This window comes from Meriones unguiculatus, chromosome 5 (assembly GCF_030254825.1).
Source record: "Meriones unguiculatus strain TT.TT164.6M chromosome 5, Bangor_MerUng_6.1, whole genome shotgun sequence".
Taxonomy (NCBI): Eukaryota; Metazoa; Chordata; class Mammalia; order Rodentia; family Muridae; genus Meriones; species Meriones unguiculatus.
Window position 1 is genome coordinate 115,724,182 of NC_083353.1, and position 71,844 is coordinate 115,796,025.

Below are 71,844 nucleotides of genomic sequence, written 5' to 3' on the forward strand. Positions count from 1 at the left end.
TGTGATAAAAATCTAGAGTGTAGCATGGGACTCCAGATGGGAGCCTGGAGTCCTGGCATCCAGGAGTCCTTCAGAGACTGATGGAAGCAAGGGGAAAAAAAGTGTGACTATAATAGCCATGGTCTGGACAGACACTTGTAGGGAAAGGTGTGGAGGGCATAGGGCTCTGGCATTACCCCCACTTGCTGTTGGAGGCGGGAGGACAAGCTGCCCCAGCTGTGCGCAGTACTGACAGTGCTGGTCTCCAGGACAGCTCCACCAGAGGAGCACTGTCTCACCCAGAGGTCCTGCCAACATCACAGGGCCACAGCAGACCTGTGCTGGTCTGCAGGGCAGTGCGACAGTCTGTGACAGTCTGATGGGTCAGAATGCAAGCCTCCCTCTCTCCCTGCCTCTCTCCATGTAAGATATAGAGGAACTTCCGACCCATTGATGGGAGAAGCAAAAATGGGGACATGCAGAGTGAACTCCCAGGAAAAGGTTTAACTGGAAGGAAAGGGGAGGTTGGAGGAAAGGGTAGATCCAGGCTTCCCACTGCCAGAGGATAGAGCCAGCTTATCGGAGTGGTCTATGGCGGGGAAGGGGAGGGAGGGTCACTGGTTGAGGGTTTTTATTTACTCTCTGTGTGTGTAAGACCATGCACATACACATGCTCACTCACAGAGCCCAAAAGAGGACATTAGGTGTCCCTTTCCATCACTCTCTACTTATTCTCTGAATCCAAGGCTCAAGTTGGGGCTAGACTAGAAAACAGCCAGCCTCCATGATCCTCCATCTTCATTCTCCTTGGAGCTGGGGTCGCAAGCCTTTGTAAAGATGGCTAACTTATTACACAAATACTGGGATCCGAACTCCAGTCCTCATGATGAGCAAGCACTCTTAACTGCTGAGTCATCCCTCCATCCCTGAGGATGGTATTATTTTAAGAAATCTTACTCATGGTTCCTGGGACTTTCCCCATGTGGCTATAGCTCAGGGAGCGGCTGCTATGTTTTTAGAGGCATTGCCATACTTGGTAGGCTCTCTCTCTGTGGAAAGGACATGAATATGGGCATTGTACATATTATTAACAGAGAAAGAGAGGTTCTGTGGGTAATTTATGTATTAAGGGGGTGAGAAATGCTTATCTCTTGTCCCTATGAGAGTCCCTATTTCTATCTCATTTTCTCCTCATTCCTTCCCCTCTACTAGAAATTGGCAGAAGAACAGGAGGGAGAACGCTGGTCAGTTTTGGAAAAAAAAAATATGGCCCCAGGAACTGAATTATATGAGGAGAGAAGAAAGAGGGTCACTTGAGGCTCACTGGTAAGAGCTGCCAGGCTGCTGGCTAGGACACCCCCTCTGTCCATTCATGTGAAAGCACAGACAAGAACGTCTCTGTGTTCAGCCTAAAGCATTTTACCATCTAAAATGTTCTCTCTACTGCCCGCCTCCATCCAAGGCCGTGAAACCTGCTTCCAAATGTCATGGCCGTTAAGGCGACAGGCTCAGGGAGACACAGAAGGAGCCTGTGCATCCATCCTGTAGGGAGCCCAGTCCTCACTTTCCTGTTTCCCTCTCTTCTCTAAAGCTGGGAGCCTTTTTTTCTGCCACGCGCAGTCCGTATGTACCTTGGCCAGCATGTCAGCACCCACAGCCCACCCCTCCTCACCCAGGACTGGTTTCATGCCTAGCACACATGATCACAGCAGATGAGGAAGAGCCAGAGGAGAGACACCCAGGAAAAACAGTATGTGATGAACCCCACCAATGGCAGTGTCATCTCAGTTGCTGCCTGCAGGCATTTGTTTCTCTAAGACTGAAGAATTAGGAGCGTGACATGGGGTCAGGTTGCTCTTGTGTCCTGTGTAAAAAGCAGCCTGATCCTGTTCCATCTGTGACCTGTCTTCTCTCAGCCTCCTAAGCCTTTCCTGAGTCCCCCTCATCTGGAGGCAGATACCCCTACCCTCTGACACAGCCTCTCCCACCTTGCTCTCTCAAATCTGCATGAGGAACACTCAGTGATTCGGCCTCCGTAAGGGCTTTAAAAATAGATTGTGGATCCCCTAATTTTTTTTAAAGTCCCTGGCTAAAAATAGCTCTTAGCATCTAGGGGAGAAAAAAAAAAGTAAAAGAAAAAAAAAAAAAAAAAAGAAAGAAACTGCAGCAAAATTCAATTGGAGCGGTGACTTTCCTGCCTCTGATGTTCCAGGCCAGCTGCAGCGTGGAGAAGTCTGCAAGGGAGAGTGGAGGCCAGGGTTCTTTCAAGGACAGGGACAGAGGGGAATGGACGGCAAGTAGTCTGCAGCAGATACCTCTCAGTATCCCACGGATTCTGGTCATTGATTGCCTCCTGATTCAACCAGCCACACAGTGATCAAGACAAGGCTCAGAGCAACAGCAGATGCCCAAGTGGCTGATGGGCAGCCTTGTGGGGATGAGAGCCCAAGGACAAGGCATCCCCAGAGAGATCCCCAAAGATTCATGTCTGGGGAAATCATAGAACAGAGCGGTCCCATGCTATCCAGCAGCAAGCCTAAGCTCAGCAGGAGGAAAGAGACTCTTGGAAAGCCAGGTTCCTATCCAGGATTTGGATACACGAAGATGGGGTAACCACAGTGCGGGGTTCTTTCTGTAGCCTGTGGTGAAGATATTGAGATAATGGGGACATGGGAGGACTACGTGGAGACATGATTTCACTTGCCAAAAGAGAGCGCGTGTTTGAGGTGGAAGCAAATAAGTTCCGTGCCTGCACACTCATTCATACACATGCATGCACACAAAGACATGCTCTCACATCCACATACTACACACATACACACACACGTACACAGACACATCACGCACAGATCCACACACTACACATACACATACCATACACACGTTGACAGGCCACATGCATATCCACATAGGCGTAGACATGCTACACAGGCATTCGTATATACATACACACATACAAACCACACGCTCTTTCACATGTATTCATACTTAACATACAATACACACACACCTTCATATGCACACACGTGTGTACTCATATACCCATATTTAACACGCACATACAGCTCTCTTTCCAGACCATTTAAAGGGCTCCGCCTTTTCCCTTCTGTGGACAGCCTTCATGGTTGTCTGGAGAAACACCTGACCGTGACTGCAGTGGAAAGGCCCTGGCCACTGCTGTGCTATTAGACCCTGTCAGCGTGCCCTTCGCACATGTTGGTCACCAGGGCATAAGCCATGCTGATAACTAGACAGCTTCAGGGACAGTCTTTTAGGAAAACCGTTGGGGCTTCTGGAAAATGTGCGCCACATCCCCAGACTAAATTCTTGCTGCCGATCCATGTCCCCATAGTTTGTCATAGAGGTTGCACAGGTACACATGTGTAGGTGATGGAAATTTGTCCCTCAGATGAATTAGGGCATCACACATCCCAGGGTTTCCTGGACCCATTTCTGTCTTCTCTCTGAAGTTACAGGACGGCCACTGCCCTTCCTAGAAGAGCACAGGGGTGCTTCTCAGTGGCTGGCACAGGAGCTGCTTTGATGTATATACCTCCAGGTGTCTGGTGCTGTTTACAGGGCTCCCACATGTGCTCGGTGGAGCAGAGAGGGCTGAGCGCGTAATGCTCATAGAGAAAGAAGAGGGCTGCGTATGCTCCTGTTGAGAGGAGGCGGCCAAGTGCACACTGCTCGTGGAGAGAAGAGAGGGCTGAGTGCTGGGGGCTCGTGTGGAGGGCAGAGGACTGAGTACCTGACACTCATGTGGAGGGGAAAGACTCGAGGACCTGATAGAAGCCCATGTGGAGAAGGCAGGGCTGAAAGAGGCACAGGGGTCACGGAAACTGAGTGGTCAGTTCCTGGTCACAGACTCGGGGTCAGTTCCTCGGTCCTGGTGGTGTTGAAGGTGCGGGCATCCTGTGAAGAGATGAGCTAAGGGTGTGCAGGGTGGACTGTGGGCCTTTGCAAATTCAAGTCAGGTAGAAACCACCACTGGTCTTGTTTTGTCTTCAAAACTACAGGTTTGACTTAGTCTTTCCCACTACAGAGTCCCTGTCCTTCTCACCCCGAGGGCAAGTGACCAGGGCAAACTAGCCAGTCCTTCTGCAGATCTATGTCCCCTCCATCACAATGTCCCTACACACCCAGGAAGGTCCAGCCAGTCTAAGCGCCGTGCCATCTCCCACAAGCCCCTGCCGCCCCCCCCCAAACCAACTTTCTCCAGCCTCGAACGGCACAGCACCCTTATTTTTTCTCATAGCAGGAAACACATTGCATAACGGGATCAATTTAAGGCACTTTGAGGAACGGAAGAAAAACCAAGTGCCTCAGTAATTAAACGGCCCCTCCCCTCCCCTCTCCTCCAGGCCCGTGGTTCCTGATGGCATCTGTGCACATCCAGATTGCAGTGCTGTGCCGAGGCCCTGGAACAGCTAGCTAGTGTTGCCCGTGTTCTCACAGGCTTTTTGCTCAGCATGCCTCAGTACTTTTCCTCTTCTCAGCTGCTCAGGCAGATAAAGCAAGAGCTCTGTCTCCCTCAGGTGGCCAAAACTCAAAAGCGCTGACCTGGGAGCCTTCGTTCAGATCCTGGTAATTAACCAGCGGTTCTGGCTCGGGCTCCGTTGCCTTGGAGACTAACCACTCGCTCAGCTCATCTGTGGGGTTGACTGTTGCCTGAAAGCTTAGAAGCCCCTACGTTAGGATTTTAGAAGTCCCTGCAATGGATGTGGGTGACTCAGAGTCGTCCTTGTGCTCCACATTCAATAGCACAAAATATCTCTCCACTGGTGCCCAGAAGGACCTTCGCCTGGGAAGGATCCGGTCATTCTTGGACCATTATTAGCTGAGGTTGTAGCTCAGCTGACAGAGCGCTCACCTAGACGGAACAAAGCCCTGAATTCTATCCCAAGAACCACAAAAATGTAGAGTAGTAGTACAGCCCAAGTGAGCTCCAGGGTAAGCCAAAAAAGTTACAAAACAAACAAACAAACAAAAAACACCTTCTCATACCTGTTCATTCAGCCGCTCCTGGGATTCCACTTTACCTATCTGTCATAACATCTGCCTTTGCAGCCCAGGCTGGCCCTTAGCTAACGGTCCTCCTGCCTCAGCCTCCTGTGTGCTGGGATTACAGGCACAGAACCTCCATGCCCAGGTAGGAATTTGCATTCCAGTATGTTTTCTAGATGATTCTAACCCACAATGAGGAGTGGGACAGGGCAGCCCAGATTGAGTGCGAGTGTCCTTGATGTTTTTTTTTTTTTTTTTTGTTACTGTTACTTTTCAGAAACCTTGTGTGAGTGCTAAAGAGCTGACCAAAACAAAACTGGAAGATACTTACTCAATAATTAACAGCAATGCATCAATTGGAATAAGAATCCTTTCTTCTGGACCCCTCCTTCCCTCCCACCCCTGACTGTAATCCTGTTCTTTAGAACCCGTCAAGGAAACTGGAGATGTAGCTCAGTTGGTAGCTTGCCTAGTCTGCCCCCAAACCCAGCACTGCATAACCTGTGCATGCCGTGTGCATCCCAGCACTCAGAAGACACAGGTAGGAAGATCAAGAATTCAAAGCTATCCTTGGCTGCATGGTGAGTTTGTGGCCAACATAGGACACATTAACCCCGGGTTCAAAATTTTAAAGGGGGCAGGCTTGTGGTGCATACCTTGATCTCAGCACTCAGGAAGCAGAGCTAGGCAGATCTCTGTGAATTGATCCAGCTTGGTATACATAGCATGTTACAGGCCAGCCAGTGCTACATCGTGAGATCTTGTCTCAAAAACACTCCAAACAAACATACCAAAACAGCTTAGAAAGGAGGCTAGGCCACCAGAGCATCTATGAGGTGTAGTGCTTGGAATTTGAGAGGATTGAAGATCCGGTCCCTAGGATATCAGAGTCCATACCAAAGCTCATAGAGGGACACCAGCTTGCAAAGAATAAGCATTCCTGGAGAGGAAACCAAACAGGGCAGGAGATGAGGTTGCTGTTTTGAAAAGACGCCACTTTTTATATGCTCCTCTACAAGCTTTGGAAAGCTGGCGACCAGTAAGCCTTAATGCAGGAGAGCAAACCCGCACCTGTTAGAGGGAGGAACTGGATGTTTGATTCAGCTCCCTGTTTGACAGAGCGGGGAAACTGAGGCCATGACTTAAAGATTGGCCTTGGAGAGAAAAATTCACCTTTCTCTCAGACCCCTTGTAACTCAGGTCCAATTAGTAGAAAGGAGATCTAAGTGATTTGACTTGCTTCTTTACCTGATTAGAGCCTATAAAATGTGGCCAACTGGAATTTTTGCTGGAGACTCATTTTCCCAAGAAACACTTGAATTTTTTTTTTTTTTTTTTTTTTTTTTTACTTTGTCATCTTCTGGTTCCTGGGGGATAGTTCTCCTCCACAGAGAGCAAACTGGACCCAAATCCCTTGGCCACCAGGCTTGTATGTGGAATTTCTACCCCAGTGTCATACAGATTCCTTTGGCCCTTTGAGGGGATTAAGAACAACACACCAGATTAAGAACAAAACACCTGCTTTCACAGGGCAGAGAACAAGGAGCCTCTGGTGCCCTCGCTGCTTCCGTATTCTCACAGGATATCTGAGCAGCCATGTTTTCCAGAGTGCACAGCACCGCAGGGGCGAGCTTGTCACCCATTTACCCCTAACCACGGACAACATCTGGGCAGCTGCACCACATCACAGAACCTGCAACACATCTCTGCCAAGGAGAGACCCTAACAGCCCCTAGCTGTGTAGACCTGAGAGATTTGCACAGGGGCAGCTTTGGCAGGAGCTGCAGCAGCAGCAACTATCATGCATTTGGAAAAGAAAGTAGCTATAGCTCCCTCTAGTGGACTGTTGTCAGAAATCCAAAGTGGAGAAGGATGGAAGAAGGGACCAACCCCAGCAGACATTGGAGCTGCTGGGCATTGGTGCAAGTAATACATTTGCTCTTCAGAGGAAGTTGCTCCCATCACACACAACACAGAACGCTTCGGTGAAACGCCTCGGTGACAGAGGCTGTTCTCACGATCAGCTGGCAGGCCCACCAGAGTTCTGGGGGTGCTGATCCCCTACCCAGGAGCCATTGTCACTCTGTTGTGAACAATCCAGAGGCAGTACTCAGTACAATCCAAGGCTAGCTTCCTTCCATTTGCCAGGAAGCTTAGAGAGCAGCCAGGTAGCCAAACCCCCATCCCTGCGGTACTCTGCAGTGCTGGTGTCCATGACGGTGACTAGGCGAAGTCACGGTTTATTGCATGTCAACAAAGCAAGCCAACAGGGCTCCCCGCAGGTGCAGGGAGCGTGGCTGCAAGTATGTTCACCCACTTTGCCACACCCTGCCTCCATAGTGACCAGTCATGGTCCTTTTACCCCGTGTCACCCATTCTGCCCCAATTAACCAGGTGGGTTTCATACTCTGAGGTCAAGGTGAAAGAGAGGGGTCCTCCTCTGTGGTTGGACAGGAAAAGGTACCAGGCTAAAGGTGCCATCCGGGCTGTTGGCTGTTAGGAAGGTGGGACTGAGGAACTCATACTAGCAGGAAAAGAACTTCTGCAGGGTCCACCCCATCGCAAGGAGAATAAAGATGATGGCTGGCACTTACACAGACTTACAGCCAGTGTGAGTCAGCACTCTACGTAGGTGAATCCATTTAATCATCACAAAAGCTTCGTGTCATCAGTAATCTATAAAGCTGTCCTTCTTACCTGGGTACCTGGCTCATTTTAATTCGGACCCGAGTCATCGGGTTGTTTTAACTGTCTGCTGCTCAATGTAGAAGCTATAACAAGAGCTGAACCAATGTGGGTCTCCCTAAGGCAAGAGATGGCTCCCATTTCCCATCGTGTTCTTGTACATGGAAACGAATTCATCTTGGTGGTCCGTGGATGGACTCCCAAACTTCAGAACTACGAATCAAGAAGAGACACCAGGGGAGGGGGGTGTCACAGGTCAGGTTGCTCATTTTCCAGGTGGGCTCATGGCAGATTGAGGACACGAGGAGGCTTGGCACATGTCACACAGAGTTGGTGCCAGGTCTTCAGACTTGCAGCCTAAAGCTCTTTTCCCTCCCCCAGACCATATAGCTACCACGAACTTGAACAGACGAACAAAACTGAGGTCTTGCTCTCTGGTCACCCAAGCATGTCCTGTTTCATCACTTATTTCAACTGACCCCGGAATCAGATAAAATTCACCCCTGGAACGGTCTATGACCCATGCTGCTCTGTACCCACAGTGCTTTGGGATTCTGATTACTTTTTCCTTAGGTGTGTTCCACCACTTGGCTGAGAAGCAGGCTCACCCCCGACTCTAGGCCTGATAGAAGAGATAGAAACGTGAAGAGAAGCGTGAAGAAGTGGGAGGGAAGCTGTGTGGGGGAGGAGAGTGAGAGACAGGGAATGAGTCATGGGAACTCAGATGTCTCCCATCCCAGGCCCAGGGTCAGGATGACAGATGGATGTGGTGACAACAGCTGCCCCCTCCCACTGGCTTTCTGGAGAAAGAGAGGTGGAGCTGTAAACGGCTCAAACTCTAATGCACCTGCTCTGAACAGTGAGGAGAAAACAGGAGCCACTCCGGTGGTAGACAGTCAGTCAGAGCCCCTCCTCTGTGACTGAGTGTTTGTCCTTCAGTGGCAGCCCAGGATGGGTCCAGACAGTGGCTCCCACGTGCTGACTTGACTGCCTTTCTTCCCTGCATCACTTCAGATTCACAGCCTTAGAATCATCCTTGCTGTCCATCCCCTCACATCCCACAACTGACCTCTCCTGTTTGGCACTGCTTTCCCTAAGGGCGGGATCTGTCCACGTCTCACTGGCTCCACAGCACAGCACAGCCCAAAGCATCCACTCTCTAAGACTGTTCAGGCTCACCAATGGTGAACCTGATAAAACTTAAAAATATGATCAATCACTTCTCAAAACTCTGCAGAGCTAGCTTCCCCCTGTCTCAGAGCACAAAAGAAATCCCCCAAGTCCCTGACTGGCCTCTCCCACCCTCCACCTAAAGCTTTCTCTGCATCATCTCCTTCTCTGCTCATGGCTGGCAGACCCACAGACCCTTGGCCTCCTCCCTCTGCCTGCAACACAGCAGCCATGTTCCTACCTTTGCATGGTCACTGAGTGGACTATTTTCTCCTGTTATCTACGTTGCTTACCCAGTGACCTCCTGTACTTTACTCAAGTGCCACCTCCTTGCTCAGGCTTTTCCCACCCCACCCCTTTTATCATTGTTCCCATTTTGCAGATAAACCTACCTGCTGTACAAACATCTAATTGTTTATTGTATTAAGTGCCTGTCTTTCCTGTGAAGAACCCAATCCTATTGCTTTTATTCATTAGTGAATCTCTGATGACCAGAAAAAAAAAAAAGCCCAACATATAGCTGATATGTGTGGGGGGGGGAGGTAAAACTTAGGGAATAAACAAAAAATTAGATGCTAGACACAGCTGGAGAATTAGACCCTTAAAAAAGATATTGGCCACAGGATTATTTAGTACAAAGAGAAGCGTGGTGGAGAAAAGGATGTGTGTGCCTCTCTGTGCGCGTGTTGGAAATGTTTGACAGCCACCTTCACTTGAAATCAACAGTCTGTGAGCACTTGATCATTTGAATATAAGTGCTTTGACGGAATCTACCAGCCAGAGCCTACGCTTATCCATTCATTCTCTCTGTCACTGATTCGGCTGACATCCATGAATGGTCCTTCCACATTGGGTGTTCTGCTGAACACCCGGTAGGCTGTGGTTGAGAATATGGTCTCTAGGGTAGGGTAACCAGCCTGGCAATGAGAACAGATCTGGGAGGATTTTAGCGTTAAGAAAGACTACCACACACCCCGTCTCCCACACTTGATTAGGATGCAAATTTAGAGCAACAGCAACAAATGCTTGAGTGAGTGACTACTGGTGTGGATGTCCTGCTCCTCTCCAGAGACCCCAGAAGAGCTTAGGAGGGATTGCTGGAGGACTTTCAGAAGTAACATAGCTGTTCTCATGAGGACAAGAAGGCAGCTATAGGCTCCAGAGAGAGCAATGAGTGTCACTAGAAGGGCATGCTGGTACCCACACACTGTCAGAGGCTGAGATAGGAAAATCAAAATCAAGATCATCTTTGTCTATACAGCGAGCTGGAAGACAGCTTGGGTCATGTGAGAAGGCCTGTTTCAGATAAGGAAAGTAGAGACAGCTCTCACTACCCAGAGAGGCCTGTGTTTAGAGGCTCTGGGAAGCCACTTGAAAGAGTTCTGATCTTGCCATATGCCCTCTGCCGTAGACTCAAGAGGCTAACCAATGGGCTGTACTTCTGGTCTCCTTGGGAAACATCCCCTCCCTGAGGCAATCTGCAGAAGCTGAAGGAGCGGCTTCCTTTGTGGCCCACGGGTGGCCAGCACCTGGGGTGATGAACATTCGGAAGCTGGCATCTCGATAGCTGCCTGCCTCTATCAGGGTCATGTTGGGCTTAGCTGCTGGGCTTGTTACACAGCGTAAGGCCTGGTTTCTGAGACTGTCATTTATTTATGAGTTACTCTTCCACAGCCAGCTTGTGCCCGGGTGGTTCTGCGGCACAGTCACGAATCCTTGGGATCCCACATCATCCCAATACCTCTTCTCTTTTGATCACACCATCAGCTCTCACTCTCCTCCTATGGCCCCACCCCAACATTCGCAATCCCATCTTTCACTGCAAGGAACTCCCCCGTCTCAGCCTTTTCTGTCTCAGTTGCTGCTTCTGGAAAGCAACCAGGGGTTGTGAGGCTGAGTCATTGAGTGGGGAGTGGGAGGGAAGGGGGTCTCATCCTCCGGAACAGTTGAAGATTAGGTAGTCTTCGTCCAACCGCTCTCAGAAAGGAATGCATAGGTATTCCGGAGTGGTCCACATGCAGGACGACCCTGCAAGGGAGGAAGGAGAACAAGGGAAGTTCAGTTAAGGACATATGGACATAAACATGGGAGGTGTCATCCTGCAAATCAGAAATCAGCTTCCTGGGGATGGTGAGATGGTTCAGCCATTAAGAGCATTGGCTGCTCTTCCAGAGGACCTGGGTTCAGCACCCACATGGAGGCTCACAAATGTCTGTAAGTCAAGTTCCAGATGATCCATCACCCTCATACAGACATATATAAAAGCAAAACACCAAAGCACATTAAATAAATACATAAATAAACAAATAAACTAATAAATAAATAATCTTTAAAAGTTGGCTTCTTTCCTCATCTCTGGTTCTCATCTGGTACCAGACAGCTATTCTCCACCTCTATTCTCCAGTTTGTCCACACTGTCTCCCATCATGCACTTCGACCACAGAGCTGTCCAATTATAGTTGAACCCAGGCAACCTCAAGCCATTTCCTCACACCTGACTGAAGCCTATAATAGGAGCTAAGCATTTCTGAACCAGGTGTCTTAAGTGCCTAGACACAGCTTCCTCAAGATGGAGACTAAGTTAACCATCATGAACTCAGGGCACCCATGTTTCCCTCATAACCTTGCACATCAGCAGATTCAGCATAATTTCTACATAAATCTCCCTATCAAGATACATTGAAACCATTTGACCCAGAGCTAAAAATGACAGATTAAAAAGCATTCACCGTACAAGGCAGGCAACCTGAGTTTGGTCCCTGAAATCCACGGAGGAAGGGAAAGAATTGACTCATTTAAGTTGTCCTCTGCCCTTAGCACACATCTGTGCTCTATCTGTCTCTATGTCTCTTTGTCTCTGTCTGTCTGTCTCTCTCACTTGCTCGCTCTCTCTCTCTCTCATACACGCACACACAAAGAAAAAACACACACAGCAAACACTTTTTTAATTTTTAAAAAACTATTCCAAGAAATAACGGATATTTTGTCTATGAGAAGAAAAAAAAAAAAAAAAACAAGTTTCTTTGAAATAAGAACCAAAACATAAAACAACAAAGCCTAGAAAATGAAGGAGGTGATTTTCCACCTTAAATAGTATCAGTCCAAGTAAAGATTAGCCAAAGCTCAGAGAGCTGAAGCAGAGACCACATTCAACAGGAGGGTATAGTCCCAAGGAAGTCAAGATGAAGGCCAGTTCAGCCTAGTGTGGCTAAACACAGTAGGAGATTTACACAGCTGGCATGGAGAAATTTCCTGCACACAGTAGGAGGTTGACGCTGCGGTTATGAAGTTTATTGAGCTCCAGTCTCCTCTCAGAGACCAAACAGTGGCAAGTATACAGAAGACATACAGGATATACAAAAGGAGATGCTTGGTAGCTCCAGAAGAAAATAAGTCATGTGAGAAATAAAATATAATTATAGCCCAGCCTTCTACCGGGGCCTCCATGAGGAACACTATTTACACAGTCGCAGTAAAGAAGAACTGAATGCGGAGATAGTAGAAATTGTGACATCTATACTAAAGTGGGTGTTTGTGTGTACTGAGCAAGGGTGGGTGGTATCTTCCATAGCAGGAAGAGAATTTTTCTAAGACTTAGAGAGCAAAACCTCGAAAGCAGTATAAGTGAATTCCAGGGAGTACAGGGGGTCCAGACAGAACAGCTAAAGTAAAGGAGGGAGTTTTTCTAAGAGCATAATGGGGGAGTGTGAGGGCAGTGGTGGTTATTGCAGGGTATGAGGCTTACAAGGGTAACTGGTTTTTTTTAAACTCAAACTATTTTCATTTCCTTTTAGAACGCCAGTTCTCAACCTGTGAGTCACGACCCCTTTGGATGCCGAACAATCCTTTACAGAGGTCCCATGTCAGATATCCTGCTGCATAGGAGATACTCACGATAGGATTCATAACAGCAACGAAAATCACAGTTACAAAGTAGCAATGCAATAATGTTATGATTGGGTCATCACAGCATGAGGAATTGTATTAAAGGGAAGCACGGCGTTAGGAAGGTTGAGAACCACTATTTTAGAGGGAAAGAAAAAATTATATGAAAATTTCTCAAACTCCTAAGACACAGTCTCAAGTTAAAAAAAAAACAAAAACAACAACAACAAAAAAACCTTACAGGATTGCCAGATTTATCACACACCAAAATTGTTTTAAAAGAAAGAAAGAAAAAAGAAAGGAAGAAGGAAGGAAGGAAAGAAAGGAAGGAAGGAAGGAAGGAAGGAAGGAAGGAAGGAAGAAAGAAAGAAAGAAAGAAAGAAAGAAAGAAAGAAAGAAAGAAAGAAAGAAAGAAAGAAAGAAAGGAAAATGAAGGGAGGAAAGAACAACCAGGGAAATGTGAGTTTTAGAAGAACAGAGCCATGTCTTTCAGGATAATGGTGTCCAAAACTTTGCAGACATTACTCACAGTTTATCTGAAGTTCAGATTTAATGAGCATCCTCCACTTTATCCAGCAAAAGCCCCTGTCCAGCACATCCACACCAAGGCACAGAACCAAGACTGCAGAGCCAGGACAAGGTGATCCTAAGTCTTACATGAAGCAGCAAGTTCACAGGGAAGAAAATCAGAAAAAGCCTCCGCTTTTCTCACGGCAAGACTGGGAGTTAAGGAACAGGAGTATGGTGTCTGCAAAATTCTAAGGACATGTGACATCCGACCTGGAGCTTCCTATCCATCCAGTCTCAGACAAAGCTTGAGAATGGAATGAAGGCATCAGGCTTGCCAAGTTTAAAACTGGACATTCGTTCATCAGTTCTCAGGTGAGTGCAAGGCTGCCCCACCCAAGGAAAAGCAAACCCAGACTAAAATAGAGTCCAGGAAAACAGAAGGCCAATGAAGAGAAAAAGAAAATGAATTCTCAGGACAACAGTTGTGCCAAGGCAGAGAGAGCAGGCATGTCAGAAGGGGAGAGGGGAAGGTTCCAGAATGGAAGAGCCGGGTGATAGGAGACCAATAGAGAGCCTGCATGGAAAATGATATAGAGGGGTTTTCCAACTGTGTCAGAGAGCCTGGGAAGAACTATAAATATGAACACAGATAATTAATCAGGTGAAGAAAATGGGGCAATTATTAACAAAGTGTTTGCAAGAGATTATACGACCATTATCATAATGCGCTGCTTGGCAATGCAGAAAATAATACTTGATAGTGATAATGACATAAACAGCAATGTAAACAAAACATTAAAGGAGGGCAGAAAAGATGTGCCAGGCATGTGGCTGCATCTACAAAGACAAGAGTTGATGTTCTGTGGCTCAGAGGCCGTAGGCTAACCCACAAGGCCCTCCGCCTTCTCACCCCGCTCTTCCACCCTGACTTTACCCCCTTTTGGTCCCTCACCTCACTCACCTTCCTCTACAGAGAAGTCCCCTGGCTGCTCTCATCCTCACCATGGCCTCCTGCCTCCGGGCTTCCGCCCTGCTGTGTGTAGCCCTCTGCACGGAGTAGCCTGGCGATACATCCACGGGGCTCACCGCCCCAACCTATCAGGTCTTCACTGAGACAGCACCTGCTAAGCCCTCTGATGAGCCCTCCAATTCCTAATGTAACACTGTTTCTTCTCTGAATCTCCCTGTAGCTCTCTGACTGGCATTCACTTATTCACAGCCATTTGTACTTAGCGTAGCATAACGAGCTGTCATAGGAATATGCGTTAGTTACTTTTGCTGTTACTGTAACCAAATACCATGAGGAAGCAACAAAAGGGAGACACAGTTTCTTTTGGTTGACAGTTCAGCAGGGTGTGGAGCTGTTGTGGCCCAGAAAGTCTGGAGGTAGGAGCTGGTCACATTTCATCCATTTCATCTAGGCTTCCTAGAAGCCTCGAACAAACAGGAAGTGGGGCAGGAACCAATTTGATGATTTTGATCATGGACTTCATTATTGTTGAATGTCCCAAAGACCCATGTATTGAAGGCTCAGATGGCACTGGGCTGTGGAAGTGTGGTGTAGCAGGAGGCCATTGGGTCCCTGGGCGCTTGCTTTTAAAGGGGAAATGAGAGTGCAGTCCCATAGGCCCTAAGCATCATAGTCAAGGAATCAGACTACAACTTCTGAAACTGAATCACGATGAACCTTTTCACTTTGTATGTTTCCTGTCTCAAATATTTGTTGCAGGGACAGAGCTGACTAACTCAGCCTTGCAGCTCCTAGAGGTGTTGGAATATAGCCTGGCAGCATGTGACTCGGGAAACAGCGAGACTCTCCCTATATCTGAGAAAAAAGATACAAAGGTCATCGCTATCTCCAGTTGTGCTCAGAAGTCAGAAGGCCTCCTGGCCGATTGGGAGCTCCTTGCATAATCTCCTTGAATGCCAAGCTGCACCGCTGAGGGCTATGGTTACTCACAGAGACATCTTTTTTTTTTAATTTATTTTTAATTTATATAATATTCACTTTACATTCTGATCATAGTCATATCCCTCTTCTCCTCCCGGCCTCCTCCTCCCACCTTCCTCTGCCTATCCCCCTATCAGAAAAGGGGAGGCCTCCCACCCACTCCAGCACATCTAGTCACATCAGGACTGAGATCATCCTCATCCACTGAGGCCAGGCAAGGCAGAAGACCAACAGAGTCGACTAACCTATGTTCATGGAAGCTTGCAGAGAGGGAAGCACCAACCAAAGAGCATGCATGGGCTGGACCCAGGTCCCCTATGCATATGTAACCACTGGGCAGTTTGATCTTCGCGTGGGTCCCCTAGTAAGCTGAGTGGGTGCTGTCTACCACAGGGACTCTGTTGCCTGCTTTTGATCACCGGGCCATCTTAATCTTCTCATCTGAATCAGGTGGTGTGTCCACACGAGGATCTGGCAATGGCTTTTCTAGGAGCATGGACACGCTCCTCGTCCTGTTTTGGTATTGCTGTATCTAGGCTATGGCCTTTCTTGCGGTAAAAGAGCCCTGAAGAAACCTAGCTGCAGCAGATGCTATTTGGCTTAGTTGTCCATTTGGGGAAAGGGAATCATCACTTTGGCCAGCCAATGTCCCTCTGCCGTTTCTTTCTGCAACAGAGCACAAACTTCTTCTAGAGAGGTCACCTTTACGCTTCATCTCAGCCTGAGTTCCTTGGGCCCCAGGAGCCACAACCTTCCCTCTGAAGGTTGTGTAGGAACTGGATACGGCCAGCTAAGCATGCCATTCCCTTGGTCTCATCATTCGTCCAGGTGGAGGCAGACTACTGAAGACCATACTAGGAAGAGGCTTTTTTACACTGGGTAAGCACACAGGTGAACAGAACTCAACAGAGTCCACAACAACAGCCCCTAAAGCTGGGTGTGGTACCCACGCCTGTACTCCCATCTCTCAAGAGGCTGAGGCAGAATTATTACGGTGAGTTGAAAATCAGCTTGAGATACATAGTAAGTTCCAGGCAGGAGTTCATAGAGGGGCTTAGGGAAGGGAGAAGGAAGGATATGGAGAAAGAAAGAGAGAAATGGGTGCATATAAGTATGGACAAGGGATTTTCAAGAGTTTAAAAAAAAAACAAACAGTTGAATGGTGGCAGCAGAATGGGTCAATTGTGTAACCGTTGCATTAAAAACGGGTTTTCTCTTAAACTTCTTATCTTACAGAAAGGCAAGTTCAAGTAGAGCATAAATGTCAATCACAACATCTAGAACCAGGAAAGTCACAGACTGCAAGAGAAAAGCCTGAGGAGCCGCAGCTTAATGAAGAGTTCCTGAAGATCACATCAAAAGTACAGACCGAGTGCAGTGGCACAAGCCTTTAGTACCAGTACTCGGGAGGTATAAGGAGTCAGATGTTTGCATGTTCAAAGCCAGCCTGGTCTTCACAGTGTGTTCCATTCCAACTGGTGCTACATAGTAAGACCCTGCCTCAAAATAAGTAGATAAGATGAGATCAATACGTGAATCATTTTAAAAATGGTTTTAAAAATAATCGCAATCCCTAAAGATAAAGAGTGTGTCGATAAATTTGACTTCATCAAAATTTAAAATTATCCAGCTAATCCTCTCTGGGACTGGAAAACAAAAGCCGCCGGCTGTAAGAAAATATTTGCAAACCACATGACTGATAGAATATTCATTTCCAGAATATCTAGGACTATAAAAACTCGGTAGTTTAAACAAACATATTTAACTAAGAATTGAGGAAAAGACCATATGACTGGAAGGATTACAGAGGTAGCTGGTAAACACATGAAGGTTTGTTCACTGTGTCAAAGAAATGCAAATTAAAGACCAGAAGAGCCATCGGTACATTCCTGTCAGAATAGCTGCAGTTACTTAAATATATCAATTATATGTATAGTTATATGCATAATTCCTAGTATACATACATACATTTTGCATACTGACACATGGCAGCGTATTTCACACAGGCTGCACCTGAAGAGCAGTAGAGTTCAGGAAAAATCCTCTACTGTGTGGTCTTGCTGTCAGCATGGCTCCCACAGCAGCAGTCTCTGGTGACCTCCAGTGGAGGCTACTGTTTCCCAGGTGTCGAATGCATGAGGCAAGGCCAAGCAGAATGCAGACTGGCAGGCCAGCCTTTCCCTTTGTTTCAGAATAAACCTATTTGCCAAGCCTCTCCCTTTGAGGACTTCCTGGCCACCATGAATATTTTATGAAGGTCGTTCCAGGAAAGAGATACTGCTTTAACACACACACACACACACACACACACACACACACACACACACACGTACACTGCTCCAAGTCACCTGAGAAGTCGGCCAAAAGAATTTTAGCTTGACCCCAGGAAATGGAATCAAGACTCTATATACCACCACGGAGCCTGTGAAATAACGAGCAGCTCCCTGTCCCTGCATGTCCTGTGCCCGTTTTCCAGAGCATCATGGATGCTCATGGAGATGGTCTTTGTGGCTCAGCAGAGCAGTACCACGAATACAAAGGTTCTTTTCAGTTCCCAGCTGCAGAGTCCACACAGGCCTTTCCATCTATGGGGCTCTAGCAAGTGCTCCACATGGAGCTGTCGCCCCAGAATCCCTGCAACCATCATGTGCGCCCCACCCCCCATCTGCTGGGCTCCAGGGGAGCATGCAGAGAAAGGCGGCCCCAGCTCAGCCAGCTCCGGAGTGCATTGTCCAAAGCGGTTCCTGAACGATCATAAAACAGACCCAACGTCAGACTGCTTGTTATTTTCACCAGCATCAGTGATAAAATGCATCTCCTGACCTCTGGACCACCCAACCACCTCTCTCCAAAGCCGGCCACACAGCCCCCATCTCCACAGGCAGCTAGCTTCTCTCATTGCTGTCTTCACTTCAGCTGGAGGCAGAGGCTCACTCCCAAAGGGAAGCCCTGATGAACCAGAAGCTAAAGATCAATAGTTGCTACCTTAAAGCACTTAGCTTAGAAATGTGAGTTACACAGCATAAGCTAACAGATACATTTTCAGTCCGGGAGCTGCCTTTCCTTGGGGGGGTCACCATTAAATGTGAGGTGTTTATTTTTGCTTTTGTTTTTTGTTCTAACGTCTTCCTGCTTGTTTTTTTTTTAAGCCATCGTCAAGACTGAGAAGAGAGCTCTGTCAATAAAGTGATTGCCTTGAAAGCATGAAGACGTAAATTCCATCCTCATAACTCATGTTCAAAAAGAAAAAAGCCAAGCAAATGGTGTGTGCTTACAACCTTGGCCCTGGGGAGACAGAGACAAGAGACAGGAGATGGCTGGGCTTACTGGCCTGGCTGTCTAGCCTGCTTGGCAAACTCCAGGCCACTGAGAGATCTTATCTCAAAAACAAAAAACACCACGGCCAGCCTTCCTAAGAAAAGGCACAGCTTTGTCTGCCGGCCTCCGCATACAAATGCACACACAGAGAGATACAGACACAAAGATACAGATACACACAGAGAGATACACAAACATACACACACAGATATACTAGCACACACACAGATACAGACATAGAAACACACAGAAAGATGCACACACACACACACAAAGCCATTGGCCGAAGCAGAGGTGACTTAACAGCTAGCTCCCTGACATAGAGGTGACCCTGCGGGTGAAAAAGAGGATGGAGTGACCACAAGTAATTCCAAACATGCCACTCGGGGACAGTGAATGATTTAAAAAACCACACTGGTCTCAGAACAAAGCAGGGGGAAGAAAAGGACTCTGTTGATTTGACTGAGAAGCTTTTGTACTGCTGAGCCACATTTTGTACTAAGCCCCCCTCCCGGTCTGTCCCGGAACACTCCAGAAATGCCTGTGATATGAGAGAAGGCAAGAAAAAGGTCCCTCTTTCTTTTTTTTAAATTTACTTTTCAAGGATGTAGAAGGGATGAAAATGGAACCCAGAGGCTCACCTGGCACACAGTCTATCACTGAGCCCTATATCAGCCCTATAATTCCCCCAATTTTTTTTTTTTTAGTTCAAAAAAAGACTAAAGGTGTAGGAAATGACACCAGGTCCCAGTGTCACCAAAGAGGAGGCAGGAACAGACCTAGGTCAGCAGATGCGGTGATTGCGCTGTCTCCATTCTGCCTCACATAGCACCTGGCTAGGGTCATTTCTTCAAAGTCGAAGCTGTTACATTACCCCTTAGTCAAGAGAATGCTTTGGACACCATGACCCACCTCTATTATGTAACAGCTGTAGCAGCCATGGGGCCTTGGCCCAGTCATTCCATCTCTCAGCTCCTCCATTCTCTTTCTCACTTGTGTGCTCGTGAGTGGATCGGATCCCTTTCAGCACCTGTGGCTTGGAAGAATCCTACCTCCCCCACAGACTGACCAGCCTGGACCTTCCATATCCACAGATGGTTTTTAGAAAGGCACAGACTGACTCAACTTCAGTGATAACCAAGCCACTGTGGGGGTGGGTCTAGCCATACCAGCCTGCCTGCCAGGGGCTCAGCCCTGTGGGTGAAGGGCACTGTGAAGGTCTCCAGGCCACTCTGACAGGAAGAGTTCCCAAGCCATCTCTTCTGGACCTCAAGTAGCTGCAGGAACCACTCTGCCAGTCCATCTGCCCTTTCCTTCACCCAAGAAAAGAGTTAACCTTTCCCTCCTCCTCTCCCCTCTCTCCAAATCTTCCTCCCCGGCAGAAGTCACAGCGACAGGAGGGACCATTGTGTAAGAGGAGAGGGACAGAGTCAGGGTGGCTTTTCTAGAAGAGAGTGAGCCTTTCCTCAAAGCTGGAGCTGGGCATCAGAAGTCACTGAGGACACAAGCACCTTCTGTGCCAACCCACAGTGCGCAAGTCCCAGTTCAGGAAACTGCTGACAGGGGCCTCTGCTTGGGGACAAAGCTGCCTATCACAGGTACGAGGGATGGAAGCCGCAGCCTTGGTCCTCTGCCCGGTGCAGCAGAGGTACTGCAAGGTTCACCTGCATCATCGGCCGGAGGAGCAAAACTCCACCTCCTCCCCCCACGCCCAGGCATCCCAGGATAGAAGCTGCAGGAGCCCCACACAGCAGCCTGAAAGCAGCTGGGAGCTTCTCCAGGACACAGCCTAGTCTGGGCAAGGAAAATAAAAAAGGTTTGGAGGAGGAGAAGAGGGAGAGGAAGATAGTCCGTGGTGGGAATCAGGGAGAGAGGCTGAACCCACAGTTAGTGGCCAGCTGGGGGTGGAGGCATAGACAGAAGTCATGGTTTCTGGGTCGCTTTCTCTGGTGGAATTCCCATCAACCATGGGACTCCTGGTTGCAGCGACTCCAACCCTATGCAGTGGCCTCACAGGAAGGACTCAGATGAACTATGAGGCTTTTGAGGAGGTAGGTAGGGGACGCTTGCGGTGGATATGAGTTGGTGATGGGTGACCATGGGGAAGAGGGGACACAGTAGCGGGCTGCTGCAGTTTAAATGGGACTCCTCCCCTGTCGAGGTGCTGGAATTTCTACAGAGTATCTGCAGAGGAGGGGCTTATCCTGAGGGCTGAGAGCCCAAGATCTATTGACAGACCCCTGGGGCTGACATGATGTGGGCCGCCAGGCTGCCCCTCAGTGCCATTGCTTAACTGTGATGTGGGATAGCGGATTGGAGGCTTCACAGCTGCTGGCCCACAGGGAGGCTCTCTGAGGACCAGGGGTGGTGGCAGCAGCAGAAGAGGCTGTGACGGAGGCTCTGATGGTTTCACCTTGGACCAGTCTTAGGAGAAGGAGACAACCCCTTTCACAAGGGCAGGGGGTTGTAATTCAATGATACACAATATGCTTGCCTAGCATATTATGGGTCCCCGGATTTAATCATCACCACTGAAAATTAATATGCATATATAAGCAGAATGAGTGACTAGCACCTGGCAGGCTTGCTGTGGCCCAGGAAGAAAACAAATGCTGCTGTTGAAGGGTAATGCTTTGTCATCTTGGGCAACTGGGTCTACCTCTCCTAGCCAAGGGTAATCTGCTCTGCTGGTCTACATAGTTTGCTATAGTAGCCCATGGTATAGAAAAAAAAAATTATACAAGAAGTGTCATTCAAAGTAAAGATGTGACACTGTCACCACCGAAATTTCTATAGTTGGTGGTACTGGGTTCTAGATTCTCACACCAGTCTTTTGAGAAGTTTTTGTTTGTTTGTTTCATTTTGTTTTTTTAAATCTCATACCCAGACATCAATCTGGGTCAATTATGTAAATCCAGGTTGGTAGACAGCAAAAGGGGAGAAAGTGAGCCTGGTGCTTGGTGAAGGTGGAGACCTACTTTCCTGGGCCTTCCCAATCTTCTGGTGTCCTCGTGCTACTGCTGGCATTGCCTGCGAGGCAGGTACATGCTTCCAGACCCCTCCCAGAGCTGCTGTGTCCCCACGGTTTCCATCTGCAGATTCGCCCAAATTTCCATCACAAATCCATGGGGGTTAGATACCTCTGTACGAAACTCCTACAGACTCTTTCTTGTCATCACTCTCTAAACGGTACTGAACATGCACTCACACAGTGCTGTATTGTAAATTACCTAGGGATGATTTACATTAAAAAACAAATAAATGATTACGCATGGTGCCTGATTATGCATGGACGCTGGTATCTGTGAGGGTCTAGTAACAAATTCCCCTCAGATTCCAAGAGCTGAATGCATTCAGCAAGTAATGGAAGCAATAGGGTCACACCTCGGGAGAGGTCGGCAGGGCCTCGCCTGCTGTTGGAAGAACCACTCGGATGGTACCTACAGCTGTGTGCTCTGGGGGTGGACTTACTCTGGTCAGCCAAATTCGGTCCTGTTCCTCATGCTCCACCAGAGTGATAGACTTCCCAGGCAGAGAATGAGGGAAGGTTAAGACAGAGAGGAGTACAAATAAGCTAGGCTAGCTAGCAGTACCCCTAAGCCTTCACTCAGTCCCTGCCTGCCTCAGTTTCCCCACTAGTTTTAGCATTTTGTCAACGGCTCGTTTGGGACTGCTCACGTCACAGTCACACTTTCCCTGACGGCTCTGCTCCACTCACTGAGTATACAAATGTGTGTGTGTGTGTGTGTGTGTGTATATATATATCCACACGTGCGCGCATGCACCTAATCAAACACAGCAATGGAAAAACGGAGAACACAAAAGCCAATGAACTCCTATTGGCAACTGTGCTCCTGGGAAATATAATGTGGTATTGCCAGGCATCCCTGAGGCTGTTCAGTTCAGTTCTTCCATCTCACAGAGGTGACATTAGCTTTAGTATTTGGAAGAGGGACCCCAGTGGCTGACTATCTAGGTCAAAATGCTGCCACCTTCCTTCCCGGTGTGAATTTGGTGACTGGTGGGCAACTGGGCAGATAAGGTGGGAGAGTGCAGGGCACACGGCATTTATTTGTTTATTCCAGATGGGGGAAGCTGGAGCCTGGAACACGACTACATATGCTGCAACTACCTGACCCTGGGGAGCCTAGGAGAGAGTTTTATGTGGGAGCAAACATCTATGCCGAATATTTCTCTGTGTCAGTGTTTTTGTCCTCCCATCACTGAGAGCTTGGATAGGACAAATTGTTTGCATTTTTATTTGTTTTATATTTTAAAGGATGTTTTAAAACTATTCTTAACTATGGGTGGGTGTATAGGCCTGCGTGTGCGTGTGAACATGTGAGTTCAGGTGCCTGAGGAGGCTAACGATAGCAGATTCCTTGGACCTAGAGTTGCATGCGAGCTGGCCAGTGTGGATAATGGAAACCAAACTTGGGTCCTCTGGAAGAGTAGCAAATGCTTTTAACTTCTGAGCCATCCCTCCAGCCTCTCTATTGTATTTTTTTTTAATAAAATGATCGAATTTCCCTTTTTTCTTACTGTCTCCGGTAGCCCAGGCTAATCCTGAACTCAACTACAGTCACAGCCAACCTTGAACTCTTGATCCTCCTGCCTCTACCTGCCAGGTGCTGGGATTACAGGTGTTATACTCACCATAGTTGGATTAAGATGCCTTTTAAATGATATGCCCTATGACTTCTGCAGTAAATCAGATGCAGGGTTAGCAGGCCTAGAAGAAGCACAAGGACCTCAGTGTCTTGACTGTGGGACTCTGGAGCTATTCACTTTTTGAATTGGCTTGTTTTTCATAATGAGTAGAAATGTTAGTTTCAAAGTCAAAACTCAAAATGTTTGCTTCCGGCAATACGTTCCAGGTCAGACAGCAATTTAGAAGCCTACTGTGCTGGTTAGTCTTAACTGTCAACTTGACACAATCTAAAATCACCTTGTAAGAGAGTCTTAATAAGGAACTATCAGGATCAGGTTGGTCTGCAGGCATATGTGTGAAGAATGTCTTCATCTTAATGAGGAATTATCTGGATGAGGTTGGGCTGTAGGCGAGTCTGTGGGAGAATGTCTCGATTGTTAATTGATATCAAAAGACTCTGCCCATTGTGGGCAGACCACTCCCTAGGCAAGGGATCCTAAAGAGTATAAGGAAGGAAAAAGCTAGCTGAGCACTAGGCATTCATACATTCATTTCTCTCTGCTCTTGACCGGGCATATGATGTGACCAGCTATCTTAAGCAATTGCTGCCTTTATTTTCCTGAAATAATGGACTGTAACATGGAATCATGAGCTAAAATAACACTTTCTCTGCCTAGGTTGTTCTTGTTAAGGTATTTTATCGTAGCAACAGAAATGAAAGTAGGACACCAAACCAAGTTTTCTATACTGTCAGGTCCTACCCCTGAAAGCTGAGAGCAACAGAAACCAAGGATAATGAATGAATATCAAAGAGAGGCAGAGTCGAACATGAAGCTTCCTGGGCAGAGCTGCTTTCTACCCTATAGTCACCACATGGCCTGCCTCGCCTGTGGGGTTACTCTCCCAGGAATAGACAGCCAGTTCAGACTTTGTTTAAGGATACCAAAGTGTTATACCAATCTCTCTCCCCCGTGCTGTGGGCTCCTTTCCAAAAGTCTGAGATGCTGCTTAGCATCTGCCTGGTTTGCATCCCCTGCCTCTTCTTAATATAGAAGAGTTTTTCCATGCCCAACATTTTTCCAATCATAATGCCAAGGTGTGTGACACAGCCAAAAAGCAATGAGTATTTATTTTGCAATGTCAAAATGGAAAGAAGGATCTGGACACACTTAATAACTAAGATAGACCTTGTCTAAGAAAAGCAGAAAGGAAGTAAAGAAAAGAGGGAGGAAGGGGGGGGGGAAGAAGGGGAAGAGGCATGAAGAGGAGAAGAAATGAAAGGGAAGGAGGGAGGGAATTATTGATACCAGATACTAGATAAGATTGTTCTATCTCTCTTCAAACTGTTCTATATAACCTGCTCAGTACATGTTTCAATGGTATATTCTGCTCTTTGTCTATAAAATGTGAAGCTGACATAGGGTCTATAAGCTGTAAAATGCAATTAAACTTTATGAAGTTGAAACTGCAGCAGGCTTATCTCTTTTTCTCAACGAGCACTCCAGCAACAACTGCTTGGCAGCCATGCCTGCAGGGTGTACAAGGAGGGAGCTGTGCCTTCTGTGAAGGTGCTGGAGCATCCACGGAATCTCCAAGCAGAAACTCAATCATCCACTTCAACCCCTTCACATCCAGATCAAGACGATGGGCCAGAGGATAAGGCTCATGGCCGGTACTTTCTAGATGAGCAGCGGGTGATTTCCTGAAGGTCACACAGCAGAAAGATCCAGGATGACATTTGATTTCCCTCTGCTCTATCTCCAGATTTAAGGATCAGAATAACTAAAAATCAGAAACTCTTTCAAGGTTCGGGGAATTCAGAAAAGGAGCAATTACCACAGCACTAACAGGCAAGAACATCTCTTTCTCTCTCCTTTTACCTCAGCATGGAAGGGATACCTTTTAAGAGGATACCTTTTAAGAGGATACTGGATACCTTTTAAGAGGTTTGACAAAATGAGCCATGTGAAAAAATGAATGGCTAGTGTTCCCAAGGACTCATACACACTAGAAGGTACTTCCATTTTCCATACGTTTCTCAATAGCATGCTTGGATTATACTTTCCTGGGAGTTGCAAACAGAAATCACCTTTAAAGACAAACAGAGGGTGGAGATGAAAGAATTCAGAAGGACTTAACTGCTACAGGGCTTCTCAGAGCATCTCATTTGAGGTGCCTCACTATGAAGCAGTGTTTACGAAACCAGTGCCTGGAGGTGCTTTTCACATGCAGTGTCGTGTAAGATGACATGTTCTCACAGCTGGGTAACTCTGAGAAGAGTTGTTCTAGGTCAGTTGGTTGACTGAGCATTTATCTGAGGAAGGGAGCAAACAGGAAGGAAAAGGTTCAAGGTGCAGCAGGTGGAGTGTGACCGGGACCTTAGAGGAACAGCAAAGATCAAGAAGCTCAGACAAAGCTCCTTGTTTTCAGAAGAGTCCTGGCATCATTGGGGGAACTTGCAAATCAGAGCAGAGTAGAGCAAAGGATCCTAAGACTTTTAGATTCATGGTCTCTTCTTCTCTTTCACCTTCCCTTCTCATCCCTTTCTTTCTTCCTCTTCTTCCTCTTTCTTCTCCTTCATCTCCCCATTTTTGTTCTCCTACAGCCTCCTTCATGGGATTCGAGTGGTATACTCGACTAGCTAAATCCCAGGCCTCTTGATATCATTTGAGTCAGAGCCTTCAGGGAGCCCATGCAGGCCTTAAACTCACTCTGTGGCCCAGGTGGGCCTTGAATTTTCAATCTTTCTATCTGAGCCTCTAGAGTAGCTGCGATTGTTGGCTTGTGCTAGTCTCTTCCTGCCTGACTATTCCACGTCATTTTGCCTTAGTAGCTATGTGTCATTGAGTGAGTTCAGCTGACTTACTTGCCATTTAAAGATGGTCCTGAAAGGCTGTATATTGAGCAAATGCTTTATCTGCAAACCAAGTCATAGTTTCCACTGACTTGTAATCCCAAAAAGAATGCTGACCTCACAGACATCATCAAAGGCACATTTGTAGGCCTGCTGGCTGCTGCAGGAAGCACCCTACCTCTACCTGTGCCCTCAGATAGCCCTTCCCAGTCTTTCTGCCAAGCAAGCGCAGCCCAGATGTCAGGCGAGGGATGCACTGACCCATGTGAGCCGTCCACGCTCAGCTAGTTCCCAGTTCTGGGGGAGGTGTTGGCTGACCTCAACATCTTGTCATTCACATCCTTCCCTTTAGGAACTTATCTGAGTCCTTGACATTTTCAGCATGAAAGCAGTTTTCTGTAAAAGGATTTTAAAGCCTCCTCACATAAGACATCCTTGTTAGAAGCAGCTATTTGATGACCGCAAGTGACAGCATGAAAATGTACAAAGTACTAGGAATTCTCTCTCTGTGTGTCTCTCTTTCTCTTCCCCTCCCAGGGTTAACAATATCACCCAGAATTCTGCAAGAGACTTGTACTTATCACAGTTTCACAGAAGAGGAAAACTCAAAGAAGCTCCTAAGTCTCCCTGTCACACAGCTGCCAGGATATGGGTGGCAGCGCCTGGTACTTATTTGTTCAAGGTATGCACGCTTCATTCTCTTCCTGCACTGTCAGGAGGCATCAGTGTCAGGATGGCATCCTCACCCAGCATGGTCCCCGGGGGGGGGGGGGAGATGACATGCTGCACACCAGCAAATGTGTCAGATTGGGAGTCTAAACGCAGGTAGGACTCTCTCTCAAGAGTCCCCACTCCAAAGCATAAACTTCAAAACATGTCCCCCTCGATTCCCCAGTGGGAGAAAAGAAGCTCAGATCTGTTTGGAAATAGCTGGCATTTCCTTTGGTTCCAAAGATCATGAATATAATAGCCAGTTCTGTACCCTGGTTCTATTGACTGCATATTGTTTTGCAAGTTTGCCTACCCCGGGGCAAATTTTTAAAATTTTTCTGTGGGCCCATTTTCAGTAAAACTTATTTTCAATAGGAAAATGATTCTATTCTACACCAATGTTTCACACACATACACACACACACACACACAAACACACACACACACTTTGTTCTAGTCTGTTTTCTATTGCTGCGATAAACACCATAACCAAAAGCAACTTGGGGAGGAAAGGGTTCATTTCACTTTACAGCTTACAGTCACTATGAAGGGAAGTCAGGGCAGGACCTCAAGGCAGGAACCTGAAGGCAGACAAGGAAGCACAAAGCATGAAGGAGTGTTGCTTACATACTTGCTCCCATGGCTCACTCAGCCTGCTTTCTTATACAATCACTTGCTCAGGGATGGCACTGCCTGCCCCTCATGAGCTGGGCCCTTCCACATCAAATGTCAATCATGACTTGTCTACCAACCAATCTGATGGAATTATTTTCCAAATTGAGGCTCCCTCTTCCTGGGCTCTAGATTCTGTCAAGTTAACAAAAATCAGCCAACACATACCTAATGGGAAGATGAGGCAGACACACGCTGAATCAAGGCTCATGGTGAATGTTCTTTTACATCAACCCGATCTAACTTCTTCTGCCCTACTGCAAGAGGCAAATATTCGGAAGAGAAAAGTAGGGCCTTTTGGCTTCTGGCTTTTAGGAATTAAAGATGTCCCTGAGGAGAGACAACTTATGACATGTCAGTTCCTCTCAGAATCCTAAGGCTTTAACACTGAATGTCTCTGGACTCACTGTCCTTTTTAATTCCAGGCATGAATCGTTTTAATGAGAGTATAGGTAAAGCTGGGAAATGAGGAGAGCCTTTACCACCCTCCTGAGGCAGTTACACTGGGACAGTTTCAACCCTGATGCCATTTAACTTCTGAGCAACAAAATTCAAAACAGGAGGTTTCACCAGAAAGCATCAGTGAGAAAAGTCCAAAAGACGAAAGACTCATATTAGGCTCATGGTTTCAGAAAGCTCGGTCTTGTGGCTGCTTGACCTCATACACTGGGACAGAAAGAATTGTAATGCCCAGAAATTCCTTTACCTCGTGGTAGACAGGAAGCAAACAGAGAGAACTGGACTGAGAGATACCTTGTAACCTGGAATGTTAAATACTCTATCATCCCAGTCAGATATGCTTTCAAACATGTCCTCCACCTAGGCCCCACCTCCTCACATTCACACTCCCTGCTGAGGGAGGAGGAGCCTACTAGGCAAGTGAGAAGCCAGGGATTAGCGTGATGACATCCCACAGAGAACAGGACAGGCCGGCACCAACTGCCAACCCTCATCCACACACTCTCGCTTCTGAGTCCCTGTTCTTAATCTCTGTCTTCCCTGGCAATAAGAGCGTAGTGGTAGTGTCTCATTCCCTGACTTCTTGCCAGTGGAAGGTAATCCTCAAAGCTGAAAAATGAAACCAAGCACTGTTTTGTTGGCGGCGGTGGCGGTGTTGGCGGTGATTCGGTTTGGTTTCATTTGTGCTATAGTGTGCAGTATCTTTGTTGTTGTTGTTTAGGTGTGTGTGTGGGGGGGTGTGTGTGTACACATTTAGACCAGAGGTCAATCAGGTAATCAGGTATCTTTCTCAGTCACTCTTTACCTCATTTTTTGAAACAGGGTCTCTCAGTGAGCATGGAGCTTCACTGATTCCCCCAAGATAGTGAGCCTGCAAACTATGGGGATCCTCTTTGCTGCCCCCAGTGCTGGGATCTCAGGATCTGCTGCTGTACTGCGTCTTTTCTAATGTGGGTGCTGGGGACCGAATTCAGATCCTCATACTGAGTAGCAAGCACTTTACGAGCTGAGCAATCTCCCCAGGCAGCCCTGGTCTTGTCTGTTTACTCATTTGCTTTATTTTGCTTTGGTTTTGAGGCAGAGTCTTATGTAGTGAAGGCTGAACTTAAGTTCCTGTGGAGATAAGGATGACTTTGTATCTCTGATCCTCCAGCTCTTAGAGTTTGCATCTTCAAGATCCCTGAAAGCCAAAGTGCTAAAGCTTCAGCTCTGGTGCTAATGGGAAGCAGTGAAACCTTTTAAGACCTGGTTGGGAGCTTCAGCGACTCCCACACAGTTAGAAAGCAGAGCACAGTGGCCAGCAGAGCAGAGGACTTTCAAAAGAAAGAAACCAAAACTCCAGACCTGAGTATAACGTTTCTTGAAGCTATGTCACATCTGGCCCATAAACAAGAAGTGACAATTTAGGACCACTGATAAGGAGTAGCCTGTGGGACAGACAGACACCCAACAGTGGCTCTTTGGAATTTCCCAAAACATCAAGTACCAGAAGGATGGATACACCTGGGGAAAGTGAATGAATGAGTGAGTAGATAAATTTAACACTCACCCACATTCAAGGGAGTGTTCCAGGCTCCTGGTGGTACGCACAGGTGGGCTCATGGGTAAACACACTTGCTGCCATGGGGCTTAGACAACAGCCTTCTCTAGGTAGCACAAACTTTCTTCTCTATCTTCCCAGACTTTTCTTTTTTCTTTTCAGCAATTACCTTAAAGCAGCTCAGAGCCTGTCTGATTTATGGTTCAGCCACCACGGCTTCTAGAAGCTGTGTTTTTCCTGGCCCCTAGTCCTGTGGTTTCTAAAAAGAGATTTGTAACTCAACAAGGACACTCCCCTCTTCCTTCCTACCCTGACAGCAACAGAGCACAGGAAAGCAACTAGAAGCCACTGTTTCTGGCTCTTGGGGCTCCAGCAGATCATGGCCTTCCTAGATAAGATGCCAACCTTCTGCATTCTCGCCTTCATCCCCCAAACATAGTCATCTCTAGAAAGCTCTCATTTTCTTGATTTCCAATCTCTGACCATTTCTTTCACCATAGCCACTAAATTTAGCAGAAAACCCAAACTTCAAAGGTTAAAGAAACTCTCAGTAGGTAAGAGTGGAATCCCAGTGCATGGCTGCTGAAGCCAGTGCTCTTAAGTTTCCTTGCTCAGTGCTGAATATGGCTGGTCCTCCTATCTATCACTTCCTTAGCAGAGAAGGTGACTGTCAGGTGGGGGTTCTTTCCAGGCCTTCTGGAAAGGTAGAATGGGAAGATAAAATTCAAAATAACTTCATTATGTTCCTATGGAGCACTCTGCCAAAGAGTATGGTTGGGTAGGAAATGAACTTCTGTTTAAGTTCCTATAATCCTTCAGCTTCTGTTTTTTTATAGAAAGGTTCTGGGATCTGATGACAAATGGGGATCCTAGAATCAGCTCTGAACCCAGTGCCTTGCAGTCTCAAAATTTAACCCCTTTGATTCTGTGCCTCAGTTTCCTCTTTCTTAAGTGAGACATTCACCACCCACTTGCAGCTCTCCCAGCCCATCCATCTGTAACCTTCAGAGTCATTCGTTGTGAAGTTCAGGAAGGGAAAGTAAGAACCCTCGGTCTGGATTTAGTTAGAGACATTTTTTTTTCCTATTATATCCACCCCAGTCTTCCAAGATGCATCCACACATCTCTGTGTATGAGATCACATCCTAGGAAAAAATATTTAAAGAAATTCTGCTGTGACTCCTCTAGGCAAACAGCCTTCTGGTACAACCAAGATCTATAATATATATACATATATATATATATATATATATATATATATATATATGATAGTCCATTGAAGTACTTGCAGTCAGCAGGTACACTGTCTTCCTTTGAGAATGCAGGTGGCCTGCCTGACCCCAAGCCTGCCTCTCACTCAGTGTCATTAAGGGCCCCTCAGCTAGTCAGAGCTGGCTACACCCTGGGCCTCAACAATGCTACCTTGAGGCTCAGTGATACTAGCTTCTTTGTTTTGCAGATGTCAAAACTAAATCTTGGTGAGGGTAAATGAGGTGCAGGCCCAAGTTCAACTTCAAAGGCAAACAACCATACAGCTCTTAATTCAAAAGCAGAAGGTCCGTCATATTCCCGTGCTCTAGGCTGATCCCTCATGAGACATTTTGGGAATGAAGGAAGTGAGTTGGGAGTGGACAGAACATCCTGGGCTGTGTGTGACCCCCCCCGCCCCCCGCCAAGGAGAGCTAAAGTTCCCAAACAGAGACAAGGAAGTGGGAAGCCAGTTTATTGCTGCTGCAGAACCCCCTGTGTCCTCTATCTTAAAGGAGGGCAGAGAAGCTGGAGCATGTCTTAGAGATGGATGCTAAAGGCTGCCGATCCCCAGAGTGGAGCATGCACAGGGCAGCATGAGGGTGACTGGGGAACCAGTGAGCGGTGACAACAGCGATGGCAGCAGCAAGGGACTCAATAGAAAGAAGTTCCATATAGAAGACACATTACAGAGATGTAGGTATTGGGGGAAGCAGGTGGGTGTGGTAGATGCAGGTACTGGTCTCACAGCTGCGGGGGCAGCTGCGGTGGTAGATACAGACACAGATGCAGGTGCATACACACACACATGCGGTCACAGCGCGGGCACAGGCGCAGATTCAGGTGCTTGTTTAGATAAAGGAGCAGATGAAGCAGGCACAGACACGAATGCAGAGAGACACAGACAGAGGTGCAGCGGCGGATGCAGAAACCGGTGCAGATGGATGCAGACAGATAGGCAGTATCGGGTGCAGACAGACACGGATGCAGGAAAGGGCAGACAGAATTGCAGTAGCAAACGCAGCCGGAGATGAAGTGGCAGGTGCAGATACAAACGCGGATAGATGCAGATGAAGACACAGGTGCGGCTGCAGGTGCAAACACAGATGCAGGCAGACACCGATGGAGAGGCAGTAGCAGAGGCAGACAGACGCAGAGGCAGGCAGGAACGCAGGCGTCTACGGTGTGGACGCACGCTTACGTGCAGGCGCAGGTGAAGAGGCAGATAGAGGGATCACGCGCTTTCCAAAACCACAGCGGAAAGCATCACACACCTGCAGCTTTCCTCTTAGAGATAAACGGGGGACAAATAACAACCTATTCACAGTCATAAGACCCAGCTGCGCTCTTCTCTCAGTACCAAAACCACGCCGGCATGCATTCTGTCCTGTAACACTGGCCATTATCTATGATAACCACACATCATCTGTGAGCCCTTAACTACGCCATGACCCCTTTTGCCTCAGTTTCTCCTATTCACCAAAGAGGATAATTGCCCGCCTAACTATCTTATCAACATAATCCATTTTTGATTTTTTTTTCATTATTTCATTTTATGTGTTTGGGGCGACTTGTCTGCATGTATGTTCGTCCTGTGCACATTCAATGTCTGCAGGAGAGGAGGCTGGCTCCCCTGGAATTGTGAATCACTGCGTGGGTTCTGGGACTCAAACCCAGGTTTTCCAGAAGAACAACCAGTACTCTTAACTTTTGAACCATCTCTCCAGACTCAAAATAGTCAGTCTTTAAACAGAGATCACATATGTTAATTCATTTGGGCCTCAGAACAGCCCTATCAGATCAATGCTATCACCATCCCCCATGTAACAGAAAGGAAAACTGAGCTGTGGGACAGCTGCATACTTGCCTCGTGTCACACAGCTGGGAGGGATTTGAACCAACGCCCCCTGGTTCAAAAGCAGTGGTTCTCAACCTGTGTGACCCCATTTGGGTCATTATAGTGACCCTTTCACACAGCTCACCTGAGACCACAGGAAAACACGAATATTTACATTATGATTCATAACAGTAGCAAAATTACAGTTATGAAGTAGAAACAAAAATAGTTTTATGGTGGGGAGGGTGTCATCACAGCATGAGGAACTGTGGTAAAAGGTCACAGCCTTAGGAAGGATGACAACCACTGCTCTAAAGCCTAATGCCAAAGAGCCCGGACTAGGGTTTCAGAAGCTTGCAAAGGACAAGAAGTGTCAGGGCTCCTTGTGGTAGAGCACCTTCAGCTTCCTGGGGCAAGGGGATAAGACCCCCGCCAGGGTTCTGCCGATGTTTAGCCATGGTTCGCCCCTCCTAAGGGTGAAGAAGACAGCACAACCTCCTGCCCTTCCCAGCCACCTGACGGCCACAGTGTGTGTTCTCTCAAAGCACATCTCTGCTGCCAGGAGCAGGTTTGTCTGTCTCCAGGAGACAGCGGTTGTCCAGCCCCCAGAGAACAGCAAGCATGTCAAAAATAGCAGCGCTAGCAGACTGCGTGGCTGCAATTTCCTTTTGAAATGCCGGCTCTGCTTTCACCAAAAGGCCCAGGTCTGAATGCACTCTGTGCAGCCGGCAGCAGATTGCTCAAGGCTCCAGGATGTTTTCTCAGGGCAGGCATCTGCACAGAGGAGTCTGAAGGACATGTGGAAAGCAAATCCTATAATTGACAGCATGGGTCTGTGGTCTTGACTAAGAGAAATTCCCTATATAGCACCACTGATGAGGTTAGAGTTACATTTAAAAGAAAATTGTCATAAAACTGAGCAAGGATAGGACCCAAAGAGGTCCTAGATGAGCATTAACCCTGAGTTTCTCACTGATGGTCTTTTTTGACCCTTTTATTCTGTGAATGAATCAATATCCTGTAAGGATAACCTTTCAAAGCCTGTGAATGGCCGTCCCCCTCCCCCTGGAGGGTACTATGTAAACAAGGCCATGAGGACAAAGAAGGGACTGAGTCCAGAAGAGCAACTTTCTCCATCTCAGAGTAAAGAAACAAGAAAACATCACAGTCTCCAATCCCATGAGGCCCTCGAGCCCAGAGCTAGAAAGTGACAGCATGAGGAACAGGCTGTCCATTTCTGTTCATATCCCAGTGGCCTGTGTCTGGCAATATGTGTCCTTCCTCCAAAGCCCTGTTCTCCAGGCCTCATTCTGCCAGGAGGTGTCTGCACAGAGGAGTCTTAAAGGGACATGGGCAGTGAATCCTACAGTTGAATGCATGAATTCTCTTCCTCCCGTAAGTGACCTCGACACATCAGAGGGGAAACACACTTCCCTTCCTCAGGCAGTAACACACAGTCAAGACCAATCAGAGTTAGACAGCAGTTCCAGCCAGACGGTCCAGGGAGCGTGACATCTCCTGGGAATCATTCTTGGCATTTACAGAGACGCAAGGTGAGAGAGAGTGCCGCATTGCAAAGCCTGGGTCAGAGGAGAGAGGAGCTGCATGCGGAAGATAAGCAGATAGGCAGTGGGAGGATCAGGATCGGAGGTGTTGTGTAGAGGGAAAAGCCCAGTGGGAGAGAAGGACAGGGCCCCGAGGGCACGGGCATCCAAAGGCAGACCAGGCTGATCTCTAGCAGACAATAGGAAAAGTACGATTAGCGCCAGCCACCTTAGTTTAACCAAAGCCTAGAGGATGCCAGCTCCTGTCACACGGGGATATTCACACATGACCTCAGGGAAGAGTGGAAGAGGTTGAAGGATGACTAAACTGAGCTCTTGATGCTTACAGATGCAAGGATTTGGCATTCTGGGAACCTTGTGGGGTGCTCTGTTCTGGAACAATGCGTAAACTCCTCGAGCAAGCCCTTGGTCCCTGCTCCTGTATAGCATGAGGCTTGCAGTGCTGCTCAACCAAAGAACCGCCATGAAAGACCAAGCATGAATAAAGCTCATGAGAGCTTGACGGTCAAAATCAAACACCACAGCACACACTCACACCCCCCCACATGCCGCATACACACTGCAAGCATACATATTCCACACACATACACAACACACACACATACACAACACACACACTTACACAACACACACATCCACAAACTACCACACAACCCCCTACACCGCACACACATGTATAGAACACACACACCACACCCCCTCCCTCCTCCACATGCATACTCCCCAGAGATCCACACACACCACACACATACACACACACACACACACACCACAGAGACTGTATACACATGTATACACATCACACACCACCCACATTACATACACACTGACAGAGACTACACACTCTCACACCCCCCCACACCACACACCCACACACATCCATACAAACATGCCACAGACACACAGACATCCCCCCGATACCTCCTCACACAAACATTCTACACACGCACTACACACACGACACATACACCTCACAGAGACTACACACACAGCACACCACACAGAGACCCCACACACAACATATACAGACACACCACAAACACTACACATGCACCTCACAAAGACAACACACACTAGGCATGGCACATACTACACACAACACATACACATACCAAATGCACATCCCCACCCTCACACCACCGACACACACACACATATAACCCACAGAGCCCTCATAGACACCACACACACACACACAACAAACACATACCACACACAATACACACAACACACACATCACATACACACTATACGCACACCACACATACCAGTCATACGCCATAAACACAAACAAACACACACACACACACACACACACACACACCGGACACATGGACTCACAGACACACACACAGAGACACACCACCTCTTGGTATTTTGTGACAGCTGCAAAGAGCAGCTACAGGATAACGCTGAAGTGTCTGTGTGGCAGGAGAAAGAACTGTCACTCTGATCCACCCTTCCAATTTCCCAGGTCATGAGAAGACCTGGGTTACCAGACTCATATCGCCTTCACCCAAGTCATATGACTAGCAACATGTCTGTTTTAGAACAGTTGTGTCACCCTCAAAAGTTCTCTGGGACTAGTTTAATAGCCGGGGCTGATCCCTGTGTGTCCTCACAGCCACCATCAAGATATCTTGATGTAGACAGGGCTTCCCCCTAGGCTCCAGGGCAGGACCAGTCCACCTTTGCCTGTGGACTAGCCAGTGAATCTCCGTCTTTCACCTCAAGAAGTGCTCTACCCTGCTGGGAATGGTGCCTTTTCTTCCTGAGCACTCGAGGGGGCAGCCAGAGACTGAGTAAGCCTTCATGCGAGTGCAGAGGGGTTATCAGATCTGCCTTGAGTGAAGGCTTCCTCCAGGCTCATCCAATTTTCTCTGTTTTACCATTTTTACAGTTGCTTTGATTTCAGCCTCTCTGCAAAGCTTCTAAGGTTGGAGAACCTGATTTGGACACACACTCCAATGCTAAATGACTGAGTATCTGACACACACACACACACACACACACACACACATATCTCTATTTCTATCTGTATTTCTGTCTCTTGCCACATTCTTTCCTCCTGCCACCTTGCTTCTTTTATCCTATCATTTTGTGTTCAAGAAACTTCCAGAAGACATTTTACTAACCAAATAGAATCTCATCTTATTGTTTAAGTGCGGCCCCTCCAGGAACGGAAAGTCTGCAAGGGAAATATGGTACTGTGAGGTGCCAGGGAAACAGAGGACCTTCTTAGTGTGATCCTGGGTCACAGCTGTAGTCCAAAGTATGGTCCCCACAGTAATGCTGAAGAGGTTCCCAAAAGCCAGAAAAAAAAAAGGGGGGGAGACAGGAAGGTAGAGAGATCTCTCTTGGAAGGAAGATGCAGTTTAAATGGGTGGAGGGATAATCAGGGGAGAAAAAAACAAAACTACGAAGCAGAAAGGAAAAGACTGCAGAGAAGAAGAGTTGGGGAAAAATCTGGTGTAAAGTGAGAAAGAAAGGAGGGGTCAGCAACAGATGAAGGCAGACAGAACCACACCGCAGGAAAGATGAACAATAAAGCCTTGCTTCCCCAGACACTGAGCCTTCCTTCCCCTTCCCAACCCTGTCAAGAGAAAATACCTCTGCTGGGGACCTACCTCCGACGCAAGGAAGGCCAGCTGTCCCTTGCTCCTCTGGGATGTCAGGCAGGAGGAGAGTCCTCATCCCAAGCAGAAACTGGCAGTCCCAGGGAGTCCTCTGGGAGCCCCCAGTGGCTTACGTCAGTTGTTAGGATGGCTCGGACCCCACCTTCTTGGGGTGATGCTATTCCAGCCGCCGAGGCAGCACACGGTACACGTTCTCTTGATTCCGGCGTTACAGTCTCCACGTGGAGGCTCGGAAGCAGGGAGGGGTCACTGGGCAAAATTCTCCGCAAAAACTAGATTGAGTCACCACCTCTCAGTTTCTGGCTGACGTCTTAAGAACCACCTTTGCAGTTCTTGCCAGGAGCAATGCTGCTCCCTGGGAGGGAGAAATTCCATTCTTCTTGCTCTCTCTTAGGGCTGGGAAGAGCCTGCATCTGAGATGAGAATGCCATGATGCCTCAGACTGGTATCATCTATGTCCTCACAGCCCAGTCTGGCTGCTGGAGAGGGGTGGCATTCTGTACCCTCTCTGGGGTCTCCTTTTGAAAAACCTCAACATTGCTGTTGGCTTAATTAGGCAGTTTTTATGCATTCAAGTTTCTGAAGGCTTGGGGGTAAGGTGTGGCAGCTTCAGGGATCAGATAGAGAACTAGGAAAAAGGTACAGGCAGGAGGTGTTGAGACTCTACTTCCTCCACATTTCAAATGTCCTGAGTCCTTGTCTTACCAATGCCTAAACCAATAGATGGGAGGTGTTCCCATTTAAAGAGCTGGGATAAGTAGTCTCTTCTCCTTTGATACTCAGATCAGTAGAGAGAATAGTCTGGAAGGTTGCTACAGCAACCAGAGTCCCTAGAAAGCCTGGCTCTCCACAAACCTTTTACTCTCAGGCATGCTCTGACTTGAAAAGGCAACGTTTGCATAAGGACAAGGACAGGGATGAAGGTGATGATATATACACACACACAGAGGTACATGCTCACAAGTTCCCACATTCACCCTCAGCTGGCGGCATCCCTTTGGCCACTGGGGTGGGCTCAGGAGTAACAGAAAAGGTTAGAAACAAAAGGTACTTTCTTACTGGCCTTGGAATAGGTGTCTGAGTCTTAAACATCTCTGTCTTTTACTGTGCTGCAAGCTTGGACAGATCAAGCTCCCAGGAAAGGTGACCTCTGGTCACCAAGTCCACCTCAAGAATACATTCCATTCTGAAGGGTAAGAGAAAGGATGGAGGCTGAGCCCAAGGGGTCATAGAGAGACTTAGAAAGCTGATGGTCTACAATGGCCTCGTCTTAGGCTTTGGATCTCTGGGGAAAGGCTTTGCCTTTGGGAGACAGGAGAGCGGGGTAATGAACTAAAACTCAAAACCGTGACTACAGTTCACACATTTGCATAGCATCTTCCACACCTTCCTGGGTGAGTTATTGATATTCCCCATGAGGTAGGGAGGGGAAGACATTAATATTCTCATTTAATGGGTGGGGAAACTGAGGCACAAAGAAGGACTATGACACCAAAGCTACCCTGTAAAGCCATGGCAAAAAAACCCAGATTGTGACCTGTCACTGGAACCATGGTGCCTGTCAAGCCAACCCTCAAGGTCAGTCCCTCATAAGCTGCTCTTCAAGAAAATCTTTTGGAAAAGCATTCTCTTTGAAGAGTCTTAAAGCATCAATATAAAATTTAAACAAAAAAACATGGTAACAGTCCCTTGAGTTTCAGAAACTGCACCCATGAGAGCTGAGAACAGTATATCACAGTTTATCAAAGGCAAAACTGAATGGCAATGTTACTGGGGAAGAGGGCAGTGGGCAGCTGGGAAGGGTGGCAGTGGTTTCACAACGGGAGAAGATGGCTTTGTCCAAGTGGGAACCACCGAGTTACCTTAGCAGTTAGAGCAGGCCAGATGCAGATCCAAAGGAAGAGCAGCACAGACAAATGTTTGCTTGACACAGCAAAACCCCTTAAGAGACAGGCTGTCAACAAAATGACCATGCCCGTTCCCTGCTCCGAACCAAATGTTGCCGTGGCATGGGAAGAAAGCTACGCTGGCATTCTGTGTGTGAACTAACCTGTCTGCAGGTTACAGCTGAGGTCGATTTATCAAAATTCCTCTGCACTCCTGGGTCAAATTCCCAGGGAGAAGGATGGAGGATGCCTTAGAGAAGAGGTCTGGGCTAATTGGGGAGACTTGGCTGCTGTCTGCAGCAGAGTCCCTCTGCCTGTCCTAGTTGACAGTCACTGCTAAGTGGTACCTAGCTTCAGATATGTGGTCCAGCCAGTCACTTGGCTCTGGCAAGCCTTTTCTCCTTGCTCCATGGTTCCATTTTCCAGTTCCTCTGCACATGAAGGCGCTTGCACAAAAAGAGAAATCTGAGAAGGTGCTTTCCTGGAAGCTCAAGGGAGCCGGGGAATCAGAGTGGGGAGGACGAATTTGGACCACAGCCAGTGGCTCCTGTGCCAGATCACACCTAAAGGAATCAACTGGCCCCTTTGGTCCAGACCTGACTCTCACGTTCTTCAGATAATCCAGTTGGGTAGTATTTTCTCTAATTCCATCCAAATTTAGCCACGAATCTCTTTCAAAGCTGTGTAGCTAACAGCTCTACTAGCCAGAAGATGGACAGGGCACTAAAGCAGCAAGCTGAATTCCTTTCCATTCTCCAGATTCTGCCAGTGACCAAGTGACCAGATGCCAAGGAAGGTGCATGACCCAAAGCAAAGGGACTTGAGTGTAGCTGCTTCCTAGTCTATTGATGTCACCATTCCTAGAGATGTTACGAGACCCAGGCATGAAATTTCAGTCTTGAGGGAAGGTCAGTCAGAAATGTGTGTCTCATCCACGTGACAGATGGGCATGACTGGGTGGCACCGTTGAAATTTGCAAAATGTCACTAAGATGGAGAAACCTTGAGTGCTGCGAGGATCAAGCAACAGTCTACAGTCCAGATATTTGGTCCAGGATGCCGTGTACTGGGTACGAGGGAGGGGGTGGAGGTCCTCTGGAGCTAAGGCGGAGTAGTGAGCATGAGAAGGAAGCCTGAGAGGTGGCTTGCTCAGAGCTCCCGTTTTTCTACAAGGCCCAGCCCGCATCCGTCAAACCTCGGTAAGCATCCTTTTCTCTGCATACGCTCGATGTGGAGTGGGAAGGTAGCTAGGCCGCCGCTCTCGCGATGCCTCGGAAAAGTCAGGTTTGCCAAGCCCATTGTCCGTGGCCTTCAGGTCTGGTGTAGGCTGTCCACAAGTGACGTGAGTGTACTGGCCTTGCTCCTCTTGCTCCGTCTCTCGGTGGTAGAAGTAGTTGAAATTGGAGACAATGACCGGTACTGGTAACGCAATGGTGAGGACCCCAGCAATGGCGCACAGTGAACCCACGATCTTGCCCCCCACCGTCATGGGGTACATATCCCCATAACCTACCGTGGTCATTGTAACCACAGCCCACCAGAAGGCATCTGGGATGCTGGGGAAGAGCGAGTCATCATCATCCGCCTCTGCGAAGTAGACGGCGCTGGAGAAGAGGATGACTCCGATGAAGAGGAAGAAGATGAGCAGCCCCAGCTCTCGCATGGACGCCTGCAAGGTCTTACCCAGGATCTGCAGCCCCTTGGAGTGGCGGGAGAGCTTGAAGATTCGGAACACCCGGACCAGTCGGATCACCCTGAGGATGGCGAGGGACATGGCCTGCTGCCCATTCTGGCCACTGCCACCACTCACGGACTCCTGACGTTGCACGAGCTCGGTGCCCAGGGTGATGAAGTAGGGGAAGATGGCCACCAGGTCAATGATGTTCATGATGTTGCGAAAGAAGGCCGCCTTGCTGGGACAGGCAGAGAAGCGCACCAGGAGCTCAAAAGTGAACCAGACAATACACAGAGTTTCCACCAGGAAGAAGGGGTCCGTGAAAAAGGAACCCCCTAGAGTACTGAATGAGGATGTTCCTGCGGTCCCCATCCCCCCAGGGGAAATGCCACCAGGAAATGCATAGGAATCCTCCTCCTCCTCCTCTTCCTCGTGGCTCCCCCTGGAGGCTGGGGACATGCGGGTCCCACTACCCTCGTTGCCTCCACCGCGGCCATCTGCCCGGAACTGAGGCAAGGTCTCCAGGCAAAATATGACGATGGAGATGAGGATGACCAACACTGAGACTATGGCGATGCCTCGGGCGGGTCCGGAACTCTCCGGGTACTCGAAGAGGAGCCACACCTGGCGCTGGAAAGGCTGGGAGGGGAGTGGCTTCTCATCCTCGCCACCTTCGGGCAGGCAGCCCTCGTCCTCCCGGAAGGCCGCCAGGGCTTCATCTCCCAACTGATAGAAGCGAATCTCTTCCATGAAGATGTCCAGGGGCACGTTGACTGGCCTGCGCAGGCGTCCCCCGGATTGATAATAGTAGAGGATGGCATCGAAGCTGGGTCGGTTGCGGTCAAAGAAGTACTCGTTCCTCAGAGGGTCAAAGAAGCGGACTCTGCGGCCGGGGTCTCCGAGCAGCGTGTCTGGGAACAGCGACAGGGTGCGCAGCTGCGTCTCGAAGCGCAGCCCGGAGATGTTGATCACCAGGCGCTCGCTACTACAGCAGCCGCCGCCGCCCGCGGCCTCCGGGAACTCTCCCGCATCCTGTTGCTCCCCCTCAGGCCCGCGGACCTCCCCCGGCGCCGCCAGCGTCAGGGATTTCTCCGATCTCATGTCCCCTTGGCGGTGCGCTCCCCGCCACTAGGACGGCGCCCACGACGCGAGCTCCGGAGCCTTGGCACAGACCTCCCAGCTCCGGCTGCGCCCTCCTTTAGGGTGGGGCCCGCGCTCTGACCTGGCGGTTAGGTCGATGGACCCCGCGGCTGGTCCCTCTGCCAGGCTAGGTCTGGGAGGTGGCTCTCGCTCCCAGTAGCCGCGCCTCCTTTCTGGGCTGCCCGGAACCCGCAAACTGTCGCGCGCGTGAAAACTGGTTGCCCGAAAAGACGCGTGGCTTAGCTCCCGATGGTGTCTGAAACCGGGCTGCAGGACCCACGGGGCCGCCCTCCAAACCTGCTAGCTCTCTCCAGGTCCCGCTGAGCTTCTCCAGCCGCACAAGACCCCGGGCTGCGGCTGGTACCGAAGCGCCAGATGCGCCTCCCTCTGGCTCGCCAAACACTCCTGCCCGGGCTCGGCCTCCGCCTCCGCCCTACGTCCACCACCGAACTAGGTCTGGCCAAGGTCGCGATTCTAGCCTCCACCTTCTCCACAGGAGCTGTTCCACGGGCTTAGGAACCGCCCTGGGGCTGCCCCGGTGCCGGAGCGCGGAGACCCACCTCCCCGCCGCTTCAAGCCTTGCCTGCACCCGCAGCAGCAGCAGCAACAGCAGCAGCAGCAGCAGCAGCAGCAACAGCAGCAGGCTCAGCTCTCGGCTCTGCCCTTCCTCCCTAACACACTCTCCAAGTGACGTGGCAAGCCCCGCCTGCTGCCCCCTCCCACCCCACTCTCACATCACACCCCTTACCCAGCCAGGGGCTGCAGCAAGCCTGGATGCTAGGGAAAGATACTGAAGGCTCGCCTCCCCAGGAATCTTTCCCGCGCTCTCCTGGCACGCCTCTTGCTTTTTCACATTCACACGCACGCCCCCGCCCCCACCCCAACCGAGCCGCAGTATCCTAATAACACACCCCCCTCCATCCTCCACAATCATCTCTTCTTTCTTGGCTCTGTTCACCAGGCCGACCTGCGCGGTGCATTTCATCAAAAAGAAATCGCAACCTAGCCCCCAAGACACCCCTCCCCAATAAGCTATACACAGCACCTGACTCCCCTCAAGAGCTGTTTACTGGGAGTTGGGGGGAGGGGCGGAATCCATGTTTCTATATCCACGAAGACACATTCGCCAGTTTCAACGTCTACTGGGAGGAGAAAAATGAAGTATTTTTAAATGTCTTGAGAGCTTTCCATTTAGGCTATGTCCCAGTGTTAATTCCCCTGTAGACTCTCACTTTTGCAACCTGGAAAGGCGGGGCTGAAGCTCTCCTTCCAGGCATAGTGATGGCTTTCCAAGAGGGAAAGCCCTTCCTTTCATGGAGTCCTGGGAGCATCCACCAGCTCCATGAAAAAGAACCAGAACTTCATGGTATCGAAGAGACAAACATGATATACAGGGAATCCTAGCCAGGAATCTTTGCTCCAAGCCTCCCTGAGGGGGCGGGGCGGAGATTCTCTAATTTATACTTATTTATGTCAAGAAAGGGAAGGAAAAGGTAAATGGAAAGGGAGTACATCAAAGTGTCAATTTAAAAATGCAGCTGTGTTCAACGAGCATCGAATAGACACATTTTAGGTGCTTCACCAGAAAGATGGCTTCTCCTCCTAGGCCATGGAGGCTCATTTGGTAGGATTTGGATGGCCAAAATGGGTTGTGAGGGAACCCATGCCTCTTACACCGCCTCTATTTAGAAGGTCAGAAAGGTTTCCCTTCCGTTCTGCCAAAGGCTTTAGAGTGCTTCCTCCCTAGATCACCCGGATGAAGATGAGGAAGGGTGCATCTTCTTGTTTTAGACTGCCACGACCAGGTAGCTTGTCCTTGACTTTCCTGTGACCACAGCGGATTGACTGGCAATGGCCAGCGATTCTGTGCAGCCGCTTGTTTTTGCTTCAGTGGGTTAAGGATTTTAACAGCATGTAGAGACTCTCTCAAGCCACGGGGTGCACGTGTGGGTTCTTAGCCATATGATACACACAGACTGTTTTTAAACCACGGCGGTTTTCACAGCAGGTGCTCCCAGAGCGCTAAGGCAGGGGAGGAAACAGAGCTCCTGGGCCTGGAAGGAGGAAATCAAGTGGAGAGAGGATAAGAGATGCTGACTTCAATGGTCACTGCAACTCTCGCTCTATAGGATCCCTCCCCAGCAACCTCTCCTTTCCTTTTGTTTCACCTGGTCTTCACTCCTTCCCCTCCCCTCACACAGCTCAGTGAAGGGTGAAAGAGAGCAAGTATACTGCATTAACCCAGTCGATAGTTTTTCCATTTACAGGCTATGTAATTAAGCAATTTAGACTTTACACGAAAGTTACTCCATTCAAAGCGGGGGGAAAATAGAATAAAGCAACAGCAAATGCAGTATGGGAGATAGACTCTCACCAGTGTCCTGAGCTCTGCAATTATTTCCCGGGTTGTAAATTGACTTGCCCATGATTCTGTGGGTTTGCTTTCAAATTTTATCATGAAATACTCATTTGCATGTTTCTTGTCCTCATGGCCGCTTTTCCTCCGTTGGTTGTTGATGAGATCAGTAACATGGAAACCAAAGTATGTGACGAAGTTGAACTCTTCTAGAAGGTACATCAGGGCCTGACATGACGGCAAATACCCATTTGAATGCTCCTACGAAACTGTTCCTACAGGCAGAACTCTGATTTGCGGTCACCTTCATGTCAGGTGTAAGGCTAAGCCCCTAGGAAGGTTTCATTGTGCACTGGGAGGCTCCCTTGGGAGGCAGAAGCCATTAGCAAATTCATGAATCAGACTTTTTTAGTTCTTTTGTGAAACAGACTCACCCCCTGTGCCTAGATAGCTCCTCGTCAGTATACGCCAAGGATGGATTTTAAAGAATCACACCTTCAGAAGTGTCATCTCCCTGAAGAAGGAGGGCACGAGGCTTCACCTCCCTCCGCAGACACTGTGTGGCTACTTCCAGTGACAGGTGATTGCGATTCGAGCATTCCTCCACCCTTCCTGCACTCTGATTTCACCCCAGCACAGACCATTTGTTTGTTGAATCTAAAATCAGACGTCTGCAATGACCGCCAAGGTCAGTCATTTATTTAACCAGCCATGGATTGAGCAACTACTGGGTGGCCACCATACTTGTCAGGCGTTAAGCAGCAAACAAAGAATACGTTCCATTCTAGGCAAGAATTCTTACCAGCGCACAATAAAGACATTTGTGCATAGTAAAGAGAGTAAATAGGATGTTATTTCAGGGGTGAACATAGAGGCTAGCACTTTAGAGAGGGTGGTTGACAGAGAAAGATCCCGTTATGGTTCATTTTAATCATCAGTTTAACTGGATTCAGTCGCGGATGAGACACACTTCTGGCCGTGTCTGTGAGAGGATGTTTGCAGAACTTGACTGAGGAGAGAAGAGCTGCCTGGAATGTCGGAAGCAATATCCAATTGTTTGAGGTCCCCCCCCCCACACACACACACAAGCAAGCTGAGCACAAGTATCCATCTCTCTCTTTCTGAAGTAGAGAATGGATCCTGAATCTGCCATGTTAATCATTGGGAGAGAACATGCTAGGCAGACAAGCACAAGAGTAGGTAGGTTGTGGGCATTGAAGACTCATAAAGCTCATTCAAAGAGAAGAGTAAATGAGGTTGAGAGAGAAACAAGGGATATGGTCTTGCAGAGTGAGGTGTTTAGGTTTTGTGAAGCTGATGGTGGTTCCTATGTGGAAGAGATGTTATTTACACAAAGGATGAAATGAGAAAGAAGTCCAGGGACTGTCTCGGTTACGTTCTGTTAGGTGGTGATGAAACCCCATGACCAAGACAGCGTGTAAAAGAAGGCATATAATGAGGGGCTCGCTTATGGTTTCAGAGAACAAGTTCATGGTCTAGCTGAGAGTTTACATCTGGTCTTCAAGAAGGGGGATGGAGTCCGATGTGGACTTTTGACTCCTCAAAGACCGTCCCCAGTGACACTCCTTCTCCAACAAGGTCACACCTCCTAATCCTTCCCAAACAGTTCTGTCAGCTGAGGAGCAAAAAAAACTCAAACACACGAGCCCATCGAGACTTTCCTCATTTAAACCACCACAGGAACAAAGGAAGAAACGAAAATACCAGGAAATGAATGGCATTCTGAAGAAAAGATGACGGTAAATTGGACTAAGGTAAGGAGCTTGAGTGAGTAGAGTAGGGAGAGATTCTGGGAAGGGATGACCTTAGGAGGTGGAACATCAGAAACCGGTCGTCTGTGAAAAATAAGCAAGGAACGGGAGGCCAGGGCTTGGTTGGAGTAATTAGGTGTGTCATTGATAGAGTCAGCTCGACATAGAAGGTGAGGAGCTAAGCCAGTTGATTCGGGCAAGACATTTTTAAACATGTTAAAGTGGAGAGGCAAAGTAAGCAAATGAAGACACCGCGGAGGTAGTGGCTGACTTGGGTCTGGCGCGTAGATGAGAAATATGTGATTTGTAAACGTTTAAATTTAGAAATATCTAAAAAGGAAAAAAATCTACTGCACTAAAATCTTCCAGAAGGAAAGACAGAATATAGACACCTAGACAAACAAGATGGCACATTTAACACAGGACGTGATTGACAATCATTTACGTTCTATTGTGGTTTCATCCTGTATTGAGAGGGGGTTTGATACAACCCAGGCTGGCATTGCCCTCACTGTGAAGCCAAGGATGACACTGAACTCTTCATCCTCCCACATTGACCTCCCAAGATCTGGCATCATGAGTATGAGGGACCACTCCTGGATTTTTTTTTCCATTGTTGTTGTTGTTTTGAGACAGAAGACCACTATGTACCCCAAGCTGGCTGTGAACTCAGTATGTAGGTAACCCACACTGGCCCTGTGCTCTCATCCTCTAGAGCATTAAAATTACAACAGTGCCTGACGTATTTATTTTCTTAGCTTGGCCACACATCAAAAAATGTATTGACCTGGGTCCACAAATGGCAGTTATATTCTATTTTTCTTTTTTACTTCATTTTAACTTTTCTGTGTGTACATGCAAACTTGAGTCTTTGACTTCATCCCAACTGTGAGAACCCTGCAGTTCTTTGCAGGGAAAGAGGAGGGTGGCTGTTCTGAGTAACCTTCTCAGGTGCTGCTTTTTAATGGACAGGGCCCTGTTCCTTCTGAGCGTCACCTGTGTGTGAAGACACTCCCTCCCTTGGATGTATGTTCCAGGCCTGAGCCTCCCACTGTAGAGAACAGAAAGATCAGAGCTGACTAGAAGCAGGGGTGGTAAATCAGAGTCAGGCCCTGTACCCCTTGTCCTACTGTCTCATCTTTAAGCAAGGTTCATGTCTGCACTTAAGCTATGCACCATGAACTATATAAAAGTTGTTCTGACCCAAGGTGGTCATGGCCAACAGGTCCTAGCCTCCCTCTTTTTGTTACCTCTTTCACTACTTTCCCCAAGACTTGGGCCCTTTCTCCTCTCTCTCAACATTTCCATAATTTGTCTGCTGCAGTTGTGAGGGAGAAAGTTTTAGATCCTAGAATACCTGAGGGGAAAGAATGGACAATCATATGATTCTATACTTCACAGACAACTTTTGCTGTTTCATTTTTTAACCTTCCTTCTACACACACACACACACACACACACACACACACACACACACACACTAAAGATAAACCAGATATCCTAAACTTGAGGATGAATTTTCTGCCAGTAGTACCCACTGGTCCCACAAGCTACTTGAATATTACTTCATGGTGTGAATCTTAGCCCTAATGTCCTTTCCTCACTCAGTCAGTGGTTGGAAATGATGTGAATATTTCCTTTCTCCTAAGCTTTCCTGGTGAGCAAGTGCACCAAGGAAAAGCAAATGCAAAGACCTAGCCACTAGCTGAGTACTATTTATAATGAACTGTGAGGTTGAGGTTTTTAATGATGATGAGGAGGGTGCTGCTAGCCAGATGGTAATGTTGATCTTAGGGATGGAGAATCTGCCAGAGAGAATTCAACAGCTCTCACTTGAGTGAAGATATATATTGGGAAAGGAATGCATCAGACATCTGCGCCCTGCAAATCAACAGTCTTCGGGAAGGGTTCTCTGTGCCAAGAAATCCATCCGTAAGAAACCCCTATCTTTCATAGAAGGTCCCAAAGGAGCTTGATAGCATCCTAAGTCGGCAATGAGCTTCTTCCTCCCATTTTCTTGCTGGGACCAGCAGGGGCGCTGGTTTCTGCATCCCTCTAGCTTTTAGGAACATGGGATCTTGTACTCTCTGACTTGCTTGTGACTGGGCAGTACCAGGCCAACAGGCCTAGCCAGTGAGTTATAAGCAGCAGGGGTGGTTGTGGTTTCTGAACCGAAATATTTAATTATTAGTGGAAAAATCCCCCAAGAGCATTCTTTCCTCCAGCCACAATGGCCGGCACTGCAAGGAACTGTGGGTGGGCTGCTCTGCCAAAATGCATTCCACAGTGAGGGGACATGAAACTAGACAACACCTCATGACCCCAGACAAAGCAACAGTAGTCTGGGAGAGAGAGAACCTCGATTGTTCCAAGCCTCCCATGTTCAGGGCTGCTGTGTTGCCTTTGCATAATTGAGTCTATCCAAGTTGATTCAGAAGTAAGTGCCTAGGGGTGGAAAGCTGCTATAGCTAAATATTAACAATTAGGCAGGCTGCATCACAGGCAGGATGATGGCCAGTGGGGTCGGGGGGAGGGGGCGGTGAGGGAATCTTATTAAATGGTGTTGCTGGAAATACATGTCACAAGAGGCAAAATATTTGAAAAAAAAAAAAACTGTAGCAATTTAGAAGGCAGATAAAACGTGCCTATCTAGGAAGAGGTTCAAAAACAAACTGTTAATAACATATGGTGGCTACCATTGGCTCGGGGCAAGACTGTAGTGAGCCAAACTGATGAGCTCAGGAAAGAGCTGGCTGCTCAGTAAGATGAGAAAGGGAGAGAGAGAACAGGTGAGAGTCCAGAAATGTGTAAGAAGCGGGGTGGTTCACGGCACTGACAGAGGTGGCTGCTTCTTGTCATGCTCCCGATGAAATGAGCCAATGCTTAAAGGCCTCTTCATAAGAAAGGCTGGTTAGGCCTCAGGCTTGCTTCCTGGAACGAATGCTCTAAATAAAACAAGGTAAGTTAAAACAAACAGTCATGCAGTTAAGGCTTACGAGTGAGTTGATTGGATCAGATACAGTATCATAGGGAGGAGAAAAGGAAGGAAAGAAAATGAAAGGGAAAAGAGAAAGAATGAAAGACAGACGGACAGACACACATACATACATTCAGAGAGGGAGAGAGAACCTCCCACAGTGAATGGATAGTATCGTATTATGCACTGTTAGGTTTACATGGAGAAGAACCTTACACGCACCACACACTGGGATAGTGGTAAGATAAGAAAGGAAAGCCTACGCCTTCCAGACACTCTGCATCACTCAGCTTAACATCATTTCGACAAGACAGCTGAGCTAAGCAACGTATAAGGAAGAAAGGTTTGTTCAGGGTTGCATTTTCAGAGGATTAAGTCCATGGTCACATGGTCCCATTTCTTGGGGTCTGGAATGGTACAGAACATCATGATGAGAGCATGAAGTTGAGTCCTTTACCCCAAACACTAAGAATGCAAGAAAGAGGAGAGGAATTAAAGGTCCAACATTCTTTTCAGTTTTTTTCTTTTTTTCCTATTTCACTATTTGCTGTGACAAAATGCCTGGCGAAAGGCAGCTTAGGGAGGAAAGGGCTTAGCTGGTTTCCAGCTAAGATCACAGCCCATCACGGTGAGGAGAGCATGGGGCAGGAGTATGAGGCACTGGTCACGTTGTATTCACAGATAGGAAGCGGAGAGAGATGAATTCGGGTACTCTCCTTGCTTTCTCTTCTCTATTCAGTCTAGAACCTCAGCCCAAAAATTGGTGCTGCTCTCATTCGGGCTGGTTCCTTCCTCCTCAGTTAAACCTCTCAAGAAATGCCCTCACAGACACAGCTAGAGGTTTGTTCCCCCGGTGATTCTAAATCCCATCAAACTGAAAATTAAGATTATCCATCACCATATCCCCTATGACCTAACTTCCTCCCATCAGGCTCCCACCTCTAAAAGGTTCCACCATATCCCAGGGGCAACCATGGCTGCTTGGAGAAATTTATGGCTCCAACCATAACATAGTCATTCTACCAGAGGAACTATGACCTGGACTTTTCAAAACTATTCTATTGAGAACCTCCAAGACCCTAAATGTAGATGGTCAATATGCAGACTGAGGAAGCTGTTTATTTCCCCAAGAAAGATGTCACTTTCTTTGTGTGTCAACCATGACCAGGAGGTTAGCAGAGAAGAAAGCCTTCAGAGAGAGCAGTCAAGGGCCAGAGAAGAGTAGGCTGAGGACCCACCAGGCATCTATATGAAACCTCATGATTAACCAATAACTGCTTCTCATCCCCCTTCTCTCCTTCCTCCAAGTAAGAATATTGAAGTTTCCCTGTTGTGAGTGAAGAGACAGCAGGCCTTTGGAGGTCCTGAGACTGAATCAGGAGGCTTTGATGCCTGTAACAGATTCGGCGTTCAGAGCGTGTTACTGTCAAAGAGAGAAACTGCTGCTAACCCATGAGTTTATGGAGGGGTTGCACAAGAGTTAGTGCAATGCCTGTGTGAGCCAAACACTTCATGACCTTGGTGGCCACTTCTGTTGCTTTTGAAAATTTTCTAGCTCTCTGCCTCATGGGCACATGGTATGACATGCTCTTCGTGATGTTGGAAAGACCAAGTTAGACCATGTATCAGATCTGATTCGCATCACTTGGTAGTGGTCAGAGCCCTCACACACATCACCCAAAAGTCTACCACTCGAAGACCTGACAGCCCCATGAGCCTATGACTTAGACTGAAAGAGCAGGACTACAAGAATACCAGGGATGGATACAGAGTCTGAACAATAAATATTCCTCTCATTGTTGCTTCCTTTCTCTCCTACCTTTCTGTAGAGAGTCCTGTGTGTGTTTATATGGGGCTGGTCTGCATTCCTTCTTTTTCCCTGTCAGGTCTCTGACTTAACTGTATCACTGAGGTGGCAGCATCCTAGCATCTCATTCTGATGTCCCATCTGACATCACCAACTGGGTCATGGCTTAGCTAAGCCTCTGAGATATCATGTTTTAAGTTTCTTTTCTCTGTTAACTTTTGAGTAGGTATACAATAGGGGTAGCCATCGCTACTTGCAGGCATTTAAAGAGGTTTTTTTTTCCCCTGTTTTCTACGCACTTTTCTAAAAGCTAGGAGGAAGACATTTTCCCTGGCCTCTTTTTTAAAAATGAGAAAGCAGAAACACAGAGAAGATAATTTCTCAGGGCGCAGGGCATCATCAAATACGACCAACAGTATAGAGCTCATGTCAGAAGTTCTACTCATCACCTCTCAAACTGTATTATATACAATTATAGTGTACATGATGTTGATACATATTTACACACCACCACCACCACCACCACTACCAACAACAACAACTAAACGAGTCTGGAACTCCTATTTACCAAAGAAAGGCCACAATAGATTTTAAACTTTAAAAGATTTCTATTATTCCTCAACACTTTGTTTTGTTTTTGAAACAGTAGTCCAGGCTGGCCTGAAGACAGTACGTAGCCCAAACTCACAGTGATCCTCCTGCCTCAGTCTCCTGAATGCTAAGATTACAGCAGGAGCCATCATCTCCCATCTGTACCTGAACATTACTTAAATCAATAGTTTCCAAATGGATTTAACTATGGAAACCTGTTTGTCACTACCTCACCTTTTCAGAAATGTGTGTCCCAGAAAACATAATTCAAGAATGAGATTGTAAACACCAAGCTCTAGAAGAGGTCATAGTCTTATACAGCAGCACGGTTTCGATGATGCCAAGGCAGGGATTTGAAACGAGGGCATAAATTCCCACAGGTTGGGAGCTACAGTAACTGGAATCTGGATTCATTTATTCCCTCCATATCAGGACTACAAAATCCAGCAGGTTATAAATAGCAAGTGCTTCCGGGGCAAGGTGGGAGAGCAGAGAGAAGCACCCTTCACCTAGCAGGTACTCAGTGAACTGCAGCTGATGAACAGCAGCAAGGGAGAGAAAATGGATGCAGTATCCAAGAGATAGAGGAGTCAGGTGGCCTCTGCAGGGATTGAAAATCAGTGATACAAAGCTTGCCACTGGCACAGGGGAAAAAGAGCAAATTCTCTCTGTGTGTACGTGTGTATGTAGAGGGAAGGGCAGGTGATAAAGAGAAAACAAGCTTAGCAAGGCACAAACATGTAATCATAAATATTGCCCGAATTAGCAGACATGGGGGAAAGAATGTCAGTGGTATTTTCCTGTTTTTCTTTGCACAGTTGTCATGAAGTTTGTTGAGTATGATCCGGAAGAGGACGCTGAAACTTTGATGCAGTTATATTATTCTTTCTACCTATCGTGCCTACTGTTTAATTTGCTAGATGACATAGACAGTTCATTAGTTCTGACAACAAATTAAAGTACTTTATGGTTAGAAATAGAAAGGCCTGAGATATGCTGTGATGGACAGCCTAAGGCAGAAGTTAAATTGCTTTGCACCAAAACAAAGAAAAATTATTTTCTCCCTGTCAGGAACTTGGGGAGGCCTATGCATTGTATAGGAGAGGAAATCAGAGGAGTCTCCTCAAAAAGACAGATGGTCCTCAAAATAGAGTGCAAAGGGTGTCTCAGATTCATTACCTGTAAGGCAGGATCTCAACAGGGATGCAGGATTAGACAGTGATGCCTAAAGGCCACTTTTAGACTGTTCTATTCTCAGCTTGATTCCCCTCCTAGTCTTGGGGGTTGAAAGAGCTGCTTTCACAGAGGAGAAAGTGTGAGTTTTGGCAGCATCCGACAGAAACGACTCCACCAGAACTCTCTCCCATTCTCTCCCTTGGTGCAAACACACCTTCACAGCTGAGGTCCCCTGCTTGTGTCTGATTCCCACAGTGTCTAGTCATGTCACTTGTATAAGCCACTTCACGAAGAGAGGCAGGATCCCTTGTGCAGGGAGTAAGGGTGTCTGCTCAGGAGCTCTATGATGCTGTTTGCCTTTCTCGGAGGCATGGGGTGTGATTTTAGCGTTCTGGTCCCCCTGCATTAGGGATATAATGAAATAGCTGGGGTTAAATAATGCAAAACTCCTGGCCGATAGATGGTAACTTCTCTCTTTTTTTAACTACAGTTTCTAATTCACTCAGAGGAACAAATCATGTTTTATGGACATTTATAAAATATTCATGCCCTCCTCCCCCAGCACTCTCAGTGGTTCAGGAAGCCAGCAAATGGTCTGGTAGAAGGAGGATCTTATTTCCTCCCAGACACCATTTACAGGGGCATCAAGGTTCCTGACAAAGGAAAGGGAGGGGGGCCCTGATGCCAGAACAGACCGAAGAAAAGGTTTCTGGGCCCTCTGCCTGGCCTACAACCATGTCTCAGGACCTCAGGGGCTTTGAACCAGGACAGGAGCAGGGGCAGAGTGCTAGGGTGCTAGGTGGCACCTCTCTGAGGTACTTGCCTCTTATACACTTCTCATTGCAGGTTAAAACACATACAACCCCCCAAGCACCCATACCGTACAGACCCACCTTGTGTTCTGCATTCTCTTCTCTGATACATGTGTGTCGTTTCCAGGGCAACAGCAAAATGGCCAGTACATGGGGAGATAAAGGACAGGTTTTTGAACTGGATATAGCAAGATTGACAGTCCTGTTTCTTCCTTTCTTTCTCCGTTTACCACAGAAGGAGACACATGGATTCTGACCTTCCTTTAAAGGTGTGTCACAGTTCGTGAGAATATTTCATCCTGAGATGGAGATGCTAACAGTGGAGAGAGAGCCTCAGTGGTTATGTTGCCATCTTCTCTGGACTCACTTCTTCTGCATAGGAAAAATCTGGGGCTCAAGGATGAAGACCAGCACAAGTTGAAACCTTAGTTCTATGGCCCAGTGAATAACCTGGGTGTCTGCCCCTGACTTGAGGCTGAAACCATCTCAGAGGGTCCCTGGGCATCTGCTCAGTGATTGACAGAAAGAAACACATTTCTCCCACAAGCAAAAGCAGAGAAACAACTTCACTCTCAAAACCAACCAGGATAAAGAAGGGACATCATGCCCTGCTGTCCACAGAGTCCAAAGCCTGATTCTCAGAGGGGTTCCTGGAGTGACATTAGTCTCCAGTGGCACTGTGACCAGCATAGATGCAGGGAGAGGACACAGATAACTCCAGTTACCCTGGGACCTCCTCCCCTCTTCTCCTTCCATTCCAAAGTATTCCTGTACTGCCCTGCGCTAGCTTTACACTAAGAATTACGGGGCAGGATATTTCTAATTCACTCATCATTAAAAATCTCAAAGTGCTTTGAGTTTCTTGTCTATCTCCAGAGCGTGTTCATCTGGGGGGAGGGGGGAACCAGTCTATGAATGTGGACATTGTACTGTGGACATAGTTAAGGCAAGAATCTGAGTCCTCAGCTTTAGAAACTGCAAAACATATAGAATGCTCTACTCATTTCAAGGTCAACTTGAGCTGCATTTAGGGGTATGGAGAAAAGAGAAGCCCAGTGAGACTGTCCATCCCCTCCTGGATTACCCTCACAGGAGACCCAAGAGTTTATTCATCCATGTGACAAGCATGTACAAAGCACATTCTATGTACCAGATACTGTACACATTCCATATCTCAGAGACATTTGCACAGTCACAGTAGCTGAATTAGGGAACCAAACTAGGTGTCCAACAACTGGGGAATGGATAAACAATATTGGCTAGGGGCTAGACAGATGGCTCCGTGGTTAAGATCACTAACTGCTCTCCCAAAGGATCCAGGTTTGATTCTCAGAACCTAGACAGCAGCTCACAACCATCTGTAACTCCAGTTCCAAAAGACCCAGTGTCCTCTTCTGACCTCCAATGGTCCCAGGCACGTATGCAATGCTCATACACACATACTGGCAAAACACTCACACACATAAAATAGAAATAAATAAATCTGAATAAAATTAAAAAATGGACCGTATCTATGCAATGATTTTTTTGCAGCCAGGGGAAAATATAAAGACAGGTCATCTGAAGAAAAAAACAATGAATACAAAATAGAGGCAACCATAGGAAGCAAATTAAGACAGTCTCAGAAAGAGCAACATATGTTTTCTCATTTGTGACCCATAGATTTTATGTGGATTTATAGCCAAATCTGTACACGTGAGAGAAAGGGAAAGTGAAACTATATGTGGGACAAATGGTGGGAAGAAAAGGAAAGGTAGGGACAAAGGAAAATATGCTCAACATAGGATACATAATTGTACAGAAATTTTAAGAAGAAATAGATTAAAATTAGAAATTCAAATGGAGAGCAAGAGGGACAGGGCCTGTGTCAGCCAGACGTTTTGTCACTGTGACAAATACCTGAGAGGATGTGTTCATGATCTTCAGGATTCGCCGCTTTTCGGGCTGTGGTGGGAGACATGTCTTGTTGGGAGTGTGGGGCAGGAGGAAGCTGCTTGCACCATGGGGACGTAGGGGCAAAGAGCAAGGCAGGAAAGGACTGACAACAGGACACCCTTCAAAAGCACACTCCAGATACCACTTCCTTCAACCAGGCCTCCCCTCCCACCACCTCCCTCAGATGTCAGGAGATTATGAGTCCACCAGAAGGTGAATCCATTGCTGAAGGTAGAGCCCCAAGGTCCAATGTCCTCTCAGTGTTTGCATCCACCAGCTGGACCAAGTTTCCAACAGATGAGCCTTGAGTGGGACACAGTTTATACTGAAATCGTAACTTAGTGTCTGCCTTTCAAGATGGCCTAAATTATGAATGTGTACATATATACACACACACACACATACACGTATAAGCACGTGTATCTCCTAACATACACACACACACACTCATGCACGCACACTCCTGGACATCTTGTTAGAACATCTCATCACTAGCAAGGAGAAAAAAAAAATGCTCCTCCAGCTTCTCATTCCGGGAAAAAGTAAAACAAAGCTAACGAAGTGTCAGCAAAGCTCCCCAGGAGGAGCCAGTGCTGGAGATGGTGCTCTAGCCTTGCTCTGCAGCTCCGAGAAACTAGACATACGGTTCCAATTTGAATTCCATTTCCTTGGGGAAAAAAAAACCAAAAAACCTTCCAATCTAATCCCCTGACCTTTCCCAAACCCAGGAAAGGGTCCTGCTCTTGGGAAGTATCTTACAGATTCTCACTCCCTTGTCAAAAATAGGAAGACCATAAATGAAGAAGCCGGTTGTGAGTGGAGGCCAGCCCATGCTGTCCAGGAATTCTGCTGTAGGCACTGCTCACTCTGTTGGCTCTGGGAACCAGTGGGAGAAGGGGCTAGGCTTTATTTTGGGCACAGAAAAGGGAAGTAGCAAATTAATCCCCTCCACGTATCCAGATTGTTCCCATGGATACTTAGGGAAATACCCAGCCATGTATGCATCGTGGATTTTCTGGAAAGACTGTATGTCAGCCAAAAGAGATACAGAGAAAAGTGCTGAGTAAGTGACAAAGGCCATCAGCCACATCTTATTCCTCACCAGAGCCCCACTGCCTATCTGGATGCCTAGTGAACAGGAACACTCAGTGTTGGTGGAATGAATGGAAAATGATCTCTATACAACTGGCTAGATGTCACACTCCTCATGCATTTCAGGAAGTGGCCTAGCTTCCTCTGATCCAGAATCATGTCCATGATCTCTAGAAGGAGAGTAGGAACACTACAGGGATGGTTTTGCCCATTGGCTGAGCTCACCCTGTGGAGGGATTATGTTGAAATACCATGCTAGTCATTGCCCTGGATGCTGCTCCCTCATGAGCTGCGTGACTGTGGAATTGATTCTCAATCTCTCTGAGACTCAGTGTTCCCATTTTTAACATAACCTAGTTTTATTCTTCTGAAATTAATACAAAGGTATTTAGATTGTTTTCCATAAAATAGAGGTTCAGAAACTCAATCATTGAGTATTTGTTATTAAAATTATTTCTACTATGATTAGCTCTTTGCCTGGATATAATGTTGTCATAGAAATCTATAACTCAGGTATTAAATCACACTGTTCCTTGGGAGTTGTGATCAAATGTCTACTCACTCCAGGTAAGGAGCCAGCAACAGACCAAAGTAACAATACCACAACTGATATTTAACTTGGTGAACCAATGATTTTACTGGGATTAGGGTAGTGTGAGTTTCATTGCAGGAGTGTGGCCAATTCAAAGATCGATGTATCACTGAAAACCCTCCCCAACATGAGTGATGACCCAGAAAAACTGGAACCCCTAAGCTCTCTGTACAACTTTCAGGCCACTCAACAGCTCTGAGTCTCTCTTCAGCAATCATTACTGTTATATAACCTTGGGGATAGAGGAGTTTTGCAAATCTGGCAAGATTCAGGGACTTCCTGAGACTTGTGAGTTGTTTGTTTCCTTAGTCTTGAGGAACTTCCCTTTAGAACTCCCTTAACTCTGAAAAAGCTTTGCTTCAGGATGGAATGTTTCTGTATGAGAGAAATGCTACACAACATCGCATTCTCTGTTTTATTTCTCCCTCTCCACCTCCCTACCTTGGCAATCTGTTACACCTGGTTGCTAAGCTTGCAGCTTTACTTTGAGAGGTTGGTATTTAAAACACTATGGGGTTTTAAGGAAAACTACTCAAAACTTTAAGATGGACTGACTTGGTTTCAAATCCCACTTCTCCACTTTAGATAAATCACTTAAACAGATGGCTTCCCGTTCTGCACCTGTGGAGAGTCACCACAATCCTGTCACCAGCTCTGCCGCATGACTGATGCGCTGGCTGCTGACTCCCAGCAGAAGGGCTCCTCTTTCTGCTTTGCACAGAGGTGCTCTAAGGGCTAAAGGCCCTGGCTCTGGACTGGCTAGGGGATTAAATGACATGAAGAGAAAACCTCACTTACCCTTATTCATAATAGAAGGAGGCTTTAACTTTTTCCCTGAGTTGGAGAGAAGGCTCGGTGGATAAAGTGCTTGCTGCACTTTATAACGTGAGAACCTGAGATCAGATCCCAGAATGCAGATAAAGCCAGATGTGGTATCATGCATCTACAATCCCAATAGTCTAACTGTGAGCAGCAAAGTGGAGACAGGCATCTCTGCTGTGGCTCAAAGGCCAGCTAGCCTGGCAAATACAACAGCAAAACAAGAGACCTTCTCTCAGACAAGGTGGAAGATGAATAACATTCAAAGTGTCCACACACTCTCCATTGCATGCATGTGGCCAAACTTATACATACAGATGTGCACACATGTACACACACACACACACACACACACACACACACTCACACACACACACACAGAGAGAGAGAGAGAGAGAGAGAGAGAGAGAGAGAGAGAGAGAGAGAGATTTAAACACAAGAAAATGAAAAATCATTTCCCCACAGTCTGAGGCTGTTTTCTTTCCTCTATGACAGCCCCATAAGCTCAGATTTTGCCTTGCACTGCTGCCTTGGTGTCAGTGACTCACAGTGGCTCCCCAGAGCTGCCTGCTTTCACTTCCAGAAGTTTTTAGAGCTGGTTGTCAAACTGTTGGTAGTTTGGAATTGGCCAGGGTGGGACCATCTAGGCTCCAGAAATGAGCAAACATTACAGCCCAGAGCCTCCCCCAAGCCAGGGAGCTGTTAAAACAGCACACCACTCACAGCAAACCCCCGTGGACAGTTCTCCACCCACGATCGGAGAGATGCTTTCAGCCCCTAAGTGCATGTGAGATGTTTGCTAGCTTCAGACTCCCAGAGCTGCCCATCCCCCACACAAAGTGTCTGAACTCCCACCCACCTACCTCACGTTCACCCTGAGCCACCCTGCTGGTGCCTACCTGAGAGCTTGCAGCCCCCGTTCCTCCCCCTGCTCAGCCAGCCACATCTCCCTGCTGGGAGCTCTGAGCCGCCTCGGGACCTTCACACCTGGTTTTCCAGCCCAGACCATGCTTTCCCCTGTCCTTGTGTACAATCACACAATGCTCTAAGGGAAGCCACTCAGGTCTTAAAACGGGGCGTTTGAAATTGCGTTCTGAGAAGTGGGTCATTGTGTGGCATTGCTTTGTGAACGCACCCACACAAGCAGACACCCTGTTCTACACCTCAGCAAGGCAGCGTGTTGCTCCTAGGGCCATGATGAGCAAAGCAACAGGAGAGCAGATGAAACGCAAGAGAAACAGTGCCGTCATGAGCCTTGGGGAACACAGGCCTTCTGAGGATGCTGCCTGCAAAACCACATGTTGTTTATTGTAAGTGTTGCATGTGATATACGTGTGTGTGTGTCGGTACAGACGCACATTTGTTTATGGATGCAGGTACACACATGTACGTGCGGGCCAGAAAACAACCTTTGGTGAGGTTCCTCAGGTGTCATTTGTCGTCATTACTCTTTTTCTTGTTAGTTTGTTTTGCTCTGGTTTGTGTATGTACAACAAAAATGTATACACATGTGTGTGCATATGTGTATACATCTACACGTGTATGTGTGTGAATATGAGCATGCACACACCATGACACACTTGGTAGTCATAGGACAACTTTGAAAGTTGGTCCTCGTCTTCTGTCTGGTTTGGAGTCTCTCTACCACTTTTCTGCCTATATGTCAGGCCAGCTGGTTACTAAAAATCTTTCCGCAGGACTGCTGGGGTTACAGATTTTCACACCACATATCAGGCTTTTAATGAGTTTGGGGGACTTGAACTTAGAAACCCCGGAATTGCACAGCAGGCACTTTTACTCAATGAGCTGTGTCTCTAGGCGCTCGTCTTCGGGTTTTGGATTGTTTTTGCTTTGAGACTAGATCTCTCCATGGGACCTATGGCTAGATCATTAGGCCAGGGTGACTGGCCAGCAAGCCCCAGGGATCTGCCTCTCTCTACATCCTTAGTGCTGGAATAATAAACATATACCATCCCTGGGTTCTTTGCATGGGTTCTGGGCACCAAACTCAGGTGCTCATAGTTGTGTGGCAAGCACTTACCAACCGAGCCATCACCCCAGCCACAGCAAACTATTTTATTTTATCAACAGAAGGATCCCACTCTTCAGTAAGTGCCAAAATATAGTACATTAAGAAAGTATACAGGAGAGCCGGCCATGTGTGGCAGAGATGGTGGGATGACCAACTCAGCTACCACTCAGGCCCAGATTCGGGGCTTTGAGCTGGCCCACCAACATATCCCCAACGTATATGTGAAGAGGTTCAACCTGCAGATCCAAAGATGCAGGGTCTCCAAAAGGAGTCAGAGCCAGAGGCCTCAAACCAGACCCATGATTCATTGCGATGAACACTTGCAAGTAAAGCTGCTGGGCAAAAGGATGTACTGTGGGACACAGCAGCTTCCATGGTGAGATTTTTTTTTGAGGGGTGGGTTACAAGGGTGAAGGTCTGATATGGAAGGACTGGGAAATGAGTGGGATTGGGGTGCGTGAGGAGAAGTTCACAAAGAATCTATACAATATGTGTTTTAAAAACAATCGGTCACATACTCATTTAGCGTTATCATGTAGTGTGCCCTAGGCACAGCAGGATGTACTTTCCTTCCACACTGTCACCAGCTCAGGAGGTTTCACACCGGTGTCCCTACAGACCTGTGAGCAATGCACCGTGCTCCAGCCTGACAGCAGGCAGCTAGGCAACAGGGCTGTCTCAGCTCCGCCATAGTCTTACAGAAGTGTTGCTGTATACACAGTCTGTTGGCATCCAAGGTGCTGTTGTGTGCTGTGTAACTATATTCAGATCACCCACACCCTCCTCTCTTCCTGGTCTCCACTTAAGTGTCATCTCTGTGGAGAGACCCTCTTTGGCCATTCCCTAGATAGCCCTGTCTATTAATTCCTCATTGTACTTATCACTACTTGGCATAAACTTTTCTATAGCTCATCAAGATCACCCCGCTTCTCAGCCTCCCAAATGTTGGCATTACATGCATGAGCCACCACGCCTGTCTCATTTTCAACAGCTTTGCTGATATGTAACTTGTGTGTAACATAATCTTCCCACTTTGAGTGTGTAGTTCAGTGGGTTTTGGTGTATGCCAAATGGTATACACCAAATGGTGTATTCAACCATTACTGTCAAGCTAAGATGATTTTTGTCACCTCCAGCTGTCCCTCACAGGGCTCCCAAAAACATGTGCCACTTCCCTCCAGCCCCAAACAACTCTTTGTGTAGTTGCTTCTTGTAGATATTTCATCAAATGGAGTATGTGGTCTCTTGTTGATGTAGGAGAAACTGGGAGTAATTAAACTGACACCATAAAGGATCCACTCAAGTTTCTTAGGAAATATTAAGTCACACAAAGCAGAATTTAGCTAAAGGAGTCCCCCTAGGTTCTCTTGTCAGGAAGAGCATGATTCTGTCTTGCAGGCAGGATGATCCTAGTTAAGAGCAGCCTGGGAAAAGTAGCCTGGACTATCCATGAAGAGCTGGACCTGGAGAACTATGGCAATGTTTTTACACTATAAATCCCAACAGTTGTCTAAACACCTTGGAGCTTCTGTCTCTGTGAAACATGCTTAATTGCTCCAAGTGTAGCCTGGGGTGGTGAAATTATATAAGCTAATACTGGTTTCTGTTTTAGAGCTGGTTCCCTTTTGTACATTAACCAGAACCAGTCCTGTGCAGTGGTGGTTTGAAAGAAAATGGCCCCCGTAGACCCATGAGGAGTGGCACTATTCTGAGGTGGAGGTGTGGCCTTGTTGGAGTAAGAGTGACTTTGTTGGAGGAGGTGTGTCTCTAGGGGGTGAGCCTTGAGGTCTCAGAAGCTCAGGGGCCAAAGTGTTTCACTGTCTGTTTCTCTGCCTGCAGATCCAGATGTAGAACTCCCAGCCACCACACTTTCCACCATGATGCTAATAGACTAAACCTCTGAACTGTCAGCCCACCCCAATTAAATATTTTCCTTTATAAGAGTTGCCATGGTCATGGTGTCTCTTCACAGCAATAAAACCCTAACTAAGACATGTGCTATTTATCCTTTATTAACCTCTAAGTGCTTGGAGTTCATTCTCCCTGGGAAGGAGTATCAATACTATAATATTATAACCGACTTTCCTCAAGGTCTACTAGTTCTGCAGCATGTATCAGAGCCTCATTCCTCTTGAACAAAAAATATTCCATCTCTTTTTGTTGATCCACTCATTCCTTAATGGGCAATGAGGTTCTTTCTGTAGTTTGCCATTGCAAGTAACTCATGTTCCCATTTCTCATGGGAGTCACAGCTACGAGTATAATTGCTGGGTTAGGTGGTAAGACCCCGTTTGACTTTTCAGCAGCTGATGGAAATTGTTTGTCAGGGTGGCCTGACTATCTTACAACCCCACCAGCAGGATGTGAAGGCTTCAGTTTCTCTACAGTCTCTGTCTGCCGTGGCTATTTTCTGTTCATAGAAGCATCGAATGCTAGTGAGTGTAATGTGGTACCTCCTTGTGGTTTTGATTGGCATCTCCCTGGGGATTAGTGAAGTTGAGCATCTTTCATATGCTTATCAGCCATTTGTACAGCTTTCCTTTGAGAAGATAGAAATGTCTATTTCCATCCTTTGCCTATTTTAAAGAAGTTATTTATGCATTCTAAATACAAGCCCTAATCAGATATATAATTTGCAGTGTTTTCTTACATTTTTGTGGGCGGTCTTTTCAATTAATACACTTTTACAGCAATTTTAGGTTTACAGAAAAAAACAAGCTGTCATTTCACTTTCTTGGTAGCACATAAGAAGCATAAATGCTTTCACTTGATGTAGTCAAATCGATCTGTCTAGTTTTTCTTCTTAAATTGGGGCTTTTAGTGTCATAGCTATGAATCCATTGCTAAGTCCAAGGTCCAAAAACCTATGCTTTCTTCTAAGAGCTTTTGTTTTCTTTGTTGTCACTTGCTTTTTTTTTCTTTTTTCTTTTTTCTTTTTTGAGCCAGGACCTCACTATGTAGCCCCAGCTGGCTTTGAACCTTTGATCTTTCTGCCTCTGCATCCTTGAGTGCTGCATTTACAGGTGTGAACTATCAGGCTCAATGTTTCTAAGACTTTCATAATTGCTCTTACACTTAGATTCTGGTATACGTGAAATTCATTTTGGATACGGTCTGAGGTATGATCCAGATACGGATACCTACCCCATCATAAATATATTTATTAGCAACACTTTCTCTGGACTGGGGGACAGCTCCCTGGGCAATATTCTTGCTGCACAAGCATAAGGAACTGAGTTAGAATCCTTAGAATTCAAGTTTTAAAACCGACAAAAACAGGTGCAGCAGCAGGCATGACAAGAAAGAGACGCTGTCTCAAGTAAGGTAGAAGGCAAGGACTGATGTCCTGGGTTGACCTCTCACCCCCACACCCTTAGAGTGGCAAGTGTGTAGCTGCACTCACAAACGTGAGCATGCACACAACTCGATTTTTTCCCCTTTATTTTTTTCCCCTCAGGGCTAAGCTCCATGGGGAACAGGATTCTTTTCTGTTATTTTTTTCACTGACGTATCTGTCCTCGGCACCAAACCTTGCTTGGCATTTATCAGGCACACAGTATTTACTGAATAAATGAATGATAATTAGCTCCAAATGTTATTTACCATCTTCGTTATTTTACACCTTCAACTCGTGTGTTCCTCAGACTGGGTAGCATGCCTTTCCTTAGCCTGAACAGTCCCTCGGAGGCTTCCTTCCTTTCTTCCTGGAGTACCGTTGTCCCTGGCCCTCCTTCTGACCTATAGAAACAGATAATCCAGCCCCACCCTCACCCTAGGTGTCTGAAGGTCGCTCAGTCCCTGCTTCCCTTCTCCCTGTCTCCTCTCTACCTCCTCTTCTCTTTCTGGAAGTTTCCTGGCTCCTAAGTCTCTCTAATATCTGACTTCTCGAGGTCATCCTTCCTTGAGGAGAGACAGCCACCCACCTAGTGGTCCTGGAACGTCTCCTAAATGCTGCCCTCTCTTGGGTTGCTCTGCAGTTTGCCTCAGAACTCCTGTGACAACTCTGTGCGGCAGATCTGCCTGCTAGGTGATCATGATTTTAAAAGGGACCCCTGAGGTGGCTGTGGTAGCTCAGCTGTTGAATCGATTGCCGTGCCAACATGAAAACCGGAGTCCCATCCTCACAATCCACATGAAAAAATATTAATAAATAAGTTGGACCTGGAGACATCTGGAGGTCATCTCAGCCCTGGGCAGGTGGGATCTGTCTTGTCTACCATCTTGTCTACTTGTCTAACTCCAGGGCAATGAAAGAGAGTGTCTCAAAATAGCCAGGGGTTGGCACATAGGATCAAAGATGGAAGCTGTCCTTTGATCTCTACATGCACAAATAAGCGAGTGCATATACATATGCACCTCAAACACATGTGCAAACTCACACACACACACACACACACACACACACACACACATGCACACACACACATTCGGACTGGGGAGGGGGAGATGGCTCAGCTGGGAAGAGAGTTTTCTGGGCAAGGATGAGGACCAATATTCAAATCTTCAGAATTATCAAAAAAAGCCAGGTGTTGTTTGAGGTACAAAACCAATTCCAGTGCTGGGGGCAAGTCGGATGCAGGGAGATCACTGTGGCCTGATGGCTGGCTGCCAGCCTAGCTCCAGGGTTAGTGAGAGACTGCCTCCCCGGGAGTCTGCACAAATTCACAGGCATACACTCCACCACATGGCTTACACACACACACACACACACACACACCAAAGTTTTATTCACTGTTGTATGTATGTGTGTGTTCTGTATGTGTGAATGAACATGCACACACATGTAGAAGTCAAAGAGCAACTTTGTAGAGTCCGTCCATTCCTTCCGTCTTTATATGGGTTCAAGCGGTTGAACTCGGTTTGTCTGCAAGAATTTTACGCTAGTCATTTCCCTCCCCAACTCCAACCCCCAAATTCCCTAAATAGTACAGTACCTGAGTCCCAAAAGTCACATTCAAAGTGCCCAAGGGACTAAAACTTGTGACAGCACAATGACCAGTAAAATCCCAGGGTCTTTAAGGACAAGCCTGGACCCCAACCTCACAATCAACATCCTATAAATCCTAGAACCACATGACTCGAATTACGGGTCAAAGGAATGGGCCAAGAGTCAGATGCCTGGCCCTGGATGTAAATATGGCATCCTGAACTGCCCAGGAGGTCACTGCTAGGCAACTGTCTCGAAGCCTTAATTAATCCTGTCTCATAAGGATAGGATTACTGGCTAGCGGGAGGCTTTACATCTCATCTCTGTATGTGTCTGTAACAGCCAGTCCAGACAGGCCTTTCCACCTGAGCACAAAGCCTTCAGGAGGCCATAGAACCAATATGAGGTGTGTGTCATATGTGGAGTGGCCCAGTGGTGGCTTTGTCACTGGCCACCCTCACTCAGGACAGTGTGCTCCGCTCTGCTCTGGAATAAGCTCCACCCACCTTCAAGGACAGTATGTTCTCTGTGTCCTGTCTGAATTCTTTCAGTGGCGGGTGAGACTAAAGTGAAACCCAGTGACGGGACATGTCTGTCTGCACAAAGACGCCACTGTCTCCTTGAGGATGCCTCCCCACCTACCCAGTCCACTCCCCAGCAAACAGGCCTTATTTTAACTCCAGTTACATTTCATAAGGTGTCAGATGCGTACATTGCTCCCCTGATCTTCGCTAGTTTCCAGGCTTGCTGGGAGGTGGCCGGGGAGGGGGTAGTGAAGTTCCCACCAGGTCCCCCAGTTAGAAAAGTTGAAATTCAAGCCAAGATTTTCCCTTCACTCAAACAGTCTTTGCATGGATCCCCGGCCTCTTCCTTCTGAAACACCGTCCTGAGGGGGATCCGAGCACTGGGATTCTGACCTCTGAGCTACTGTCCTCACCAGCCGTGCCTCTTTTTCCACCTCTTTCCCCTCTGCTTTTCTTCTCTCACCCAGGCCAAGCCCCAGCTGCAGTCTTTCCTTCCCATCTACCTCTTCATGTCCAAGTTAGCGCTCACGTTAAAGGACTCTTGTGGCTTCCAGCCCTGGACAGAGCAGAAATAACTCCTGGCGACTTAAAAGCTCAGATCCCTCTGCCACAGTCATTATTTCAATTTAGCGTGTCCTGTGTGTCCTCTCAAATGGCTCCTATCCCTATTCGCTTTTGCAGCTCCCCTTGACCCCTAGCACATGTGGGTGGATGTGGGTGGGGGTGTGGGGGTGTGGGGGTCTCTCCTGATAACCCCATTCATAAACATCTTCAGAGATGGGTGTGCTTCTGAGGCACCTTGAAAGCCACTTCCTGTCAGCCCCTCCCAACAATCACAGAGCTCCTCAGAAAGCCTGCTGCAGCTCTCAGCAGCTGGATATGTAATGGAGACGGATGTGTCCCTCAGGACATCGCTAAAAGCAGCTCACACCAGTTAATAGCTTCTTCCCACTGCCTTTTCCAAGGTAAGGACTGAGCTGGTGAAAGGGAGAAGATATAATACACTTATTATATCTTTAAAAAAGAAAAAGAAACAAATATTTAAATACAATCATCAGCCAGAATCAAGCAGGAAGGGAGATGGACTTCCCTTCATTCCTGCTTATAATCCCATCATACTGAGGGAAAGAGGGAGAAAATGTGGAGGAGGATGATCCAGAAGGACCCTCACACCTGAGGCAGGCAAATTACTGGCATTATGGGTTCCTTTTTCTATTCATTTGCATACACATTGCATATGCATTTAAATTAGTGTGGATATTTTCCTTGTCCAGATTGCATTTAATTCTCCTTTAGCTGGTCTATTTATTCCTCTGAATTATCTTGTCTGGTCTAATCCATCCCACACCCTTTATCACTGTTGATTTGGCTCCCATTATAATCCTCAGTGAGAGGAATTAGCATGCGTGTGAGTTGGTGCTTTGGGTAGGGAAAGCAATTAGTAGCAAGACACAGTGAACACAGATAAAAAGGGCCACGGGCTCTACAGGCCCAGTTCTGGATCTCTTTGTTAGACAGAGAGCTCTTTCTGAGGGGTGCCCGGGGCTAATGGATTATATTTTCCTGTAGAGTATTTATTATGGATGATAATGGTCTATATCTTACTATTTTTCCCTGATACACTATGATGTAAAAGAAAACATCAAGGAAGCTTGCTCCCACATCCCTCAATCTACATTTTCTTCCTCAAGGATGTGTTATTCTCTGAGACAGTCTCTCTCTCTCTCTCTCTCTCTCTCTGTGTGTGTGTGTGTGTGTGTGTGTTGTCTAATTTCAGAAACAAGCTTATCCTTATAACATTACAGTTCCAAAAACGACTTTCTTTCCCTCTTAGATGCTCAGCTGGACTACATTTCCCAAATACCCTTGTTCCTAATTAGGAATAGCATGTTCCTGAGTTCTGCCCAGTGAGTTGTAGGCCACATACTGGCCTGGCACATAAAACTGCAAAGACCTTAGCCTTTTTTTCTCTTTTAAGCCAAGTGAGAGGGATTCTGGGGAACTGAGATGAGGGGATCCCGTGTCCCCGAATCACAGTGGGAAGAGAGTAGACTAGAGGAGCTACCTGATCAGGCACACCCATGTCAGACTGAACAAATTGAGAGCTTTTGTGAATTAGAAGTCTAAAATTTGACTACAGCAGTTAGCTCATACTGATTACTATAGCCCCCATTCCTCGATTCTAATCAAGACTCAGAGAACTCTTGTGGTACCTTCCCCAAGGTCAGACTAAGTGGCAGAGGTTGGAGTCACAGCCAGATTTTTTGTATTCAAATCCTCCCTCTTGCCATCATACCACAGCTGCTTCATAATCACTTATGCCATCGCCTTCAAGAGAGAGAGGAATCTGCTGAGACAAGTGATCACTTTATAGAAACGCATTTCCAGTCCGTCCACTGGTGCTGTCCTAATTAGGACTTTAAATGAAGATAGCTCTGGGGAAAAGAAGCCTAAAGCAGGGAGGTAATCAAGGCCAGATCCTGGTATGATTCGAGAACTGATGCTACAAAGTCACCTTTGAGGACCTCAAATCAGTCTTAGTCATTTGGGAGGTAGAAGCCTGGGATGGTTGGCAGTAAGCATGGAGAACACTCACACTGCTCACTGGGAAAAAGCTGAACACTTGTGGCCCCTGGAAGGAAGCCACGTGTGTTAGCTTTCTGCCATTAACAAACAACCTCAGATAATCAAGCTATAGACACAAAAAGTATAATTGAGCTCAATGTTTTAGAATTCCTAGTCTATGATCAACCACATCATGCAGGATCCCATGGTGGAGCCAAACATAGATGCTCAATTAACCTGGAAGAGGAAAGAGCAGGTGCCTCTTTTGTAGTTTTAGAGCTGTGTTTGAGGCAGGAGGATGACCATGAGTTCAAGACCAGCCTACATTATATAGTGAGCCCTACACCAATCTCAGCTGTAGCGACAGCTCTGTCTGCAAGAACAACAACACCATGGATTAGTTTTGTATTCCTGGTGTTATAAATTTCCACACACAGTAGCTTGAAACAAGTTTATTATTTTACAGCTAAAATAACTTCTATAGTCTTGAAGTTGAGAGGCTCAGAAGCTTAAAATGGGTCCCTCTAGCCTAAATTCAAAGGTTTCCTTTCAGAAAACTCTAAGGAAGAATTCACTTTTGTTTGTTGTTCTTGCCTTTTTCAACTTCTAGAGAAGACATAGTGGGAAACACTTGAATTTGAACAGTCCTGAGCTTCTAGATCAGGAAGTGTCTGTCTGTGTTTATGCAGTCCCCCCCAACTCCTACTGTGTCAGGCAGCCTCCTCACCCTCTTCCAGCTCCATCCCTATTCCTGTGAATCAGCAACATCATTTGGCTCCACTCTGTCAAGTGTGAGATAAGAAAAGAAAGAGGGGGGGAGGGAGGGAGGGAGGGAGAGAGAGAGAGAGAGAGAGAGAGAGAGAGAGAGAGAGAGAGAAAGAAAGAAAGAAAGAAAGAAAGAAAGACAGAAAGAAAGAAAGAAAGAAAGAAAGGGAAAGGAAGAAAGGAAGGAAAAGAGAAGAAACTGGCACTGGAGGTGGGAAAGGAGGGAGCAAAGGAAGAAACATAAAATTCAGAAGGATGCAGTACAGCTTTCACACAGCCTTGCTGTTCTAGGCCTTACTTCAAGCAACTGTGAAGTCTCAGGTGACAGGAAGCGGTCCTTTCCCTCTCTTCTCTGACTCCTGCAATAGGAAAATAAACAGTGTGTGTGTGTGTGTGTGTGTGTGTGTGTGTGTGTGTGTGTGTGTGCTGGCTGGGGATGTGACTCTAGAAATAACCCTTGTCTAGCATATGTGTGACAAGGCCATGCTGTCCATCTCCAGCATGTAGACAGAGGACCTCCAAAGAAAGACTGTATTACCAGGTTCCTCCAGACAGGAAGGACAACACCCAGCCTCCCTGACTCCCCTTTCTTGTCCCTGGAGCCACACCTGTGAGGAGTGTATTTGTCTTGGGCTTCAGTTTTCTCTGACTCATGGGCCTAATTGAATGTTCTCTCTGTCTTTTAACACAGCTTTTCCCCCAGCTGTGGCTTTAGAGGTGACCTGCACACCCAACGAGGGCCTATTCATATTTCCAACCTAGGGGCATGCTAACAAACCAAAAACCCTAATAGGAAAGCTATTAATAATAGGAAGAGAACCTATTATCCCATGCAGTTTTCTTTCTAAAACCTGGGAAATTCTCCTTTCCTCCTTCCTTCCCTTCCTCTCTCCCTCCTCTCCCAATCTCTCTCTCTCTTTCTTTCTGTATCTCTGTGTGTCTCTGTCTCTCTGTGTGTCTCTGTCCTTGTCTCTCCCCCCCCCCGAGCTGTTTCAGGGAAAGGAGCCATAAAATGGAGGCTTTTCACATTCTCCTTGAAAGAGGCCAGAGGCGGAAGCAGATACTTGCTACAACACTGGTGCCAGCGGCTGGCTTGGCAGACATGCTCACCGCCAGGTTTTCAGATTCCGGTAACCATTATGAAAAGGCTCTCGCAAACATCTCTTTCTGAGGCCTCCAGCCAAGAAGAGTGGGAACCTTTGATCCTGTCTAGAGCCAAAAGGATTGAAGGATGGAGTGGAGACAGACCGGAGCGCTAGCCAGGACCTAGCTGGCTGTGTTTGTCCAGAGCCTCTGCACCGCCGAACTTGCCAGGCCATTCTGGGCCAGAGCCAGGGTGGCTATGCTGGGTTTCAGAGTGCCTGTCTGTACATTGGACCACACTGCTCTCAGTGACGGGTTGGCCAGCTCAAAGAGGCCCAGCCAGTGGTGAGCATCCTCTTCAGAAGTCCTGTTCTTCTCATAAGGACCTCTTATCCTTGGCTTTTAGATAGAAGCTGCTCTATCTAAATGGGAGTTTGTTTGTTTGTTTGTTTGTTTGTTTGTCTGGCTGGCTGGCTGTTTCCCACTCTCCAAACTCCTCTGTGCATAAGCAGGATGTGTGGGAAGAATTAAGATAGCAAGAGGCCTGCTGTGGTGGCCACCGAGTCTCACTCAGAGGGCAGTGAATAATAGGTAGCATCGTTCAAATTACTTCTGCACAGGCTCTGGATAGAACCCAAACAGCCACACTCTGCCCTTCCCCTGCTCTCTCCTCCCCTTCCTTGGCCTCAGACTTCTCACTGGTCCAGGACAAGTGGACAAGATGCCTTCACTGTTTAGGAATATTTCTCAGAGAGGGCATTGGGGAATTTTCTCTGTTCACAGAGGGCTGAAGGGAGATGCGCCACATATATACATATATATATATGTATATATATATATATAACTTGTGCTTGCTGGAGATGATGCTCAGGGTGCAGGCCCCCTGCTGCTCTATCCTGACAGATGCAGAGCCCATCTGATCTGGTTATCCTACCGATCTGTGTTGCACAGCAGCTGCTTCTCAGGAGCTGAGTTAATCCTACGTCTACAGGCCCTGACATCTGGGGATGGACAGAGGCCAGGAGCACCTCAGGCACAGGGATAGAGCCATCAAAGCTTTCCTGCAAGGAAGGGCGGCGGCCATCCAGGACAATGGCCTCTTCCCTGGGCCTTTCACAGCTGCCCCTGCCCCAACAGCCAGGCGTAGCTGCAGATGTTGCCCCGTGAACAGGTCCTGCAGCTGCCAGAGCTTCTTCAGGGTGTCTCAGGGCTGTGAGATTCTGCTGCAATGCTAACTGGTGCTGGCAGAGTCTCCTGTCCACCCACCCTGTCCAGCCCTCGCCCTGTTGCCTAATGGATCTGTTTCCAGACACGCAGACTCTTCATCTGGCACCATCGGGTCCCACACAGCTCCACCTGCAGTAACCCACACTTCAGTGTTCTCAAGCCGATACCAGCTTGACACTGGCTAGTGTGATATTGAAGCTGGTGTGTCTTTGTCCCCCTCCACCAACCTCTTCTGTTGCCTGAGCCATACCAGACACCTCAGGAGCAAAGTGGCCTTCTTCAGGCCAGACCTGGCAGCACCCCCATCCTAGCAAGGGACCTAGCAAAGGACCAGAATACCAACCCCCTCCTCGGGGCCTGAGGGACTCTCTGCCCCTGATTGTGCAAGGGAGCTGAGAATGAGAAGGCAGACATAAGAGGAGAGGAGGCATGAGTCAACAGTTTCTATATCCTCAACTCAGGACCAGCTGCCTGGGACCAGCAGCAGACAGAGACATGTGACCGTTGCTTACACTAGCCAGGGACACATGATCAGTGCCTGTACCATTCTGCACCAGCCCGTGACATCTGCTCTGCGCCGCTCAGCCTATGACACCTTCCCTGTGTTTTCACCAGCCAGAGACACCATTTCTATACCCGTGCCAGCCTGAGACACCTGTTCCATGCCCGCATCAGCTTGTGCCCACCTGCTCTGTTTCCATGCTAGCCTGTGACCACTGACCTGTACCTACTCTAGCCCGTGACACCTGCTGAGTGCCTCTACCAGCTTGTGACAGTTGCCCTGAACCTGTGTCAGCCTACGACACTTCCTCTATAACTGCAACAGCCTGTGACATCTGCTCCATACCTGTTTTAGACCATGACGACCGCTCTGTCCCCGAAGCAGCCTGTGGCACGATGCTGCATCTGTGCCAACCTAAGACACCTGCCTTGCACCTGCACCGACTGACATCTGTTCTGTACCTATGGCAGTCTGTGATACCAGCCCCGTGTCTGCAACACCATGGGATAGTTGCCGGCAACTACAACAGCCTGTGACATCCGTTCTGCACCGGCTCAAGTGTATGCCATTTCTGCTGCTTGCAGGCCAGCAACAACCCTTGCGGGGCTCCAGCCCTAACCTGTGACACCTGCTTTGTGCCTACAGTAGCCTGTGACACTTGCCAGCAACTCTAATGACCAGTGACACTTGCAGTTGACCTGTACTCTCTAGTAACCCCTGCTCTGTGCTTGCTCCATACTGTGACACCTGTCTTGTGTCTGCACCAGCCTGTAACACTGACAGTACACCTCTATCTGGACGTGACATTTGAATCAGCCAGTGATACCTGGTCTGGTCTTCCTGCATCCACCTGGCACTCTGGCCCTCCTGCAGAGAATGCATTGTGGAAGGGAAGGAAGGGACACCATGAAG

The 71,844-nt window shown here is 47.5% G+C and overlaps 1 protein-coding gene and 1 long non-coding RNA gene across 7 annotated transcripts; one reads left to right on the forward strand and one right to left on the reverse strand.

Annotated features, from left to right (window-relative positions):
- Positions 1-10,471: 10,471 nt before the first annotated feature.
- Kcna6 (potassium voltage-gated channel subfamily A member 6) lies at positions 10,472-42,088 on the reverse strand. Of its 2 annotated transcripts, none has more exons than XM_060384243.1 (2): positions 38,729-42,088; positions 10,472-10,869 (listed from the first exon to the last, which is right to left on the reverse strand). In XM_060384243.1, exon 1 carries the CDS (start codon positions 41,337-41,339, stop codon positions 39,753-39,755), a length of 1,587 nt encoding a protein of 528 aa, XP_060240226.1. In that variant the 5' UTR covers positions 41,340-42,088; the 3' UTR covers positions 10,472-10,869; positions 38,729-39,752. The 2 variants fall into 2 exon arrangements, with proteins under 2 accessions (XP_060240226.1, XP_021487421.1); XM_021631746.2 differs by having other exon boundaries at positions 36,670-42,088.
- On the forward strand, positions 26,550-53,744 carry LOC132654298 (uncharacterized). 5 transcript variants are annotated; one of them, XR_009591969.1, is made up of 4 exons: positions 26,550-26,692; positions 44,182-44,314; positions 45,362-45,509; positions 53,105-53,744. It is a non-coding gene; the product is annotated as an uncharacterized LOC132654298 (long non-coding RNA). The 5 variants fall into 5 exon arrangements; XR_009591966.1 differs by having other exon boundaries at positions 44,186-44,314; XR_009591970.1 differs by having other exon boundaries at positions 44,186-44,314; positions 45,436-45,509; positions 53,105-53,743.
- Positions 53,745-71,844: the final 18,100 nt, after the last annotated feature.

What these genes read in the sequence shown, in the direction of transcription:
- Kcna6 (XM_060384243.1), bottom strand. Translation starts at nt 41,339, where the DNA reads ATGAGATCGGAGAAATCCCTGACGCTGGCGGCGCCGGGGGAGGTCCGC.